Source organism: Plodia interpunctella, chromosome 25 (genome assembly GCF_027563975.2).
Source record: "Plodia interpunctella isolate USDA-ARS_2022_Savannah chromosome 25, ilPloInte3.2, whole genome shotgun sequence".
In the NCBI taxonomy this organism is placed as follows: Eukaryota; Metazoa; Arthropoda; class Insecta; order Lepidoptera; family Pyralidae; genus Plodia; species Plodia interpunctella.
The window spans coordinates 4,682,187-4,742,027 of NC_071318.1; the positions used below are offsets into that span (position 1 = coordinate 4,682,187).

Below are 59,841 nucleotides of genomic sequence, written 5' to 3' on the forward strand. Positions count from 1 at the left end.
TTATATTTAAATGAGTTAAACGGCAATTAAGGAGCCGCCAATTTGATATCATCGCGAATTGCACTAATTCTGACGTGTATCTTTTTTAAAAGGACAATTCCTACTATAGTTACTATAGTTACTGACAATTATATCATCTGAAAACCTAATATCTACTAAACAAGCAGATAAAGCAATTAACCCGCTAGTGAATTACAAATCAATTGTTTATTGGTCACAGATTAAATAATACGTAGCAATAATATTATTGGCGATAAAATAAAATAATTATTTGAAATAAAAGAATATAAATACGACCAAACAGTTTTATTATGCGAAGGAAATAAAAAAAAATTATAAAAAAAACAAAAATGCTTCTCCTTTTTTATTTTATCATCAAAGGTGCTGTTTATTTCTGTTCTTCATCAATTACAATAGGACTTCTTGTTATTTCTCCAGATAATGATTTAAAATGCGCCTTGTAGGGAGTATCATATCCTATTGGCGCATCCAAGTCTAATGGCACACTGTTGTTTACCTTCCACTGCATCAAATGACATGCTAACGACCAATTTTTGTTCGGCGAATGCTCAATATAATCGTTCACGTATTTAGTAACATGTAAAAACAACTCGTCGACAATCCTTACATTTCTCTCAATGAATATATTAAAATCACACGTTGTTGATGTAATTTCATTTAAAATTGACTGGAATTTATCAATTTCCGAGTCTCGAACAAGAATCTTAAATGGCGGACCAAAATCTAGAAAAATATTCAACAGTTCCAATGATGCATCTTTCCTCCAATCGCTGATGGTTATGGGTCGAATCAATGAGAAACCAGACCATCTTATTTTGTATACTAGAACATAGGCAAACTCGCCATCCCTTTGATTAGTGAAATCTAACAAAGAAACTAGTGCTGAGTGACTAAAGTTATTATCGGGCATTTTAACAATTTTCTTATCAGCTGAACATACGGGACAATTCTCTAGGAATATGTTTAAACATAAATTGGATATGTGGTACCTCTGTCGTATGATCTGAAGCATGGTATCTTTATCTCCATGGCCCGTCGCTTGGTGAATATCATGAAACAAATCAAAACTATCTTCAGCTGACACGACTTCAATTATACTATTAGATCTAGTATTGCGTAAAATCAACACGTCATTATTGTGATGTTCCGTTGTGAGAACTTCATATTTCAGCCATTTCGTCGTTGATATTATTCCGGATTTCAACCGAAGTTTCGCCAATTTCAATTCGGATATAATTGCTTTCAATTCGTTATCTCGCCATAGTCTAAGGATTTCGTATTTTTCTATAGTCTTCATGTACCGTTTCTTTATGAACGGTTTGGGCGTTTTGTTGTCATCTTTTTTTAATTCGGCGCGACGTGCTTCCATGTTGAATGATAAAGGCGTACTGAAGGTGTTGTGTGGGGGAAGAGAAGAGAGCGGAGAGCTATCGTGTTGAATTGACGCGACAGCGCGCGGCGTTGGGAAAAAGAGACGCATGATATGTCGTGCTAAGAGCAACAGAGACAGACTGCGTACTTTAGTGAACTCGTTTGTTGCATTGTGTTATTTAGGTTTGTTGTACTTAAGTACCTAAGTACTTCGAATTGCAATTAAAAATAGTTTAATATGCCAATAACAAAAAAATATCACTCTTGAGGCACAATCCTACCACGTTGCCAGAGCGTATTTTCGTACTAAGTAGATATCGATGATAAACATAATTACCCTTTAATATTAGAAAATACAAAATTATGCTCGCCCTTATAATTTTCTACATAATGAAGGATTAACACTTTTACGAGTTTTTATTTAATTTTGTTGTACAGACCTACATCTAGAGTTACAAGTTTTTGTCACCTGTTGAATGCAATAAGATCTCACTGGCGATAACAAAAGCTTGCCTCAAAAATTACATTTTTGTATTTATGTTACCCTACGTAACATAAAAATAATGTTCAAAAATAGCCAATTTATTTAAGCATGGTGATAAATAATGAGCCCTCGTCATATATTCAAATGACATTCCTGTACAAGCGATAAAGATTTTACAACTACCATGGAGATTGCTCAACTTAAGTTCGCAGGAGATAAATTGCTTTTTGAATTATGTATGAATCCTTGATTTGTGATGTAAAAAATTGCCACTAGTGGATTGTCTTAAATTAAAAGTACTGTCAGATTTCTTTAGGCAACTTAAATCTGAATCTCTTAGCAATAACACACTCGATAAGAAAACGATGAAAAAATATATAGGGCTAAGGTAAACTTTAGCCCGTGAAAATGTGATACGTACGTAGAATATATATAAAAAGAATTGTAAATATTAAAAAAAATGTCTAATATAAATTTTCGTTGAAAGTTTCTATTGAGGTCTAAAATATGTACACCTACTTACTTATTATTTCAAAATTTCACTCTCCTATTAATTTACGCCCATCGCTTTTTTTTTAAATCTTTTTTACATTCGTAAAGCAGTTCATAGTAGGTATCACACGCAGTGTTATGTATTTTTGTTATCATCTGTGTTTTTGAAATACATATGTGATAATACCTGGTTTGAAATATAGTGCTGCGATATACAGACAAACAGATATGACAAATGTATAAAGGTTCCATTATTGCCATTCGGTTACTAGATCGGTAACCATAAACGCAGGAAAGTGGATCTTGTGCTCATGGATCAAAGGGCTGGGCCAAAATTTTTTATGAAGGTAGCTGATATCGTCGAACATAAGGTAGGTATTTTTATTTCTAAAATACCTATGCGATTTCCGTAGGATTTGGTCAAAAAGTCTGATAGCGCGAATCGCGCTTTATAAAGTAGATTGCGCTACTAAAGTTATTTTATAAACGCAGGAAAGTAGATCTTGGGCTCCTACTCTTCAAGGCTGAAGGAGCAACAAGGAAAACGCTTAGATGCAAGCGAGACCAGTCATAATAAATTACCTACGTAAATGTACTTAAGTGCAATTGTAAATTCCCGTTTAAGTAACACAAAGTACATCTTACGGAAGATGCAAGTTTTTAGTTCGCTAATTAATTCTGGCACACGGCATTATCAGTCGACCGACTTGGGACGGTGTTATGTAACAGTTAATTAATCTTAGAAATACTACAAGTAACTAGACTACAACATAGAGCGTGAAAATATTCATTCGGTAACGCGCGTGTGATTACTATAGTGTTGCACGCGTCCATAGGCTGCGGTGATTTTTCACTCAGGTTGGCAGCACATCATTTTGCATGTACCTAACAAATATTTGTCCTGGCAGAAAGACCGCTGCTCTTGACAAGAAGTCGACAAGGTGAGTATGTATGTCAACGTTCTGAAGACTGTTACAAGTGGAGGATAAATTACAGGAATGAAGAAATTTCATAATTTCTTCCTCAGCTAGGAAACGTTCAGTTAAAATTTCGATAGAGAGTATTAATTTATGATAATTTGATAAACTTACGGTTGATTGTTGTAATAATATTTTTTATTATTTCGCGCTATTATAAAACATATTCTTATTTTTTTACAGTGTGACTGTTGCCCTATATCTTTATTAAAAAAACTAGCTTTTGCCCGCGGCTTCGCCCGCGTAATCTTCTCACGGAAATAGTATTATTTTTCCGGGATGAAAAGTACCCTGTATGTCCTTCTTCGTACTTCAAACTATACGTATGCAAAATTTCAAGATTTGTTGAATGGACGTAGCGTGAAGAGGTAACAAACAAACTTACTTTTGCATATTAAAATATTGATCAACAGAATGTCAACTACATCGGTACGGACACTTGACGAGACGAGATGAAGACCACAAGATGAATGCCCATGCACATGATAACACGGAGCAGAGTTGTCTAGCACAGGTGTACGAGTCCCGACTCCAAGTGAAACAGGATAAGAAAAACAATAAATAATTAAAAATATTCTTGGTTCCTTACAGCACGAGCACCACCCTATAAGTATCCAAACATGAGTTACGTGTGCCGGCGTGCTTTATCGCGCTAAGGCGGCAATAACTAAGAGTTATTATACTTATATAATCTTGTGGCTCCGGCGAGCAGATGGCGGGAATACTTGCATGGTTATAACGTTTTTTTAAGCTTAGTGTAGATGATATTTTTTTAATTTGATGACTTTTCGAAGGCCCATATATTAATAGAAACACCAGTGAAATAAATACTGTGATAATGACAATACTTGCAAAGATATTACAAAAATAAAATCACACATTTTTGAACTCGTCCAAAAGCTCCATACTAAATGATAGTCTAACGATTGATTGATTAACGATTGAATTATTTTCTCATAGTTATTAACATCATTTCCCATAGTTATCAACTTTGTCATATTTCAGTGACTCCCAATCTGCAATATTAGCCGGGCCGCAAACAATCCGTCAAATAACAAACTTAACAGGTCACAACTTGAGGAAACTTGGTCACGGTGCTAAGTAAATTAAGTGTAGATTCTGTTTATTACGAATCTTGTTACTTTTGTGGCCTGTTATTGTGCCCTAGAATATAACCAATCCATTTCTTCCATTGGATTTTATGCCAAAGAAAAAATAGTAAAGCTCTAGGCTCTAGGCTCCGACGCTTAGCGGCGCAGGAAGGAGCCGAGAATACGTCCAGATGAGAGAGGTGATATCGTGCGAGATCACCGAATAATATCATTCCCATTGACGTCAGACAGGCGGCCGGTCGTAATCGTAAAATTAATGCTAAACTTAAGGTTAATTTTTTACTCTAAATCCGGACTTCACGCATCTATCGCCTGTTAGATACCAGATTAAATTAATAAATGAATGAACGAATGAACATTTATTGGCAAAAATGAACATAAACACCACAATACAAAATAATAATAACATGCGAATAAAAATCATATCATACAGAGTTGTCACAAATGATGTGCCGTGGCTTCATTTCGGCAAATAGACCCGTTCAGCATATACCTATTTATATTGCAGTCACATAAGTAACTTCAATCACCTCATATGATTTCTACGGAAGGATATGAAGTAACCATATTTTAGGTCGGGACCACACGCTATTTTCATCTTAAAGTTTATACATTAAATTTCATCAGCTTTACAGCAAAAAAACTAGCGTGCCCATTGTATTTCTGTCACTCTCAGTACATTTGCCAGGCAAAGCTTTTGGTGAAAAGCCGGGCTAGTTCTCACAAAATAAAACTGAGTACGCGCTAAAGTGTAGCGTACATGCCTAGGTTTCAGAATACCTATTGTGTAGTGTTGTGCAAAAGAGTCTCTAACACACATTGAGCCCGAAATTGAAAAATATAAATATATTTTTAACAAATGGCGTCCGTCACACTCGTGTTTGTTTCGCATTTGTTTCTTTAACTAGGTCAAAGGAAGAATCCTATAGGTTTTGATTTCCTTGTATCATTGCAAATTAAAGTAAATATTGGTCACATAGTAATTATTTTAAACACATTGAAATAATAGTTTGAATTTTACACAATTGAAGTTGAAAGAAATCATTAGATATAAATTTAATTATGATTTGATATAATTACTTTAGGTAGATATCTCTACGCGTCCATAATGTATTCCTGACAAAAATGATCTTGAATGTATGATGACATACAGACAGACAACGTAGTGATCTATATAGTATACTCTTATGGATTCTATGATATAGGTACAGTCAAATCATACTATTGTTTTGCGCAACTTTCGTAAATCTCATACATACATAATATATATCGTATTAAAGGAAATAAAATTATTAAGGGATCCGTTTTTACCTCTTCATAATTTGTTGTCCTTAAAAAGAACCTGAATTGATTTCATAAAGATACATAGCCTAGTCTATTACGTAAAGGGCTAAAAGACTTTTCGCAACACTAGCGACTGTCACCGGTACGTGACGTTCCTAGAATAACCCAATTCCTACAGTGGAATCCTCAAATGTCCTAAATCCGTTCTTAGAACGGATTTTCGTGTACCTTTTCTTGATTAGAATGCGTGCATTGTTTCCTTTGGTTAGGAGAAATGCGTGGTTGCGTATGTTATTAAAATTTGATTGTCAATGAATAAATTTGTTTCTTTTTTTGCCTTTTTTAACATCCTAATCTTAACTAATATTATAAATGATAGTAAGTTTGTTTGTTTATATGTTTGTTACCTCTTCACGCTTTATCTACTCAACCCATCTTCGCATACATGTAGTTTGAAGTATGGAGAAGGACATAGGGTACCCTTTCATCCCGGAAAAATAACTGTTCCCGTGGGAAATTACGCGAGCAAAGCCGCGGGCAAAAAATATTTTATAAAACAAAATAAAATGCGCTATATATATTAATTTTATTACAAACTAGATTTATTAATGATGAAGATTTACATTAACTTTAACAAATCTAGGTTCACAATTTTCTTGGCACTATGAATGGAGTGGTTTGCCATTGCCTTCTCCATTTCAAACATAAGTTAATAATCAACCCATGTGTAGGTTTCTTCACGATATTTTCCTTCACTGGAAGCAGGTGGTGGTTGATCTATGAAAACACTATACATCAGTCAGATTTGTGTACAAACTCATGTGTGGAATAAACAAACAAACGCAAAAGCTACTTAATAAATAAAATGAACGAAGAACGAAATGAAAAAGCAGCTTGTCCTCACATGCAGACTGTAAAAGTAAATCAAGGAAAATTGTTATAAACTGGAGATTTATCTCATAGGCGATAAGCTAGCAAGCTATTATTTTCTGATTGACCTGGGTCTTGGATGTTTATCTATATATGTATTCCACCAAGCCCGCCATAAAGCTAAACGCGGCCTTCGAGTTTCGTAATTCTTGGCTCCGTCTACCCCGTAAGGAATAAAAACGTGATACTGCATCTGTAAAACTTTATTTTCCCATGGGAACACAGCTCTGTGTGCAAGTCATAAAATCATAAATTCAACACGTACGAAGAACATAACTCAACATTTTGCTGTTTTATTTAACTGGATGTAAAATTATACCATAAAACGACACTGCATCAAAGAACCTAGGCGTGGATTCTGCCGAGTTCAAACCACGATCGTGTCACAATGGTTCTTCAATTGTAGTTCTTATTTACAAGCATTCCTCCTTCCTTAACGAATGTGTTCTTGCTAACACGAGTTCAAACGCTTATCTCTTTATAATAGAAGTATAGATATAACACTGAACCTATTTTAGATAATTGTAATGTATACAATTATATCAACCGAATAATATGTCATACGATTAAATATAATAATAGAACTGAATCTAAAAACTATTAAAACACGATTGTGACTTAACGTTAGGAGAATACACACACCAGACTAACGAGGTGGTAAGATTGAAACACCTGGGCGAAACGTGACTTAGAGAGAGGAACCTAATTGAGGTCCTAGAGGTGTCTGGGGACACTTCATCTCCTTTTTGGAAAGAGACATGTAGGACATGAAAGTACGTATACGTAGCTGTATTGCTTTTGGAGGGGACATGTTTTGCCTTCCAAGATCTTTTTTTTTTATTATTTTTTTTTTATATTAGGACAAATCACACAGATTGAGCTAGCCCCAAAGTAAGTTCGAGACTTGTGTTATGGGATGCTAACTCAACGTTACTATATTTTATAACAAATACACATATAGATAAACATCCAAGACCCGGGCCAATCAGAAAAAGATCATTTTCCATCATGACCCGATCAAAGGCAAACAGTAGATAGGTATACAACTAATAGATTTTGAAGAATGTGATTTTACAACCGGCCGCCTGCCTGACGTCGACCCTCCTTGGGAATGCTATTGCGGCTTATCAGCTGCTTAGTGCGTTCCGTACGACTTCCACGGGAGGATTTTGAGCGGTCCTATTCTATCACACGCCACATATCTTCAACCCAACTCAATAGGTAAACGTATCTAACAAATAAAAAAAAATTATAACTACCTACATGTTGCCCGGGGCTTCGCTCTCGTGAGAATTTTCAGATAAAATATAGCCTATAGCATATAGATAATGTACCTTTCTAATGATGAAAGATTTTTTGAAATCAGTTTGCTTGTTTCGGAGATGGCTCAAACATACAAACTCACAAACGCTTACCTCTTTATATAATATTAGTATAGAAGTATAGATAATCAGCATTCGTAATGTACTTAATTATTGTTTATTTCACAGACGATCCTAATTTCAACTTTCGCGAATGCAAAACAACTTTATTACAAGCTTTTGTCATATTGACGACCTCGGTGGCGCAGTGGTGAAGTGCTTGCCTCTGAACCGAGAGGTCCCGGGTTCGATCCCCGGTCGGGTCATGATGGAAAATGGTATTTTTCTGATTGACCCCAGGTCTTGGATGTTTATCTATATATGTATTTGTTAAAAATATAGTATCGTTGAATTAGTATCCCATAACACAAGTCTCGAACTTACTTTGGGGCTAGCTCAATCTGTGTGATTTTCAACCGAAACCGCAATCTTGTACTTGAAGCAGACTGTCAAATACTATACAGATAGAAACACTCCAATATTTGCGTGTTTTTTAGACCTTTCAAAAGCATTTGACCTGGTATGCTATGATATCCTGTGGAGGAAGTTAGAAAAGTACCCATAGAATTAAATAATATCTTTAAATTTTGTTATCTCAACCAACTAACGAGTTGTCAGAGCCATACAGACTGGAGTGAGACAGGGGGGGGGGGGGGTTAACCTCACCCAAACTCTTCAATCTTTGATCGCTTCAAGCGCTTTGATCGAGGAGCTGAGTCAGACGCATGTTAGCTGTGGTTTTTCAGGTCGGAAATAAATGCCTAGCCAAAGTACCTCCTATTAAAAAGAACAGGTTCCCGCTTAAACGCGTGGATACATTTAAATATCTGGGACACTGGGTCACTTCCGACCTGAAAGACAATACGGATATAGAAAGAGAGCGCAGAGCGCTGTCTGTGCGAGCTAGCATGTTAGCTCGTAGATTCGCTCGTTGTTCCACTAAAGCTAAGATAACATTATTCAAGTCTTACTGTACATCTTTTTACACGAGCACCCTATGGGTCAATCATACGCAAAAACAGTTCAGCGCTCAGCGCGTGCAATATAACAACGCATTCAGGATGCTGATGGGGCTGCCACGATTCTGTAGCGCGTCGGGGATGTTTGCCGTTGCACGCGTCGATTGCTTTTATACAACGATGCGTAAGCGTTGCACATCCCTGATGCGAAGGATACGTGCCAGCACCGACGGCATTCTTAGTGCGTTGGAGAGTAGGTGTGACCTTCAGTATGTGAACCATTGCGCAATGGTTCACATACTGAGAAACAGACAAAATATAATCAGTGTTGTGTCTATCTTTATGTATGTCTCTCTGTATCTATACTAACATTAGTTTTTAAGGATTTTGTACCACTACTAATCCATGATCCTAGTTGGTCGAATAAAATATTATTATTATCATTATACTAGCTTTTGCCCGCGGATTCGCTCGCGTGTATTTCGTAGTGAAATCTTAGTAATTTATTTATCGCGTACTCTGTAAGACTGGTAAACATATATGATTCAAATTCGCATTTTTTCTCATCTTTATTTCAACTTCCTGTTTCCCGCTGCGTGTCTCATCCCGCAAACTTGTCCAGTCCCGCTTACTGCTATGTAACGTAAAGTAGATATCCCATACCGTTTCCTACATATTGTGCCATCATATTTTTTGCAATGTGTCCCGTCCCGTTTCCCACTACGTGTTTCCTTCCCATTTCCCGCATTCTGCAACGCGTGCCGTCCCATTTTTCATGACGTTTTACGTCCCTGTTTTTTATTAACCACAAACGTTAATTAAACATTTTATGTATTTACTATTACTGTTATTTACTACAAAAAGTAAGTGTGCCAATTTTCAGCTTTTTATCTTGAAAATTGTATTAAGTCCTATTCAATCTTTCACCCCCCTTTTGAAGAGGTTGAGGGTTAATTTTCAGAAAAATGTGAAACACGTATTCATTTATTACTTTGTTGTAAACAACCATAATCCAAATTTTCAAGTCACTAACTTCAACGGTGTAGAACTTTTATATTTACAGTTTTTCACCCCTTTCACTCCCTTCGGAGTGGAGTAATTATATCTATATCAGACTTTCTACAAAATTTTAAAGTAAATCGGCTCCGTGGATTGTTATTTTAATTTTCCTACAGGACCCTCCTCATTTTCCGGGATGAAATGTCTATAAAATGTTAACCCGAGATTCCGAGGATTTTTTTATTCATAATTATTTATATTTCATAGTTTTTTTTTTATTCTACGGGAACCTGACCATTTACCGGGATGAAACGTATCTAAGACGTTAACCCGGTATATAAGGTACCTACATACCAAATTTCAAGCAAATCGGTCTAGTAGATTTCGAGTGATACGCGTTCAGACAGACAGACAGACAAAAAATTCCAAAACTATATTTTCTCATCTATATCAGTAACTAAGTATATTCCATGAAGAATTTTAAAAAAATATCCTATGTACAAATTTGGCCATTCTTCAATTTTATTATATGTATTGATAATTATATTTATTTATTTACTTACATGTTCCGTTGTCTGCCTCTCTGTAATCAAATATTGCAAGTTAAAGTTGATCCACTATTCCTGGTTTCTGATTGAGCTGAAATTTTGCATGCATATATAAATCCGTTGACAATAGGATATCAAAGTGCATTGTGTACACTTTGTGTTTATATATTATTACAAAAAAACATTGTATGAAACAATAATGGTAAGCCTTCTGGCATGATAAGAACCAACACTGTTCAAATGAGTTTCTTTCGGCATTTCTTCACAGCAGTGGTCGTTCAGAAATGCCAGTAGTTTGAACCTTGTGAGAAATAACTATAAATATAAAAATTGACGCGAAAAAGTGCCTGTGAAGGTCTAATTTCTGAATAAATTATTTGAATTTGTATGCAATATTATTATGGCATAGAGCTGATCTGATGATGGAGCTGGAAGGTGACCGAACAACTATTAAACGAGTTTGCTGGTAAACATGACCTGATGGTGCAACCAGCGTCGGTTCTCAGCGAGTCACTTCTCAATGGTTAAATAGAACTGACTTTAAATTCTCCGATAATATAGAAAAATAAAAAAGCTTGTCCCAAAAATGTAACTTGTTTTAAACACATATCATTCACGCATTAAATAGATCTATTAAAGTACTTATGAAGTAATTATTGCGAAACTCATAAGTGTAGTTTGAAACTTGTGTTTGGTACCCTGAGGTACTTATATACTCAGTAAATAATTGCCACCATTGCCGCTCGATAAATCTTCGGTTTTCGATAACTAAGTTTTGGTCACGTTGTGTTGACATGTTGTAAATAACTGATACTAATCTACTTCAAACGTAGACAGAGAAAGCTATAGACCGTGTCTTCCATTTCGCTCGTACAATAAAAATAAGTGCGTACCTATCTAAGTTAGTGAGCTATATTTGTTCGTGCAAAACGTAAAAACTACTGGATGGAATTTGATGCGGTGTTCTCAGTTGTACATCGGATGGTCTAACTTAAAATACCCGGGCGAAGGCGCGGGCAAAGACAGAGCGCTGACATCTTTTATCTCATCATGTGCCTACAATATGACATTTTCTGTCTCATGAATCTGAAATCCTCTATCTCATGGTTGCATTCGGTGTGAAGCCCCATAGCCACATAATTAAAATTTTAAAAATTCGGCTATGACTTTTCTACTTGTCAATCGACCAAGAGTTCTAATAACATATTTATATCCGACGACCTTTAAGGCGACGACGAGGTGGCGTCGTATTCGATATGAAGCTATGTCCATTGTAACAATGTTCTTTATAAAACCCATAAAACTCCTGAACAATATAACTACATAAACTGGACACTGCGAAAAACAGCTGGGTGAAAGGGTTCTTGAAAAACAAACTTACCTTTCATTCATTCCATCTACTTGTCATTCAAATATCAACCTTATGCCGAGGGAACAAGATGCTACAATTATAATTAAATGCCCAGTCAGCGGTAAAAAAGTGGAGGTATGTTGTGACATGTCGTTTGGAACTTTCTAGAAGTTTCTGCTAATAGGTGTTGTTATTCTCCGTGTTTCGGAGTAATGTGCGTTTGTGATTGTCCAAGGTTTTTATGATCCTGAAGGCCCTTAAAAATGGTCTTCACAGACAACCAACAACGTGAAGGTTCCGTTGAGAATATGGGTTCAGCATTTTTTGTAGAATCCTATAATGTATTAACAAAATAAAGCGGCGCACAGTCACAGGTTATGAGAAAGTTTATAATTGTAGTATCCTGAAACCTGATCCTTTTAATAGGATCAAAGCCACTAAGTAAAACTAGTACGTATAAAACGCACGATTTTTTGTCACGTATTGAATGCAACAAGATATACCAATCTGACAATAAAGGCCATTGTGTCAAAAACGACATATTTGTAAAAAACTTATTACAATTTTTTTGAATTTATTTTTTCTACAATATATAATTTAAAATAATAAACAAAATTAATGTATTTTAATACCAAGTTAAATGAAAATAAAATAGATCTATTTTAAATAAAATCGAAAAATTATGTCGAAAATGTTAAAAAGGAGAGACGGTCCACCCACACACAACTTTTTACTGCATGAAAATACATGTATATCACGAAGGGTCCTCCTGAGATTTGACTCACCTGACATATCCAGACATCGTAATATCTCATGGCTTTAGGTTATCATAAAGATAAGTAGCCGGTCCCAAGTAAGTGGCTCGGAAGTTTAGTAAATCTTGAAGAGGGATCACGTCATATGGTTTTAAGGCGACATTTTTTGTCTGAATTTTTTGATACTTTCAAGGGCTGTGCCGTGCCCTTGAATTGTTATGAATATGTAAAAAAAATATCGATAAAATTACTGAATTGTCTCTGATACTAAATACACCACTAAATCTATCTCATAGTACAGCATCCAGCGCATGTTGGCGGAGAAGTAAAAAACAATCTTACTGTAATTTAATTAATCTTTAATTTACTTTTACTAGAAAGAGTACCAATCACAAATTTAACAAGGAATCTAATCACAAAACCGATGACAATAAGGACTAACACTAGAGCAGCTACTGTGTACGCCACTAGTTTTACCTCATAGTAGTCTGTCCAGCGCATGTTGGCGGCGCGCGCGCGCAGATGTCGCGCTCCGGCGTGCCGCAGCACGTGCTCCGTCCACCACACCGCGCGCTGCAGCGGGCTCTGAGGCTGGTCGTGCATTATTGCTCTCAGCTTCCTTATGTTTTCCCTGTATCTGTAATGAATCAATAGGAATAAATCTTGATTCCAAGAAATGATATTGAAGTGTTTTATGAACAGTCGCTTCGTGTCCTCTAGAAATTTTTCTCTGCGCCCTTAATATTTATGGAAACACCTAATCAAAACGGTTTCACAGAAGTGGTGAAAAATCTATCTAGAATGCCTTTTTGTGTATTTAATCACTGAAGTCTACGACATTCAAATATCACACCGTTTCTGCACAAGGTTGTCAAAAGTGCATTGTCGACTTTGTAACCTAGGATCTATTGTCACGCTGCATGTTCCTGCTTTCGGGGTTGTGAAGCCGCGAAGCCCGGGGTCAGCGTAAAAATAAAACCTTAAAGGCTATGATTTTACAACGCTAACCCTCCTTTGGAATTCTATTATTGCCTATCAGGCTGCCTAGACTGTGTATTCTTTAGTCGCCTCGTACGACATCCACGGGAGGATATGGACTGGTGCTATTGTAGGGCGAAACCACACGACACAATGTCTATTGTCACAATATGTATGTACAATGCCCTTATCACCCTTCTAATTGGAATACAACAATGCAAGCACTGCTGTTTGGCAGCTTATATAGATGAGAAAAAGTTAAGTATCTCTGCATAATGATCCTAGTACAAAATTCTACCTATTGTTAAACTCACCTTTTATCATTTACCACAGTGTCAATCGCGTTTCTTATTTTCTCAGCATCAATCGTCTCAACATCAAGTCTAACTCCGAAGCCATGTTGTATATACTTCTCAACATTGTACCATTGATCACCTAATATTGGTACACCAACTGTAGGTACTCCAGCTAAGATGGCCTCATCAGTTGATTGGAGACCTCCTTGTGTTATAAACAGTTTTATATTTGGATGCACTGAAATTAATACATGCGTTACTATTAGCACGCCTATTATAAATTTTTCTTGCTGTCTTGTTCAAAATTGTATCTTGTTTGTTCTGTGTAATTTTTACATACTTATTGTATAATTTAGGAATGTTGATTTTAAAATATATTTCCATGAGATAAACTTAAGTATCTTTTTTAATATATTTTTTAAATCTGTTTATTTTTTTATTTTACATTGGGTACATAAAATTAGTTAATTACATGAAGTTTGGAAAAATAATAATTGAAAAACCTTACTCAAAAGATCTCTTTGTGGAAACCACTTTGAAATTTTCACATTTTTTGAAAGTCCAGGTACATCCTCCGTGTGCCATTTCAACAAGACATCGTATGGTAACTCAGAAAATGCTTCGACGAATGAAGGCACGACATTTGGAGGAAGCATTGATGGATCAGCATTTGTGCCGAGACTCATGTAAATGACGCCATTTTTGGATGAGTCTAAGTAGGATTTGAGATCCTGAAATAAGAAAACATTTTGATAAGAAGTTATATGTTCTCGGTCGGTCCTGAAATTGATTTTAAAAAGATCAAACAATTTTCACCTTTGGTAATTCTTGTTCCGGCTTTATGTGCATTGCACCCATATGTATAACATTAGGCGGTACTGGCCTATTAGACTCCCATATAGGATGAACATTCAAAAATAACATGTCCACATTCTCAGTCAACTCACTCAGTTTTGGTACACCAGGACCAACAGTTCTCATAATCATCTCATTTTCTTCTTTTTCACGACTATATCTGACATATTGGCCAATGAAAAAGTTGTATAACTCCATAAACCTATCATAAATAGCAAGGTTTACAAGTTTCTTGCTGTATCCAAAAGGATACAAAATTGGATGCATCACCGCTCCAACTATCTCCAGATTGAATGGCATAGAACCAAATGAACAAATTTGAATGACAGGTGCTTTATAAATATGTGAAAAGACCAACGCTGGTCTAACAAATGCTTCAATTAGTAACAAATCGAAATGCTGATCTTTATCGTTTATTAATTTCTTCACTGGTTCTGAAAGAAGTTGCGCTTCCACCACTTTTGTATTTATAATTTCTCCAATTTCCAATAAAGTTTTGATACTCAATTCATGATAGGATTGAAGTAATTCTTTATAATCATCAGGAAGATATTCAAACCAAGGCCTATATGCTATGTCGTGCATGTCAATTTCAGTTAAATTGGCTGGTCCTTGGCCATCGGGATACATTCGATCTGTTGTTATTAAAACTACATCATGTCCACGATTTACCAACTCTATGATCAAAGGACGAAACACGACTTGATGACTAATAGATGGCATTGGAAATACTGCTAAAATTCTTGCACTGTCCACACACAAAATCACCGCACTTATTATAATATAAAACATATTTGTCGTTTCGTTCGATTGTTGATGTGTAACTGAATAGCGTGTTCTAAAAATAACACAGATTAATATAATCAGTATGAGTCATCACAAATCTTATCATTGCATTATTCATTAAAAATAGATGTGCGTGTGTATGTGTATTTTCACAGTATCCTTTGTTATAGTAATACAATCCAATGGGTACATATGTGGGACAATAAGCGTTATGCTTAATGTAATGTAATTGACGAAACACTTTGAACATTTTTAGTTTGACATAATCAGTGATGTGTTGTGATGGTTGTATCTTCTACTCTTCTTTCTAATCTCTATCTTCTTCGCGTGTTCCCAGTTACATTTGGAGCTGTAACTCCAAAACCTAGGATTCGCATAAAATATGACCATTATTTTTTTAAAGACTTGACATTATTTTAGAAACGACCGCCTGCCTGACATCAATCCTCTTCGAGAATGCTCTTATTGGCTAATGTTATTTTATTCGGCTCAACATCAACGGCAACGGCAATTCTAGGGCGGAACCACACGCCACATCACCACCACTCTCTACGTAAATGTTTAACTTACATCTGTTTCTTCGTAAATTATGCCGGAAAAGTGTCAAAACACTCATTGTTATGAATTTTTAATAAATCGTCAACTTTTTTTATTTACATTGTCGGCGGAAGACAATTTTCGACAAAGTTGCGGCCACTTGATAAATTGAATTGTCCACATTTCGTAGACTATGAAAGTGATGACAAGACAAGACAAGGTGTGATGATTTAAAATTCAAGCACAAAAAATGACATTTTATACAACTGATCAAAATTTAATATATTCAGAATTAATTTCTAGATTTAACTAAGTACATTCGACAGACATAATAAATAGTTGTAGTTCACATAATTTTTATAGCAGTGACTTTGACCATATTTGCACACCATTCTATGGTGAGGCATGTTGATAAGTGTTTTAAGATTTTATTTATCAATTTACACGTGTTTTTGCAAATAAAATATCTTTCAAAAATATCATTTGTATAAAATTAAAAAGGTACTTATTATAAAACCTAATTATTTATTATTATTAGGTTGGTACGCCTTTTCAGCCACGGGCCCGTTGGGACCCGGTCCTTTGAGGCATTCATGGGGCCGAAGCCAACATTGAAGAGGCCTTTTTGTACCTTTTTATTCTAAAATGAAATGGCTGCATCTGTAGAGATCCCTTGGTGTACCATCGGGGAACACCAACGGACAGTCCCCCGAAGCTGCTAGACTATTGCCGAGAAGGGATCTACGTGATTTGGGCTATGTATATGTGATGTTAGTAGGCTAGATTTCTGGTTTATGGAGTGAGTGCGGACATCTACCTTAAAATTACTCACTAAAACTTTACGTGGTAGATGGTGACTCGCTGCTTTTTGACAATATGTACCTGTGGGCCCCCTAAATAAGCCATCTGCAGACGGCTAGGGCGCAACACAATGGAGCAGCTGAGGGTGTCGAGAGGTGCGGCTCCGGTTTCACCATCACGGGGTTTACCCCCGAGAGCGGGTTTCCCCGTTATTACGCCATTACGTGCAATACACTTCCACCCTGGAGCGAATGTTCTGCTCTTGCTACTCCACTGTGACCGGCCGGCTAAGGCAAGGCAGAGGCAGGGACGTGTTACTGTGTGTATGTGTGTGTAGGTGCATATGTGTGTGGTCCCCTGGAGATCGTGTCCTTGGTGACGCCGCTCACCAACAGCTCGCCACAAGCTGCCCTGCGGTGACTGATTGCACTGGAATCCAAAGGAACCCAGCGGGCGATGGGGTCGTCACATTTATTAAACACTTCAATAATACATTCCTAGTCACACTCACGGTTGGTCTATATCTTTGAAAATCTGTACTTTCAAGATTTGTCTATTTAATATTATATCTTCTTCTTTTTTCGAGTCGTTATGGCTATCTATATGAATTTTATATAATGTGAGAAAGGTATGTGGCTAGGCCAGTACTTTTATCGCTTTGTTGTATTTGTTTGAGCCATTGATTGTATAGCACCAATGTCACAGAAATTCATTCATTCATTGTGTGGCGTACCTAGTTAGTAGCGTAGATATAAATTTCAACTTGATACCCGTATATATTCCTGAGAAAAAGAATATTAATAGGGCGTGTTGACAGAGAAGAAGTGAAGAACAAACTCAGTGGGAAATAATTAACCTTTAATTTGTTTTTACTGAAAAGAACACCAATCACTAATTTAACAACGAATCTAATCACTAATCCAATGACAATAAGGACTAACACTAGAGCAGCTACTGTGTACGCCACTAGTTCTACCTCATAGTAGTCTGTCCAGCGCATGTTGGCGGCGCGCGCGCGCAGATGTCGCGCTCCGGCGTGCCGCAGCACGTGCTCCGTCCACCACACCGCGCGCTGCAGCGGACTCTGAGGCTGGTCGTAGATAATGGATCGAAATTTCATTATGTTATGAAATAGATTTGAGGTAGAATTTTAACAGACACAAGAAAAACCAATTACAATATGATCCTGGAATTCTGATTCTTGATATTATACCAACATGGATAGGAGAAGCACATAGTAATACAATGAAAGATGAATCCTAAAACTTTCAACACATCTTACATTGTAAAATATTGCATTGTATGTTCTACCTAGTATCTCTGAAGCTTCAACCGAAAATGTTTTTTATAGTATAGTAGGAAGATATATATTTCTATAATATAATATATTTGTCCTGTACCTTTTGCTCAGCAACTACCTATGTGCCTGTCTCTTATTACCTTTTGCTCAGCAATCGATACAATCAATTTTATTTATACTGATTTATTATTTTTGAGAGTCTCCAATATTCGAATTACTTACGTAATATCTTTAGTAAAAGTAGTCACTGTCTGTTCAAATATCTCTTCATTCATGGTATCCATTTCAAATTTGACTCCAATCTTGTGTCGTTCATACAAAGCTGCATTATGCCATTGATCTCCAAACATAGGGATGCGAAGTATATGTATACCAGCCTGAATAGCTTCATCGGTTGATTGCAAATGGCACTGTGTTATGAAGAGCTTGATTTTGGGATGTCCTGAATGACAAATTTGTTAATTTTGTAGTTAATCGACGGGTCGGACGGTCGGAGCATGATGGAAAATGATTTTTTTCTGATTGGCCCGGGTCTTGGATGTATTTTTATCTATATATGTATTTGTTATAATATATAGTATCGCTGAGTTAGTATCCCATAACAGAAGTCTCAACCTTACTTTGGGGCTAGCTCAAGCTGTGTGATTTGTCCTAATATGTTTATTTATTTAAATGAGTATTTAAAAAAAGAATCAATTGAGTGATGCATAAGTTTGAATCAATTGAATTTTAATCCACAAATCAAATGTTTTTTTATTCATTTGCCAATAATTATAAGTTTTTATTTAAAAAATAACATTTTTGCCTATGCTTTTATTGCTGATAGAGACTTTGATACATACAAAAACACATGATTGGCAAAGAAAACATTCGTGCTGTAAACCGTTGAGGAGGTCCCTCGTTAGAAGTCAATCCAATCATCAATCAAGTACACCATCAGGTCATGCTTATCATACTAATAGGTATATCGTTTTGGAAACTAAAGCGACGTGGGTGGTTTTAACTCTGTAGGACAAGTGGAAGAATAAGGAAGAAGGAAATTTAACTTTTAAAATTTAATTGCTTGTACCAAGTATAGTAATAAATAAGCTTACTCAGTAAATCAGATTGCGGCAGTCACTTCGATATTTTAATATTTTTCGAGCATCCAGGTAGCTCTTCCTTGTCCCACTTCCAGAGAACATCATACAGTAAGCGAGACAAAACATTAATTAATGTTTGTTTTTTCTCCGAAGGAAGAAACGTCCACTCCATGTTCCGAAAAGTCCAGATACGATTTTAAATCCTAAATTGAAAAAATGTGTTTTAAATCCAAAATTGAAAAAAAAACTTGTTTCGGTCACCATTTTGTTCTTGTCGGAAGGCGGTTAACTTTTTACAGGTCAAATTACAAGCTTTTGTATAAAATTATAAAAAATCTATCTTTTGCCCACGGCTTCGCCTGTGGAAATATCACATGGGATGAAAGGTATCCTATGTCTTTCTTTATAATTCAAGCTATATGTATCCAAAATTTCAAGAGGATTGGTTGAGTATTAGTTGGACTGAGATTTTGATAATAATTATAATTAGGATCGACAGAAACACGCAGTCAGTTCTTTACCTGAGGTAATTCCTTTAAAGGTTTCAAATGAATTCCGCCTAAGTATTAAACATACGGAGGAACCTGGTCGATTGGAATCCCAAATCGAAAATGTGTTCACAAAATACATATCAACATTATTGTGTTGTTTTCAATTTGGGAAATATACAATAATATAACTCTCTTATAGATGGTATATCAGGGCCAAATATTTTTTTAAGTAGTACGTCATAGTTATTTTCTTGTCGCTTAAATTCACTTGGGAGGCTAAAATGAACATTACGTTCATATAATTCTTTAATTTTTTCTAGAGCACTTAAATTATCCAGTTCTTGCATGGCCATTGCTGGGTATATTAATGGATGATCTGGAAGTCCCATACGTGTTAGATCAATGATTAAAGGTAAGAACGAACTCATTTGTATCACTGGCACATTGTACACATGAGAAAAACCCGAAATCGCCAACAAACATGCTTCAAGAAGTATCAAATCAGATCAAATGGTTTTGTCTCCTTATTTATTATCTGCTGTACATGTTCTGTGTTCATTTGCGCTTCAAATACTTCAACTGAAATATCAACGAATACTTCTAGTTGATCACTTGCCTCATATGTTTCACCTTTGTCGACTTTGTGGATATTTTCCCTCAAAATTTTATAAGATACATCATGGACATCTATTTCTGTCAAGTTTTCAGATCTGTTTCCATCAGTAAAGGCAGGACCAGTTGTAATGATTACGACTTCGTGGCCTCTTTTCACTAGTTCTTGACTCAATGTTCTAAATGGAACTTGGTGGCTCAAAGACGGTATATTAATCACTGCTAAAATTCTTGCGGCTTCATATTTTGACAAATAGCACAGAATTAATAACAAAATTATGTAATGCATCTTGAATGTCATACACTGTAGTTAAACTATGAATGAAACGATCGTTTTGCTTATGATAATATTCTATTAATATCCTATCTCTTTCTATTGTCACTTTATCATTTAGTTAATTACCATTTAATAAATTATGATGAGTTGAGTCTATTGTAACTTGGTAAATAATAAAACATGTTTATTGCATCTAACGTTTACAATACCTATACATGGATACTTTGTTTCTGTATAGTTTATTAGATGAATTAAATTGTGTTTATATTTCAATTCAATAATTCATTGATGGTACGACCTAATATTTTATTGTGCTTTTTTACCATTTTTTTGAAGCTGTAATCTACACGTTTGTGTATGATTGTGGACAATCGATATTGGCATATTCTGATGTCTATGGATATTGGTCTGGCGTTGAAGGACCGCCGAGATCCAAATGCTACCTTTATATATGTTTGTTGAGAAAACGCAACTCTGGCTGATATTGTTGTCGTTAGAATAACAATGAATTTTCTAGCGAAAATTAATGAAGTGTCCATAGTCATAGCACAGATAACCAATTGCAAATTTTTGTTATGATAAAAAAACTACTGATACCAGTAATATAGTCAGGCCTATGCCTAAACCTCGAAGTGAGACTACAACTTGGTTTAAACGGTTACACCTTAAGTGCAAGTGTGTATAGCCTGCTTATGTTCTGATAGACATACGTTTAGGTAGTCTATATTATATTGGCTAGTCTAAGTACTCTTCGTGGGTAACACCTAGGTGCGTTTTTATCTTCGGGTTGCCTAGGTTTAGCCGTAACATATGCAACACACTGAATATGAGCAAGATAGCCAAAGAGTTAGTAGAGTTGGCTCCTATTTCTTGTCAAGAACATGAAATGTTAAACAAAAATAATGTTGACCCAGTAAGCACAGTAATTACTTTGCGTTTGGCTGCAAACAAATTAATGAAGAAACTCTTTGAAGTGTTAGTCGAAATTCATTCATTCATTCATTTAACGACGCCGCATAATTTCGAGCAAAACTTGATTAAAAGGGCAAGATGTTTTGGCATTTTAAAGGTTAGTCTTGTTCATTAAGATTATTTTTATTATTTGTCATGCTAATTACCTACGTACATGAACTAAAATTCCATGCTGGAGGTGTTTAATATTAACCGTTATGTATGTTTATGTAGTTATGTAATATTTTAATTTAGTTTGTTCAATCTAGATGGCACTGTTCGAAATTAGAACTCGACATGGTTTCGTTTTTGCTATATACCTATGTGTAAAGGTGCATCGATAATAAACGTCTACGTTCTAGGAGTTTTAGCTTTGCTTTGCTTTTCAGATCACCCAGGCTCTGTATACCTTTGGCCAGGGGGAAAAGAGTACCTAAACCTGCCACGTCAGTCCAGTCTCTTGATCGTTTTTCAGAAGAAATAGAATCTGCTGTGCTTTTAAATTTTTCAGTCTCCGCTGTATAGAGGCTGTAGTACAGGCTAATAACAGTCGAAAATAATATTGGTCCTACTTTTAGTTATTAAAATAGTTTTTAGTCGAACTTTTCATGAATGCGACTGCAAAAAATGGACGTCAAAATCCGAGCCACAGCCAACTTCGGCCGGGATATATTTTATGCGAAGCGACAAGTTTTAGGGCCTTTGTATGCATTTCTAGTTTGAATTGGTACGAGCAATAAATTATAGTGATGCTATTGGCAGTTTGTTATCCGAGCAAAGTTTTCCTAAGTTGTATTTGCTGACGTGATTTTAAACGGCGCTTAATATTATTTTATTAAGTATGTACTTAATGAAAATGATTTTTGTATTTTTCCATTTCCATTTCATAATTTTCGTATTAAGAAGTACAAAATTACGTAGAAGTGAAAAACCTCAAATTTATGTAGCAAACAAATCTCTGGCAATGTCTTTACTGCCCAGGGCTGTCAGAAGAGGCAAGCCTAAAAATTACTGGCTTGATGCCGAAGATAGTGCGAAGAGGAACACAAAAATTAGGAAAATGGATTCTGGGCTCCGATGCTTAGCGGCGGAGGAAAAAACCAGAAAAACGCTCAGTTGAGATTGTAACACAAATCTATAAAATAAACACGTACAATCTATAAAGTGTACATACACTCACATGTCATTTGTTCTGAAAAGGCCTCGGAACACAGAAAACAATGGTTCATCTAATAATTCAGAACAATTAATTAACATAACACATTTACACGCGAAATCAAACAACCTTTTGTTGTGAAAACGGTTTTTGATAAAATATTTTCCACTTTCACGCTTTTGAATAAACGTAACCTTTATTCAGCCTTTATTCAGCCTTTTTGCAGTCCGAAAATCCTTTTACGCGTATTTGAGACATATTTTTCAGTGGAGGCATGCGGTCAACGGTTGGATTCAAACATATCACGTGTCGTTTGGGTTTCGATAAGGCTTCAGTTTATTTTATTTAAATTTCAAGATACTTACTTTTGGTATTAATCTGATGGTAAAAAAAATATTCGATTATTATCTTTTAAATATTTTTCTTTTCGAGTGTGTTAAGTAGTAGGTTTTATCCATGCCACATAAAGGCATCTGACAAGACATGACTTTTAGGATTACCTGCCGTGTAGTAGCAGTTCAATTTCTGAAAAGAAACCGTAAGAAAATTTATCATATCAATTGAAATTCTCAAATTTACCTGTTCCTACGTGCTTTTTTATGCCTTACGTATGGAATAGATTTTAGTAAAGCTAAATTATGGGGAGAATGTGTAAATTCTGTAGTTATATTTGACTTAGAGAGATCTGACATTAACAACGAAAGTTACACAAAATATAAACTAATCAAAGTTATATGTAATTAAGATTAGGTAAGTACCTAAACCGAACCGAATATCATTACGTAATTTTTTTAAATTATAGAAATAACGAGAGCGTCACGAATATATATTTTTTTATTTACAAAAGCGTAAATACACATGCCTGTATCTCGCTACTAGCATGCCAGATACGATATATCTCTGAAATTAGTGATTACCTGTTGAGATGTTGTCATTTGTTTATTGGAGCATAAAGTTTAAAAATAAATAAGCTATTATTTTTTAGTTCCGCTTCTTTGTCGATCGCTTTACGCTGTCAGTCCAGCCTCAGCCTTACGGTTTGGATTCGCCACTCGTTGTTAATCTCTTAGCTGGTGAATCGCATGTTTTGTTCGCCTAATTTGATTCATTTCATTCACTCTCTTCTTTATTAAGCGGATAAAAAAAATAAAAAATATATTTCTAATGCATAATTACAAGAAGTTCTATTACATTCAGATTTGCAATATTTCTCAATAAAAAAAAATAGGATCAAGTTCTCTGCTGTAAATTCTTTTTTTGAAAAAAGAACACTAAGCGCCGCTGTCTTTTAATTTTGATGTAATACGACCAAAATAAGTGGGGAGCTTTCTAACTAAGGTTTGTGTCCAGCGAGGTTCTGATTTACTCCTGCCGGATTGTAATTTAGGTATATTACTCCTACGGGAATAATGGAATTTCATACAATCTTTTTTTACATACTTTCACAAGTTTACAATGGAATAATATGGTATATTATTATTTCAGAACAGGACGGTGTCGTTTAAAATATTATAACGAGCAAAAAATTTTCAAGTCGCAAACAAACATGAGCAATTATATTCATGTTTTTTTTTGTAACTTAAAACCCATAAATCCTTAATACACTAACCAAACTCGAATAAAATCAAGTGGAAACTCTCCCAAGAACACACAGAAAACAGCAAAATGGCGGATAATACGAAAGTTTACACGACAATTTTCATATATACCGATAAATAAAGATTACTGTGAAATATTCTAACCTAAATGGTTGCGATGGTTAGGCCACGAGACACGTTGTTGTACTAATATTCTTAAATATTAGAAAAATACTAGAAGTCCCACTGTCGCGTCTATCTGTCTGTATGAACGCAATAAACCCAAAAAACTGCCGGACAGATTTTTGTACGGTTTTCTCCAATAGATAGTGTTATTTCTGAAGAAGGTTTAGGAATATCATTTATTAAAGCTTTACCCGAGCGAATCCGGGTCGGGGAGTATAATAATAATTGTATATAATTAATATAATTACACTTAATTAGGACTTACTGGCTGATAATTGAAAATGCAAAAAAAAAAAACAAATTTTGGAAGCAGATAGAAAACATTTATCTAGACTAGAGTTTCTTTCAAGACAAGAAAATCTTCGATTTTTTAAAAGTGTAAATTCTTTTTTATAGCTAAGTGGGCGTTTTGACCGTTACCGTTATTAAAAAAAGTAATCAGTGTTACTTTAAAAGGTTTCGTCTATCTATACGCCAAATTTCGTCAAAATCAGCCCAACAGTTTTTTAATTTATTCATACAAACTAAAAAAAAAACAAAGTAACAACAATGCAAATCTTTTCTCTTAATAATATTAGCATGGAAAGTATGGATTAAGACTATAGAAAAGCATCGCTATTTTCGTAGCCAAAGCTATAGAATGAGATTGTCCTCCCCTACTGATAACATTACACTGGTAACTCCAACAGAGGTCGTTTAGGCTTAATAAGGCCCAATAAATATGGCGAAAAAACACCAAGGACCATGTTTATTTGGCCACTGTTACAGTTAAGTGAAAGCCCACTTACGTGTTAATGCCGTTGGGTTTAACTAAACTGCATTACTTACCTATTTTATTTTTACAAGCTTTTATTTAACTAGCAATGTTTGTATCCGATGAAAAAATGAAAAAATATATATATATTTGCTTCACCGAAAAGGTACAGTGTGTTTCAGTACGTATTTGTGAGCTTCTATTAAATGAAGTAAGTACCTACACTACACCTATGTATGAGGGAGTAATTACTTATGTTCAGAATATTGTAACTTAATTTTGAAGCAGATATTTTCAACCGAATGAGCTAAAATTATGAATCCAAGATCAGTTTTGGTGACAATGAATTATAATGGTAAGCATATAACGTGATGGTGCACCTAGGTTCGACTTCCGACTTATAAAATCTTAAACGGTGCATTTACTTACATTATTTTTGTCACGCATTGAATGCAACAACACCTCTCTGATCTCAATAAGGCTTGTGTCAATAATGACAACTTTTTCCTTATAGAGAACTAGTTTTTGCCCTTCTCCATACTTCGAACTACATGTATGCAAAATTTCAAAAAGATTGCTTGAGTAGATACAGCGTGAAGAGGTAACAAACATACTTTCGCATTTATAATATTAGTTAGGATTTATCCAAAAATTTCGTCCTATTATAATCATAGCATTGAGTCGTTTGATGACGGATGAAAAGTTCGTCATCTTAGAGTGTGTACCAATAGAGTACCTACATGTTTACAGATATGAACCGAAAGCACACATGTGAACAACTTCAACGTAACAGGGCCAGCGCCATTAATCACACAAGGTCAAAATATTTAGTGAAAATGATATATCAATTCATTCCGGATTTGAATCAGACCCCTGCGACACGATGTTCCGCGTGACGCGATTGCTCTTTGACCGCTATATCAATACCATACAATCTATAGAACAGCTGCTGTCGCTCCGCACAAAGGCGGAACTGCAATACTAGCGCTCTATTGGTACATATTTATACCTACTCTAAGCTCGTCATTGTGTCATCAAGGTTACGTCTTAGTAATAATAAGTGAACGGGGCGCTTTCTGTAACAAAAGAGGCAGCCAAGTGACTTTCTAGTTACAAAGAAAAAGAAAACTATACCTATTAGAAATGGGTACATAGTTAGGATAAATCAGTTTTTACAAAAATAACATTTTAACACAAGTTTTTATTGTTATCAAAGAGGTCTTGACAAAAAATCAGGTCCATGCATTAAACAGTTCCCTCGTCGGGAGTCGTTCCTAAACACATCCATTAAGTGTATAAAATTTTAACTATTCTTCAAAATTGAATTACAAGATCTCACGCGAACATACATACTACCGGTCTGACAACCAGGGACCGTGCGAAGTGAAAATGAAAAAAGTAGGAAAGTGGACTCTGGCCTCCGACGCTCAACGGCTGAGGAAAAAAACGGGAATACGCTCAGATGAGAGAGAGAGAGAGATACATAGTTACATATATTGGAAGTTAAATAGAAGCTTGCAAAATTAACTTTTTTAAAATCAGTTTTTTGATTAGCAAATGATAACTGAGAAGGTTTTCTTTAAAAAAAAATGCCGCCTTGTCGCTGTCGGATCAAGATTGTCTATTGTCATCGGAAAACCATTCGCTGAAACAACCTTTCTTTTTCTTTTTAGTTGATCTACGGCTAAAACAAATTGGTTGCTAGTTCTGAAAAGTGGTTTTTATTATTTTTCTCTTTGCAGATGAAAATTTATGCCTGAAACGTGTCTGTGTATTTTTTGTTAATTGATGTAATTTTTTTTTTCGGTTTTGTCCTTATTTGAAGAGTATAATAATAGTTTAGGTAGGCATATTTTGCGGTGGTTGTGTAATGGTAAAGACGCCCGCCTGTGAACGCAAAGGTTCAAATCCTACTCGTGCCATATGAGTTTGTATACCAATCTGACTCATGTATAGTAGTTTTCATCGGCCACCACTTGTTTCCGGTGAAGAAAAATATCGCGTGAAAACCTGCACTCTGGTTGATTATCAACTTGTGTATGAAATGGAGAAGGCAATGGCAAATCACTCCATTAATAGTGCCAAGAAAGTCGTTATGTGTGTTTCATTCCATGTAATGACCACGACCCTCAGCAATGAGAAATACGACTATGAAGAGAGGCATATTTTAATAATGGTATATTTTTATGCCTTTTGCACCTTGGAATTCATATTCTACACATCACAACATCCACGGGAAAATAAGAAGTGGTCCTCTACTTCATATTCTCCAACGGCAGCAACAACGACATCCCCAAGGAGGGTCCAGTCGTAAAACCGCCGTATTCTCATAATTGAAAGATTTATTTTTAAGCTGCTATTGGCTTCAAAGCATCACAGCCAACTGTGTGATATTTTAATGGATCTACAAAAAATTGTACGCAGGAAAATTTAGTCCAATAGTACACAAATTTTAACAACTAAGTTTGTATTTAAGTACTTCTCCACATTCATTGGGTCAAAAGACTTTCTAAGTTAAGGTCGGTCCACACATAATGAAGAGGTATAATAAATATCACTCAGTGATCTTTACATATTCCCAGCGTTGCGTTCGGGGCTGTGAAGCTGCAAAGCCCCGGGTCAGCGTAAAAAATAATCTTAAAATTTTGAGGATACGGCGGTGATTTACGATCCGATACTACATTATAGCCTTCAAGAAACGAGTCTAACATTTCTTGAAAGGGCGACAACGCTCCTGTGACCCTGGTCTGATACACAAGTGTCTTCAAGCCGAGATATTAATAACAATAAATAATAACCTAAATTACCATCTACCAGTGTAGACTAACCTTTACTTAGTTACATCAAAAGGCTCTGCAATTTAAGCGCGAAATAACAAGACTTCCACACAAATAAGGTCGAGTTAATGCTCGCTTCTAAGAATTCTGATGTATTTATAATTTAAAAGATCAAAAGTTCATAATTTAACTACTTTTAGGAGTGCACCATTATTTAGAAACTGTCTGAGAGACAAAATGTTCCAGGTTCGAATCCTACTCAATATCCGGGTGAATTTTTGAGCACTGTTTACCCTTCTTCAAATTTGAATCTTTTAACTAGCAAATTAATGAATAACTATATGTTGCCCAGGGCTTCGCTCCTGTGGGAATCGTGAGACAAAATATAGCCTATAGCAATCTTTGATAATGTACCTATCTAATGGTGAAAGAATTATTGAAATCGTTTCTGTAGTTTCGGAGATTAGCTACTCGCCTCAAACATACAAACTCACAAATACACAAACGCGCTTAATAATAGTATAGATAATGTGTGTGCGTGATTTCAAAGCTTTTACAATGGTTCTTTATTAGAAAACAAGCTATTTTTGGCTTTTGTTTTGTCTATTCCCCTCTGTTTATTCTTGGCAAACTGGATAAAGCAATAAATCTATTTGCTTTGGGAGATCGAATCAAGAAATCTCGCCATCTTAGTTACTGCAGCAATGTCCTACGTTTTGTTTTCTCTATGACGACAGACACATTTTGCGACACATGGGTCTGAAGAGAAAACTGTCAACAAGGAGAAAAACCCTAATTCCAATGACAGCCGGAAGTCCCTGTAGACTTTAACAAATAAATATAAAAATTCGAAGTTAACCTGTTCTAAAAGCCTTTAAAAAAATCTTACTTATTTATGTCTGGAAGTAGTAATCTGTGATTATTTATTTTAGAGTCGATTGCAAATTGGAAATGAAAATATTGCCAAAACTTCTCCGGATCACTTCAATCGCTATGGCTTCATCAGGCGCTGCCTTCAAGTCTGACGGCATGTTCCTGGTTAGATTTAGGGCTGTGACGCCGCGAGACCCGTGAGGTTCGAAATCTGGCGCAGCGAATCGATAGCCAAAAGTAAAGAGTTTATCGATTGTTTTTAACAATTTTTGATATCGGATATCGAAAATGTAGAAGAAATTGATAATCGACTAACGATTTGCTTTCAGAAATTGGGGTTTACTGCATATGAATAGGTTGCTTTCGCTTTGTGCTAGAATTTTGCTGTCTCACTTCTTCCTTCTTTGCGTGTCGATGGCAAATCAATACTCTATATACATAAATATATTCTTGCCAGAACCGAGCCACTTCGATGGCTTCATCGGAAGCTGCCATCAAGTCAGCGCGAGTACAGGTGTTTGGACACTCGGGACAGGCGAGCAGATGAGCCATCGATTGTGGGGAGAAACCACAATCGCACATGTTCTGAGACTGGTCAAGCATACCCCACCTCCCCACCAAGCCAGATTGTCTTTGCACTGGCCCACTTGAGTGCGCAGTCTATTTAGGGACTTCCAAGTGGGCCAGGGCTGATCAAGGCCAGGCAGAAGTTTCTCTCGCATGGCAACGAAATCGGGCATTTTGTGGCGATGGCTTTCTCACTGACAAAGATTTATGTTTATTTTTCTAAACGAACGATCTATAAGACTGTGTGTATCACCTTATCTGCGGATTTCTATTCCTGTCTTTCGCTTTAGGAGTTAGCTTCCATTTTAAGAGTTTTTATAACTTGAGATATTGTTTCGAATGCGCCATTTTGTTTTTCAGCTAATCTCGTAACTTCTTACACGCCCCGGGTTTATCTCGCGCTCTCGAACTTGTGTTTTTGTTAAAGTTCCTCCCTTCGTAATGTTATGTGTTTGTTTATTTTCTTTTAGTTTTTGTTTATATAGAAGTGAAAAATATATTCATATCTTCTTATTTTTATTTTTTTTTTAATTTTATTTATTTGGGTCAGCAAACGATTACACCCATAAAACTTAATAGGTTGACAACATAATATTATTTCTAAAAGTGCAACCTACAACGCTATCCACAGATTACTAAATAGAATTAATTACCTACGTGTGTTGCTGAACAGTCAGTATTAAAGAACTGTAACAAAAAATTAAAAAAAAAAACGCAAAATTGTTTGTGTTGCGTAACATGTATCTTCGAAAAGATTTTATAATTCTATAATTAAAATCGTAAGCACATATTTTGTTTAATATTGTATCAGAATGTCAAAATTTAAAGGCGTCGTGTTGCGGACATTAAATAAGTTTTCTATTGAAAGGAAGTCCTTTACGTACATTGAAATTGTTTTTAACAAGTTTCAGTTCCATTTAATGAGGTTTTAATTTTTTGAGTTTGTAGTTAAGATTTATATATTATATACATCTTACCTACAAACTTCTATTTATTAAAGTTATTAATATTGGATGCGCCTACGTGTCGTGGGGTTTTTTTACACAAAAAGGTAGTGTGCGCGGCATCGTTAGCAGTCAAATGGCTAAACCGGTTTAGATCCAGTTTTTATTTTTATTTGAAAAATAATTTCATTAAGAGTATTCTAATTTATGTTTGGAATATGTGTATTCAACCGACACTTTGGAATCGAGGTTTTCTTAATTTTTAAGTTACTTTTTTGTGTAGGTGTCATCATTATCAGTCATTTTTATTACATTTAGAAATCCAAAATACTATTTTAAAGAGTTAATGTGTAGACAAAAATCTTTTTTGTCACAGTAGTGAAACATAATTTCCAATAAAATATTTTTTTACATAAGTTGATTTTATTATTGCTATATTTACGTCTGTGCCTACATGTACGTAAAAGTCATGTCAAATGCCTTTAGGCGAAATGCATCTGACACCACCACCACCTAGTAATAACACACTAGAAAATAATTGTTTAATATGGTAAATGACACATGTTAGCGGAATATTATATCTTTGGAGTGCGCTTCTTTTCAAAGAGGCGAGTGGCACAAACTGAAGATTTCCATTGTGGCTGTATCATTAAAATATTGAGTAACTGCAATTAAGTGTACACACCTTGGCATCAATGCTTATCATATTTCTGTGAAGTAGTTGATAATGACATTTTAATACAATCGATTTTTTTTACCATTTTTTTTTACAACTGATTACTTATTAGTCAATTTTTAAATCCTACTGGAATTTTATTTTTATTTTATTTTATTTATTAGGCACACAAACAGAATAAAGATAATACAGTACATAATTTCATTCAAGAACAGTTTTAAACTAATCTATATTCCATAACAGTGCACACAGCATAACATAATACATTTATTGAATAAGCAAGCCTTAAATAAGTAATTGATTGATAATACATTCAAAATTTTCATTCGTGATAATCACATATCTAATGCTACAGCTAATAATTTTTTAAACTATGAAAAAATTGAGTTAAAAATATCCAGATCAGCGTTACGATGTCTCAGCTCATCAAAATCTCGACACATTCTAACAACAGGATTGTAAAACGATGTGTTGTTTTTGTACACGTCAAGACGAAAGATACGCGGGTTACGTACACGAGATCTACCGTTGAAGTTAATCAAACTTAATAGTTCAGGACAATCGACGGAGGAGTGAATGATTTTGTGTAAGTAAGTGAGCGCAAAGAATTGTCTACGTTTATCAATTTTAGTAATTCCAAAGTATTCCACTCTTTTATCACATGATGATAATCGACGGCCTAATAAACCGAAGGAAACATCTCTGAAAACTTTCAATATTTGTAGAATGCACATCATAATGGGGTGACCAGACTACAGAAGCATATTCGAGTACAGATCTAACTAAAGTATTAAAAAGATAGATTAAAGTAATGGGCTTTTTAAATGCGTAAAATAAAACCGACAAGTTGATATCAACGTTTAGTAATGTAGTCAAAGTGATGTCTAAAATCTAATTTTGAGTCAAAGTATACACCCAAGTCTTTAGCAACACTTTTCTCAGATAATGGCTGATGTAATAGACGTACTGAAGACGAGTTTTTTTAGTTGTAAAAGTGATAGAGAAACATTTATTATTATTTAAATACATACCATTACGAGAACACCATTCTTGAATATTATCAAGGTCTCTTTGCAGTAAAAGACAGTCATTAATATCATCGATAATACGGAACAATTTCATGTCATCAGCATACAGTAAGGTTTCACTTGAAATATGGTTATTGATGAATATGATAAACAGCAGTGGGCCCAGGTGGGATCCCTGTGGTACACCAGATTTAACAGAAATTGGTTCGGATAAGGTTGATTTGACTACATCTATACAGATATGATATAATCCAGACAATTTAGCAGCAAGTACTCTATGATTGACTTTATCAAACGCCTTCGAAAGGTCTGTATAGATAGAATATACTTGGCGTTTAGCTGCAAATGCTCAACAAATGAAATTTTTGTACACGAGCAAGTTACTTACTGTTGATCTACCAGCGACAAAACCGTGTTGAAGATCAGATATGTGCGGTTTTACGTGATTGTATATGTGATCATAAACAAGCGATTCAACAATCTTTGCCATACAAGATAAAATGCTAATAGATCTATAATTATCGCATTTAGTTTTATCACCACCCTTTTGACATCATCACCCTTATTGTGAATTGGAATGATATAAAAAGAAGGAAAATTACCGGGCTTTAATGACTTGTTAAATATTATCCCTAGTGGAAAACTTACCTCCTCTCCACAAGCTTTAACAAATAAAGAAGGAACCCTATCAGAATTTTATTAGTAATATCATCTCTACTAATCGATACGTTTGAGAGTGTAAGAATATGTCTGTCGTTAATTTTTAAATTGGGTCCATTAATTGTAGGTTTTATACGAAAAATACGTAGCAAATAGATTACAAATATCCTTAGGAGTTTTAGCAGTAATATATGTCGTCGATTCCGGGATACCGTTGCTTGATACTATTAACAAACTTAAAAAAATGTTTAATGTCTTTATCAATATGATTCTCAACTTCTTCTTGCATTGACTTGAAGCAAGTTTCAATTAAAAGTTTGCTACGAGTTCCCAACAATTTATAAGTATCATAATCCCGGGGATTCCCAATTTTTTGTACTTATCATTGTATTTTTTTCTTTTCACGTACACATCTTATAAGAAGATAGCTATACCAATATGGATATTGGTGTGAATTACATTTTTTAATAGGTGTAAACAAACAAAACAAACAAATGGCCGAATTTAGGACAAATCACACAGATTGAGCTAGCCCCAAAGTAAGTTCGAGACTTGTGTTATGGGATACTAACTCAACGATACTACATTTTATAATAAATAGATATATACATCCAAGACCCGGGCCAATCAGAATAAGATCATTTTCCATCATGACCCGACCGGGGATCGAACCCGGGACCTCTCGGTTCAGTGGCAAGAATCTTACCACTGCGCCACCGAGGTCACCATATATAGTATCAACCGCACTGTCCAGGTCCAATCCAATCATCCAAAAGTTCATGCCAATTCACTTTACTTAAATATAATAAAGAATATTATAAATGCGAAAGTTTGTGTGTGTATGTATGTGTTACTCTTTCACGCAAAATCTACTGGACCGATTGTTAAGAAATTTGGTACATGGATAGAATATAACCTGGAATAACACATAGGGTACTTTTTATCCCGAAATTCCCACAGGGTAACTTATGTGCAGGCTGTTGACTGTACATAGATGTGGCATATATTATTTTATTTATAGCTTTTTGATAAAAGAGAAGCTCTTTCAGAAAGAAGCTGCTAGAGTGTTCCATGTTCTTCCTTTTTCCTTTATTGAAGCAAAATATGCATAGATATAAAGAAGTTTGTTTATTTATCGCATAATATAAGTTTGACCACAATATAATCTCACGTGTTCCACTTATCTCCCACTTAAAATAAACAAACATATCTTATTACATATAGCTATCTTAATGATCTATGAATTGGTGTGAAGGCCTAGTTATCAGTTAACTATATTGACCTATTATTCTTTTGTAATATTCAGGTATAAATTCTGTATAAGTGGGCCCATTACTGGGCAGTTTACCATAATTCTTAGACTGAAATGTATACGTTTTTGGTGTTATTTTTATTTGGACTGGTCGGTGAGTTTCACTTCTACAATTCTAAATAGTTTTAATAATATAGTGTGAGATATTTACAAAATAGCGTGTGTGAATAGATACCCTTTATATTCTCCGTGGATGACGTACGAGACGACTAAGGGATACAAATCTTTGACAGCTAATGACAACAATACATCATTGGCATTACTATTGTTACCTATAAGGAATTAATTGGTTGTATCGCAGGCGTGACAGTGGAAACGTCAAAATTTATTTTATTTCTTACGCTGATACCAGGCCTGGCGGTGGGATGAGATAGCGAATGGAGTGGAAGTATATCATTAAATTAATCAGTTTTGTTCTGATTATTGGCACTTGGTATATCATACTCGTCATCATCTAGTCAACACATATTGGGTCTGATTTGAGATTACAATACATAATTATACATACCCCGGAAAACAATAGCGGCAATGGCAATGAATTACAAAAAGATAAAAGCACAAACGATCTTTTGTTTCCTTTTTGAACCGTCAAAGGAAATAGTACAATGAACTCAATTTGCATTTCAAAACGAACTGAAGTCATAAATAGAAACGAAGTTTTTTATCAAACTTCCAAAAATTTAAACCGGAAACTTTTAGCACGAGTTACATTAAAATTTAAAACAAAGGATATTCTGGATGGACTTTTTCTTAATTTTTACCCTACCGCCAAAAAAATAAGTATTATGTTTTCAAGATTCAGTTACTATGAATATTACAGTCTGTCAAGAAATCGGATTTAAACGACCGAATTTTTTGCCATTGTAATAATAAAATGGGAATCACAGATTGAGTAAAACCCAAAATAACGAGATTTGAGTTATGGGATACTAAATTAACGATACAATGTTTTATAACATAGATAAATATCCAAGATCCACGTCAATCTGAATACTACAGAATACTTAATACCTCTTTCTTTCTCTCTCTCTCTTTTTCTCTTTCGTACTTCAGTTTTTTTTTGACGTCTAGATTTTTTTTTACTTGTTTCCACTTTGCTCGTTCTTCGGCATATTTTTTTTCTTTTAAGGGTCATCACCAACTGGAAAAAGCGCGGATAATGTGCGTATAGTTGGTGGTGAAGACATTGACATAGCCGAGGCCCCGTACCAGGTGTCAGTCGCTTATAGAGGGCGCCACTCCTGCGGGGGCACGATCGTTGCCAATGACGTCATTGTTACAGCAGCCCATTGTCTCATGGGGTAAGTTTATAATTTACGACTCCGGTGGCTGTTTGGCCATAAAAATCTTGACCACTGGCCGAGTTGGCCATTCTCGAATAATGGTAGGGCTCAGATCGGCGACTCTCGACACGCACGTCACAATATTACTTTTAAAAACAAGGTGTGTTAAATTCCCGCTCGATTCCAGTATTATTTCGTTTAATTATTATTTCCAAATAAAAATAAATAGCAATAAGATCCATGCCCCATTGCTTAGTCGTGCTCCGTTGCGAGGACACCGCACTTTGAAGCTTCGTTGCTTCATTGATTTGTATAGGTTTTGACATTGACGAAACTCCATAAATGATGTTTTTCTAAAATAGATTATCATATACAATGTTATGTAATCAAACTATAGTATGCAAAGATAAATTCTTAGTTGAATAACGAACTCGAAATACTAAAGAATTTTTTGAACGAATTTAGCCTCCATAATTCTGGTGACACTTCAAAGATCACGTCTCTTACTTAATTTGTTTACAACCTTCTTCAACAAATTGAATTACAGAATAAACACGATTTGTTTATTTTTAACTTGACAATAAGGAAAAGCAATATTGGTGTGAATTTTTAAGCAATAAACGAGTTACGATGATTGCTTGTTGTCAAAAATGTAATTTAGATTTCTTTTTTCAAAATTCTTCATTTGAGTTATTTTTCGGTCAGTTGAGAGCCAGAGGCCGCTTTGGCCTCTTGCTCAGAGGCATAAATGCGGTTGGCGTTGACAACGTGTGGTGGGACTCAAACCCTTAGTGGGTTTGAGTCCCACATTTATACCTGTTCGGCCTCCCGTGGATGGATGAACGAGACGAGGGCTTTTCCACATGTAAAAAAGGATGATAAACATCACTTATGGACGTCAAATGTTTACTTAATGTCGACATAAAGTAAGTATTTGACAGACCACTTAATGTCACTTAATTGTGTTACATTAAGTGACATGTCACTTAATGTAACACAAACTATGGCGTATTATGGCGGTCTAAGTTCGGCGATAGAGTGTAGCCGGCTCAAAACTAAGTCTACTGCGGATTTCCAATGCGCAGGTGGAGTAGCGGTGTAACAAACTTCACCATAGCCTTTTCTTCAAAGACGTCAATTAACAAATGTAGGTCTTGCCAACAACCCAGCAGTGAGTCAGCTATAGACATAAAAATATATTTTTAATGGGGGCGGAAAGTTGGTATGAAAATCATTTCTGTTCCGTTTTCGCGGAGAAGTTCACATGGGCGAAGAAAGATAGTTTCTGAATAAATGTTTTGACAGAAAAATTACTTCGCCTTCCAGGTCAAATCCCTCTGACTACACCATCCGCGCGGGGTCCCCATCAAGCACCGCTGGAGGCGCCATCTACCCAGTCGGCAGCTTCCTCGTCAACCCTGACTTCAGCTATATGAGAATGGACAGCGATATAGCTCTGATTTGGCTGGCAAAGCCGTTGGAGTTTGGAGAGAACATAGCAGCTATAGACATGATGGATGATGATGAGGAAATTCCAGATGGGGCGGAAACAGAGGTTACCGGGTGGGGGAATACTCGAGTATGTTTTTTTTTGTTATTTACGAATTTATTAGCTTTTGCCCGCGGCTTCGCCCGTGTGACTTTCTCTGCAAAAGCAAAACAGACCTGATTTTCATACAAACTTTCAATTTTTGAAAACAAAAAGTTGATTACTTTCAAACGGGGATTAAAATCGGTCCAGCGGTTTAATTAACCAAAAGCAAATAAATAATGTTATTTAAACAAAATAGCTCTTAAAAATACAAACAGAAACTGTACTAATATTTGATTGGTGTAAATAAACTCTACATGAACACCACTCTCATTTTTTGGTACTCGCGCAATAAATATAATTGTATGTACATAATAATCAGATTATGATAAAACGTAGTTATATAACGTGTTTAGCACGTTCATAGCATATCTATAGTGTGAAAAACGCCAGTCACTTTGGACTTTGGACAAATATTTGGACTTCATATCAATATGACGATTTTGATTAACTTATTTACTCGTATGTCGTTAGCTGCTTTATCGAGTAAAATTTGTTTTCTATTAATATATTTTATGTGTATCATGCCGACTTCACACTATTGTCGAACTCAGACAGATGTGGACGCTAATCAATGTGTGAAATGAACATTGCATAGTTTGTGTGCAAACTTTTTATTTCCGCAAGAAAAAAATCCAACAATGTACGTTGAAATCGTCAAGTTCGGCTTACTGTTTGCCACAATGGTATATTCAGTCAGTTCATTGTAGATTATAGTCACCGTAACTTAAAACGGTAATATATTTAACTAGCTTTTGTACGCCTGGAACTTATCAGTGGAACAGACACGATTTTCATACAAACTTTCACCCATAATTATATATTATTCGGTCGATTTTGAAGAAAAAAAAATAGCCTATGTTTGAACAAAGGTCTTTAACTATTTACCGTCATAGCAAAATTCATCAAGACTGTAGACAGATCCAGACAGACTGTCTATCTGTCTACCCCTCCTGAACGACCGGTCCAATTTTGGTCTAGATAGATTTTCTACACAGACAAACTTTCGCATTTACAATATTAAGTAGTATAGTATGAATTATAATGATTCTTACCAAGAACAGGTAATAAGATACTTGTATACATATGAAATAATATGACACGGTGGCTTGGGTAGATGAGATCTTATATTCAACATTTCAAGTTAATATAACTTCTTAGAACCGGCTTATAAAGAGGCTTTCGTGTTCATTACAGACGCGTCTAACGTCTACATTTTAGAAATTATAATAAAATCAAAATTGTTTATTCAATTTTGAATGAGATACCTACATCACTTATTGACGTCAATAAAAATTGCTTAAACTAAAGTTTACCGTCGACTTCCAAAGCGGCGCAACACACTTCAACGCAGCCTTTTCTCCACAACGTCAATTAACTGTACTGTCTTTACACGTATATTGACGAATTGTGAATGTGTTAATATTAACTTAAAACCTCGTATAAAGGACCTACCAAGGAAATGACTGGATAAGGACGGCCCAGGACAGAGATGGTTAGCGTAGACGGAAGGAGGCCTATGCCCAGCAGTGGGTCACGACTACAGGTTGATGATGATTGCTTACCACTTCAGTGAATATTTTGTTACATACTATATTTAAATGCGTCAGGAAGGCGGCGGTTTCCCAGCAACTCTACAGAAGGTTCTAGTCCCAAAGGTGAATGACCGACAGTGTTATAAGGCGTACGCTCCCAGCTACACTATCACCCCGAGAATGCTCTGTGCTGGAAGTCCCAAGGGAGGAAAGGACGCTTGCCAGGTACTTACAATTTATTTTATATTTTTAAACCCCCGACGCAAAAAGAGAGGTCTGTCTGTATGTCTGTCTGTGTACATGGCACCGTAGCTCATCGACGGAACCGATTTGGATGGTTTTTTTTTATTTGACAGCTAATTTTATGCGGTGGTTCTTAGATGATATTTTTGATCAAAATCGATTTAGCATTTCAAAAGTTGTAGTGCAATGAATATTGAAAGTCGGCGTTTTTTTATTTGTCGAACAAATAAACTTGTTGAGTGTAAATCTCCCACGAGAACATTAGTTTTTACATGATGAAAAGATAGGTACCGTACTTCAAACTACATAATTATATGCAAAATTGTCTTTTGGCGATTTGAATAAGATGAGAGACAAAGGTCCAGGTCAAAAAATGGACATTTTGAATTTGGTCAAAATTTTGACCTAGCAGGCGGTCTTCGATAGTTACATTACACCTAGTCATATCGTGCTTATGTCTTCGGCTAGATCTAGACTTAACGGCACTTCGTAATATATCTATAATTCCTTAAGAAATCGCTATTTATATGTCATCATGTTCATGTCAACAGGGTGACAGCGGAGGTCCCATGGTATACAACGGGAAGTTAGCGGGCGTGGTATCCTGGGGACTGGGCTGTGCCCGACCTGACTACCCAGGTGTTTACGCTAAGGTTTCAGCACTGAGGACCTGGTTAGATGACCACATAGCTTATTTGAGACTGAAGTATGTGCTTCGTGCGTTCCCATAGGTTGTAATAATAGTAATGTATTGTAAAGTGGTCGAATATGTTAGGTAACTGCAAAGATTTTGTAACTTTTGGTTCACATAGATAATTGTGCATAAAATTAATTTAGCCAAATGATCAATATATAACTGTCAATATCTGAAATAGACATTTGGGAAGTAGACGTTATAAGGAGTGGACGTTGTGGGCCACTGTCCTTTTGCTTGACATTTTGGCACAATAAGTCCATATTATCTAATAGGTTTTTATAATTGTCTTTTCTTATCTAAATAAAGATGTATTTCTATGAAATATTTGTTTCTTTTTTAATTGCTATTAGAAAAACATTATGTATAATTATTCCGAGTATTTATTTTAAGATTAAATTTTGAAACAAAACTGATGTACCTATAATCAACCGCGTCATTTATAAAAAAGTTAACTCAAGCCTTAGTATGTTTGTCCCTTTCTGTCAATAGCAAATATTATAAAAGTGTGATAGTGACAAAACATATTTTAGCTTATAGTATGCTTTAACTTTTTATACCAAATTTCTTTTTAAACAGACCATTTACACCATTTTCTAATAACGTTAAATAAATATATGAAAGTCAAGTTAGGTACCCTGCACGCCTGCCTAAGTGAAGGTAATAGAGGCGAATTTGCAATGAACTTAAGTGAACTTTTATCACCTACATAGAATACGGATAAAACTCTCAAATCAAAGGCTTTTAAATTGATACATCGATATCTTCTGTACAGGCTTTGGAGCGAAAGAAAATTATGTCTCACCTGCTTATTTTCCCGCCAATCAGTCCAGTGAGTTGATGAAGCGTTGAATGAATGAATGAATGAAACTCAATGAGGATAAATAACATTAGGACATATGACCGGTCAAATTAGACATTCGAAAACACATAAATTAACATCGCGCTGCAAATAAGTAAAGTTGTACGAATCATAATCTTAATCACACCAAAATCAGTTTTCAAAGCGGCGGTGAAATCCTATTTTTATGGTTACTGTTAATATTTTTTATACAAAAATGGTAAATTATTTACCCAAAGAAAGTAAATATATGCTTATTAAAATTTTACGATCCGCCAATTTTAATGAGCTGTTGTAAATTTTCTGTGCATTATATCTTGCTATCTTAATTTTGTGTTGTTAGATGGTTGTTTGTAATACGTAATCGAGTATATATTTATCCCACAAGGTCGCTTGATTAGGTAACAAAAAACAAACGATGAACTTTATCAGTCTCTAAACGAACGGATATACAGAAAGACGCGTAAGATGTTAAAATTATTACTGTTTTTATTTCTATGTTGTGTGAATAATCATGAATCTGCAAGGATTTTGGCTGTATTCCCTTCACCTTCTATAAGTCACCAAGTAACTTTTAGACCTCTGACAGAAGAATTAGTAAAAAGAGGACACGAATTAGTTGTCATTACAACTGATCCAGCGTTTTCGAAAGAAGATAGACCAAAAAATATGACAGAAATCAACTGTCACGATTTCTCTTACAAAATTTGGAGAGAAAACTTCATTTCGAGATATACTCATGCGAATTCGAAGAGTTTGAATGATCAGATAAAGTTAATTTACGAAACGATGATAAAAGTGTTCGAAAGACAAATGGCATTGGAAGAAGTTCAGAAGATTATAAACAAGAAAGTTGAGCCGTTTGATTTGATAATAGTCGAAGCTTACATGCTACCGACGCTAGCATTTTCCCACATATACAAAGTGCCTGTGATACAAATGAGCTCGTTTCTACCAGTTTATACAGATTTGAGGAATGTAGGGGCCGTCGACCATCCCATTTTGTATCCAACAATAGGAACTCAGAAGCTGGATAATTTAAGCATATTTGAAAAAATGGCTGAGCTATACAATTACTTTACGTCATTTAATGATATCGAGACATGTACTAAAGTTTTCGACAATGCCGTCAAAAGAATATTCGGTCCTGATACTCCAAGTGTTAATGAGTTGAGCAATAATATTGATATGTTGTTTCTGAACACATTCCCAATTTGGGACTCAAATCGACCAGTGCCTCCAAATCTACAATATTTGGGAGGTATACACGTGAAACCAAAGAAAGAACTACCTAAGGTATGTTATATTACGTATATATTATAGACTAATGTTGGGTAAGTTAATGTGATGTTAACTGTCCAAAATTACTAGTCTTATTATAATCTTATATTGATCTCAATATTATACACGAGTAATTATCCGTAAATAGCTCCCCACGTAAAAACTAATCACCGGACCTTTTTATCGGTAGATAAAAGGGATTTTTTTAAGTAGAAAATCTACCACAACTGATTTTTATTTCGGTAAAAAGTACCTTATTTGCTATAACCAAATCACAGGCTAGAATGAAAATCAAAGTATTTATACGGAAAGCGACTTCGCCCGCGTCAGTTTCCAACGGGAATATTTATTTTTCCGGGATGAAAGGTACAGTATATACAGTCCTTCTACGTACTTAAAACCACATATGTATGCAAATTTTCAAGAAAATTGGTTGAGCAGATAAAGCGTGAAGATGTAACAAATAAACTTACTCTCGCATTTATAATATGTTGCTAGGATCAGTTAGGATTTATAATATTAGTTAGGATGTAGACCTTCTCACATCGTACTCCAAATTAGTAGGTTTTATTTTCTATTTTATTTGTATTAAATTTCAGGACCTCAAATCATATTTAGACTCCTCCAAACACGGAGTCATTTACCTAAGTTTTGGTACTAACGTGAGCCCTTCAGCCCTACCTCCAGCTAAAATACAAACACTGATAAATGTTTTGTCTCGCCTCCCTTACGACGTAATCTGGAAGTGGGACAAGGACGAATTGCCTGGGCGATCCAATAATATCAAGATATCGAAATGGCTGCCTCAGTCAGATCTATTGAGTAAGTTTAGTTGTCCTTTAATTATCCATGTGTTTAGTCTGCCGCACAATTTATAAACGCAGTAAAGAACATAATTTTGTTTTTAATTGTCTACAGTCAGTTATGCAAAAATTTGTAAAATAAATTATATGGGCTTAAACAGCAAAATTTGAAGATTAATTTGATATTGGATTCATGATTTTTATTTAATACTAGCTTTTAACCGCGGCTTCGCCCGCGTGAATTTCATAGCAAAATCTCAGTAATTTTTATCGCGTACTCTGCAAGAATCTTTAGTTCAATTTTTTGTTTCCCGCTGCGTCTCTCGTCTCGCAAACTTGTCCAATCCCGCTTCCTGCTATGTAATGTAAAGTAGATATCCCGTACCGTTTCCTACATAATTCCTATATAAAATATCAAAAAAACTGTTTCGGTTATGGCTTAACTTAGCTTTCACTCGATACTTACCACTGATGTACGAGGTATGATTGTCTCTTACTGCGTTCATCAGTAGTTTTTGAACTTACGGTACCAATGTTAGATGATTTGTTAGTACTGGTGTTGTATTGGCGTCAGATACCATTGATACAACTATTAAGTGCTACCGATACACTAGTTCTCTATTGGTGATACTAGAGACGCAAGATTATATCATATACTAGCTGTTGTCTGCGACTTCGCCCGCTGAAATTCTTTGCAAAATGGACAAACATGAATTTCATACAAATTTTCACACCCATTATAGTCATAATTTTCACACCCCATTTGGAGGATGTGTTTTGACATATTATCAAGACCTATATAATAGGCGGTTCATGGCCAACTACATGGATACCAAATATCATAATTGGACCAACGATTTAGCTGTGAAAACGAAAGAAACAGATTTTCACATTTATGTAATATTAGTATGGATTTATCGAGACGATCAAGTGCAATTACTTTCTGCAAAAAATATTTTTTTAAAATCATAGATAAACTTAAAATTTGTATAAGTATGTAAGTAAGTACTTACAAGTACTTATAAAAATTTTAAGGTTATTAATTTTAAGGCTTCGCGCTCTAAACTCTATTAATACAAAATAATTGCTGCAAGATGTAATGATATTCATAAAGTTCCGCTTATAATATAGGTCAGTAGGATACGATTCAATTTTATTTATTGATTTTGAAATATGGTTTTACAGGACACCCAAAAATCAAATTCTTCATAACGCAAGGAGGCTTGCAATCCACCGACGAAGCGATAGATGCTGGAGTACCTCTCTTGGGTATTCCAATGTTGGGAGACCAATGGTATAATGTAGCTATGTATTTAAGACACAAAATCGGGGTTAAAGTTGAACTAAATGATTTGAACGAGGAAAATTTAAAAGAAGCTGTTGACGCTCTCACTAAAGATGACTCGTGAGTATGACGTGTCTTTTGTTATGTTGTTATTGTAATGTATTAACTTTAACTTATATTTTATAGCATATACATATATGGATAAACATCCAAGACCCAATTCAATCTGAAAAAGTTCATTTTTCCATGTTGACCTTACCGGAGATCGAACCCGGGACTATCAGTGTAGCAGTTCGGCATGATGACCATTAGGCCACGGAGGTCGTCAAAAACTTATCTATAGGAGAGAACCTCGGTTCATTGAAGTTACTGAATCTATCTCATCACCTCTCTCATCTCCCCTCTCATCTCCTCTCTCATCTCTCTCTCTCCTATCTTTCGGGTCTGTAACGCCCAGGAGTCGGCGTAAATACAGCCTTAAAATGAAGATTCGGTTGTAATTTTACAACTCGTCGCTTGCTTGACGTCAATCCTCTTGGTAATGCTATTGTTGCCATGTTTCCCTTAGTCGCCTCGTGTGATATCCCCGAGGGGATATGGACAGGACCTAATCCAGACTTACATACGTCACAACACGCTAAAGGAAATTTGAATGTGTGCTTTTAATTTCAGTTATCGAGAGAACATAAAGAAACTGAGAGCAATAATGCACGACCAACCTCAGAGCCCGCTGGAGCGCGCGGTGTGGTGGACGGAGCACGTGCTGCGGCACGCCGGAGCGCGACATCTGCGCGCGCGCGCCGCCAACATGCGCTGGACAGACTACTATGAGGTAGAACTAGTGGCGTACACAGTAGCTGGTCTAGTGTTAGTCCTTATTGTCATTGGATTAGTGATTAGATTCCTTGTTAAATTTGTGATTGGTGCTCTTTCTAGGAAAAGTAAATTAAAGATTAATTAAATTACAATGAGTTTGTTTTTTACTTATCCGCCAACATGTGTTGGACAGAGTAGGTACCATGAGATAGATTTAGTTGTTTATGCTGGGATTCCAGTGTTATTCTTTATTTGTTGTATAATTGAGATTGGTTATGTATTCAAAAATGTGAAAGATGCGTTTAATAATAAAAATAAAAAAATAAATTAAAGTTAGACTAAATTTAAGTGACTTTAGATTTTGGGCGCACTATCTCATGATTATCATAATAATGCATTGACATTCAAACTAAACGTGTGTACAAAAATTCAGCTCAATCGGTTGACGCTTCAAAATAGAGTCACAAGCATGGAATTAGTGGTACTATAGTACAGTCAACAGTACATCAAGTTATCCTGCATGAAACTCTATGGCGCGGTAATAGCGGCGAGTTTGCAATAAATTTGGGTAGGTTGATGTGCTGTTGACTGTACCTACTAATTCCATGGTTACAAGATTCCACATAAGGACGGACAAATTACTAAAATGAAAGATTGTAATCCCAAGTCCACACTGTCGCCGAACTCAGACACATGCCGGCGCGTATGCGTTAACATTGCGTAGTTAATATTGAGTGCTTTTATTTACCGCAATGAAAAATCAGCGATGTATACCGAATCCCCCAAAGTTTGGCAAACTGTTCGACGACAGTGCGGATCCGGCATAAAATGAACTACTTACTTCCGATGTAGATAAATAGCCACTTGATTTTAATTGAAGCAGATATTTTATTTATTCAGGTATTTCAATGTATTAAGTGATACTCTACTCAATTATCTTTATTAGTCTTATCTTTATTTTTATCGTGTAGGTAAACGTGATCAAACAAATAGTGTGTATCGTAGATTGAGAAAGGTATAAACATCATATCTATCGTTTCACTCATACAAGAAAGAGAAGTGTGTATATTATGGGGAGTCTTTATGCAACAGAGGCAGAGATGTTCGTTCGCGCATCACGCAGAAACTACTGTGCGAAATTTGATGCGGTTTTCACCATCGTAATAGTCTGCTAAACGACTGTGATCGTGTGTATGCTGTACGTGTATGAGATAACATGAAATCTGGTGCGTAAAACCCGAAAGTTATGAGCAAAGAGCACACGAAATAAACGCGGGCGAAGCCGCGGGCAATAACTAAAGTTATCGGGATTTCGTTGCCAAATAAGATATAATATAGATACAGAATAAAGTAGATGACTGATGCTATATTTAGTATACCGACAACAACACAAGACCTCATACGCGCGTGAATCACTGAATTTGTATAATTAGTATTAAATATTGTGAAAAAATCGTAACAGCTTTGTGCACAACTTATCTTCAAGTGATTATTTTTATGGGTGTTGCCTATATAAATAAATAATAATATATATTTATTATTATCTTGTGCTGTGCAAACAATCTACAACAATGAAAATATTGTTAATTTTAAGCGCTGTGCTAATAAGTGTTAACGGTGCAAGGATTTTAGCAGTGTTCCCAACACCATCTATTAGCCATCAAGTGGTGTTCAGACCTTTGATTCATGAACTTGCAAACCGTGGACATGAAGTTGTATTGTTGACAACAGATCCTGTATTTCCTAGAGGCGGGGGACCAGCAAATCTAACAGAAATAGATCTACATGATATTTCTTATAAACCTTGGGTTGACTATGTCACTGAAGTAGATTTAATAAACATGGAACCATCGGTTGATTACGATAGGCTGGCCATGGCAAAAATGTTAGCGATTATTTTCAAAAATATTATGAAGGTACATCTTCTTGCAGATCCAGTTCAAAAGTTGATTAATGATAAAACGCAACATTTTGACCTTTTGATTATAGAAGCGTACCAGAGACCGGCGTTAGTATATTCTCATATATTCAAAGCACCTCTGATTCAAATGAGCTCCTTCGGTTCAGTGACTTATAATTTGGAGACAGTTGGAGCAGCAATGCATCCTATTCTATATCCTGATATTTTTAGCCGAAAATTTAATAACCTTACTCTAACTGAGAGAATCAATGAATATTATAATTTTGCTGTAAGGCAATACGTTTCTTACATAATTGAGAAAGAAGAGAATGAAATGTTAAAGCAAATTATTGGACCTAACGTGCCGCCATTAAATGATTTGGCCAATAATGTTGATATGGTGTTTCTAAACGTACACCCGATCTGGGATTTCAATAGACCAGTACCACCAAATGTTGTATACCTAGGGGCTTTGCATATTAAGCCTGAAAAGGAGTTACCACAGGTATGTTTATTAGCTCTCTGAAAAAAAGTTGAGTCAGTCTAAAAATACAAATAATAAATAAATAAATATATTAGGACAAATCACACAGATTGAGCTAGCCCCAAAGTAAGTTCGAGACTTGTGTTATGGGATACTAATAGGATAAAATTCATTAAATAAAATTACTTGCGAGGCTTTCCTTTTGCACCTTTATTGGGTCGTGTATTTTTTTAGCTAGGTGATGATAGTATTATATAGATATTGATAGGTAGATATCATAAAATAAATAAATATAAATATATTAGGACAAATCACACAGATCGAGTTAGCCCCAAAGTAAGTTCGAGACTTATGTTATGGGATACTATATTTTATAACAATTACATATATAGATAAACATCCGATACCCGGGCCAATCAGAAAAAAATCATTTTCCATCATGACCCGACCGGGGATCGAACCCGGGATCTCTCGGTTCAGTGACAAAAACCTTACCACTGCGCCACCGAGGTCGTCAAAGATAGTCACCGCAGATTATACATTGAGTTCGCGATAACGTAGTTGATAAACCAAATCATATGAGACAGACCTTCAGTATTAAAAACGTGATAGCTAAATAGGACGTAGCGATTATTCTGATTTCAACGAAGTTTAACAGAAATATAATCTTATTTTATATATCTACTGAAATCTTTTACTAACCAAATATATAACTCATCTAAATAATAAATATTTAACCTATGGACTGTACACGGAAAAACATGTGAGACAATAAGTAATTATTTTTAATAGAAATGACATAAAAAGAAATAATTCATAAAATTGTTGACCAATGAAGCATGAACATCTTTATATAGGCAACTAGATGTAGCCTGAAGCTTCGCTCCCGTGGGAATTTTAAGATAAAATATAGCTTATGCAATCTTGGATAATGTACCTTTCTAATGGTGAAAGAATTTTTGAAATCGGTTCGGTAGTTTCGGAGATTACAAACATACAAACTCACAAATGCTTACCTCTTTATAATAATAGTATACATTTGCGCGGTGATATCAAGAGTAGATAGGGCAAGGATTCTAGCTGTGTTTCCGACACCATCTATAAAAAATTAAGTAGTGTTTAGATCTTTGTTTCATTAGTTAAACGTGGTCATGAAATTGGTCAAATTATAACAGATCCTGACTTCCTCAAAGATGGAGAGCCAGCAAATCTAACTGAAATAGATTCACATAATACTTCTTACATGCTTTGGGTAGAAAATCTGCCAGACGAATATAAAAAGAATTGACAACCAAATGTCGATTATGACAAGAAAGCAATGGCAGAAACAAAAACTAAATGGTGCATATGATGACAAATGTAATGAAATCTACATTTTATCCTCAGAGCAGGAATCGGCTGTGATTTTACATCCGCACACCTGCCTGACTTCAACCCTCCTAGGGAATGCTATCGATTCCTATGAACTTTCTAGGCTGTCTCTTAGTCGCCTCATACGACATCCACGGGAGTGGTCCTATTCAAGGGCGGAACCACATACCAATTTACAACTATTAACAGTATCTTTGCTAATACTTACATATTATAAAACAAATTCCTCTACCGCGTCTGACTGTCTGTCTCTTCGCGATAAACTTGAAAACCACTGAACGGTTTTTCACCAATAGATAGTGTGATTAATCAGGAAGGTTTAGGTGAATATTTTAGTATGTTTTTACCCGAAAGAAGCCGGGACGGGCAGCTACTTGTTAATGAAACGTACCATTTTTCTTTATTTTCATCGAGTTTGCTTTCTTTAGGATCTCAAAACCTACTTAGACTCTTCCAAGAATGGAGTCATATACATGAGTTTCGGCACCAATGTGGACCCTTCATTGTTCCCACATGGGTCCGTGGAAATATTTTTAGAGGTATTAGGGGACCTGCACTATGATGTCCTGTGGAAGTGGCATACAGAAGATGTGGAAGGTTTACCAAAAAACGTGAAAATATCAAAATGGCTGCCTCAAAGAGATCTATTGAGTGAGTAATAAATTTACATTTGAAACAACGTCTTATTGCAATCAATATATGACAAAACACATGGGCCTGTAGTAAATTCTCGTGACGAATGAATAAATAGATATTATCTGTATATCCATGTGGTATTCTTTTAGATAATAGTTTTAGCATTAAGTTCACCTAATTTTAATTATTCGAAATGTATTTTTGTTGAATGGATAAATAGATAAGCCGTAACTCGTACGTACCTAAAAATACATATATTTATTTTTATATTTTCAGTGCACCAGAACATCAAACTGTTTATAACCCAAGGAGGTCTTCAATCGACAGACGAGACAATCCTAGCTGGTGTCCCAGTGGTGGGTATACCCATGATGGGTGACCAGTGGTACAACGTTGATCGATATGTGGACCTAGGCATGGGAGTAAGGATTGATATCAAGACTATGAATGCTGATGTATTTAGGAAGGCTGTGTCTACTGTGATAAATGATAAAAGGTATATAGATGTATTGAAAGGTAATCGTAATAGCTTGATTTGAGTCTATAATCAGAAACAACTTCTCAATATTTAGAAATTACGATAAACTAGCATCAAACTGACAAAAAAACATGTCCGTGCTGTAAACGGTTGAGGAATTCCCTAGTTTGGACCCGATAAGAGCTGCACCGTCAGATCATGCTTATCATTATAATGCATTGTCATGGAAGCTGAAGCGACGTGGGAAATTTCTACTCTGTAGGTCAACTGGAAGTAGGAGAAATCTAACTGACAAGAATCATCATCATCTGTGATCAATCACAGACAGACAACGAGACAGGTGAAACTAAATAAAAGCTTGTAAAAAGGTCTAAAACGTCGTCGTCGTTTCGGTCGGTCGTTGAGAAAGGGGTTGATGGTTTCAAATGTAAATAAATATTTACATTTGAAACCATCAATCTCTTTCTTGTAGGTATTATTATATAGTTATATGCCATTCTCATTTGTCTTAACTATGCCTTTTCCGTCCACCAGACCAATTGACTTATTGTTTATCACCATATTGAGATGCCAATCTTTGCCTTCAATTATTACGTAATGAGGACTAAAAACATTAAGTTTAATTCGATTCGCTCTCTATGTCATACATAAAAAAATCTCCAATACCTTAATTATATTTTTCAGTTATCGAGAAAACATTATAAAACTGAGAGCAATAATGCACGACCAGCCTCAGAGCCCGCTGCAGCGCGCGGTGTGGTGGACGGAGCACGTGCTGCGGCACGCCGGAGCGCGACATCTGCGCGCGCGCGCCGCCAACATGCGCTGGACAGACTACTATGAGGTAGAACTAGTGGCGTACACAGTAGCTGCTCTAGTGTTAGTCCTTATTGTCATCGGTTTTGTGATTAGATTCCTTGTTAAATTTGTGATTGGTGCTCTTTCTAGGAAAAATAAATTAAAGATTAATTAAATTACAGTGAATTTGTTTGTTACTTCTTCTCTATATTTCCATTATATTCCATTTGTGGTCCCGTCTTAAAATATGGTCACTCCCCGTGGTTACTTCAATCCATATTCTACCGCTTAGGGACCATAGGCCTTGATTAGCAGCTGTCAAGGCTTTTTATCTCTCAATCGGTCATTATAAAAGCATTCTCAAAGAGGGTTCATGTATGGTCAGCGGCGAGGCTTATAAAATCATAGTCAAACTTTTTACGCTAACCGTAGACTCAGGGCGTTTGGAACCAATGTTATTGGTTCCATCGTGTTATTGGCAATAACACGCGAAGACGAGAAAGAGGCATATGCACGTCTCTTTCTTACAAATTCTTCACCATATTCTTAATTAAATGACCAAATACAAAGAGCCTAAATAATAAGTACTAACACTAACGTTATGTAATGGCCAATCTCACAGACTAAGTACGAAATTGTTACGCGGAAATTTTAACGGGGCCATTTGGACGCGCAGTTCGCAAAAGTTTTATCTGAGCCCCTGTTACTGCTGTGTCGGAACTTTGTGCAATTAAAAACTGGCTTACATATTTGGCGTTAGGAGTTTCTTCTGTAAGTACCTATTTGTTATCTCATCTTTTGAAGAATTATGAATGATTTTTGATAGAGAAATAAACAAATGGCGAAGGTAACAATCGAGGACTAGGTCTGTATGCAGAAGGTCACTTTCGCCAAAATCATTGTGAAAAATTTGGTTAATTTACAAATTAACAACGCATTATTGTTACATTTCAATTTCACAAATCGTCATTTTCGCATACTAATGTCTCTTCGCAAAACTTTCGCAAGACGTCATTTCTGCATAAAATCGTTCATTTGTTATCCACCATAAAATCAAATTCGAATTCAAATCATTTCTTAAGAAACTTTTCTTCCACAGGCACATTTTCTCGTCAATTTAACGTTAACGTTATTTACCTTAAATGTCGTACGAGGTGACTAAGGGACACATAGCCTAGGCAGCTTGTAGGCGACAGTAGCATTCCAAAGGTCTTGACGGCAGACAGGCCGGTTATAAAATCACAATCAAAATTTTAAAGTTACTTTTAACGTTGACTCCTGGCGGGCTTTATGGTATCATAGCTTCGAATGCAACTTAAACCACCGAATTGAGATCTTCCAATCTTAACCACGGATCTAGCACCACTTCAGAAATACTTATATGACCCTTCTTTTTCAAGCAGATACAATAATAACACTTAAAACATATCACACGAACAAGTCTCAAGCGAGCTCTCTCCAACTTATTTCCGATATAGTTTGATTGCAATATTTTTTTTATCGAGTCGATGGCAACTTATAAAAAATGCTGGAGCCCTGGGGATTTCTTTTTACCCGGTATAGAGCGGCTAGGGCTGTCACATTTTTTTATAAATATTTCTTAAGTTCGATAAAGTGTAAGTCTTTTTTTACAAGTTTGAACTATCTTCAAACTGTAAATCAAACTCAAATCGTGAAACAATATATTTATGGGCAAACATAAATATATTGTTTCACGAGATCGTGATAATGATCGTGATAGATAGATATCTATACTATTATTATAAACAGGTAAGGGTATGTGAGTTTGTATGTTTGAGTCGGGTAATCTCGGAAACTACCGAACCGATTTTAAAAATTCTTTCACCATTAGAAACGTACATTATCCCCTGATTGCTATAGGCTAAATTTTATCTCAAAATTTCCACGGGAGCGAAGCCCCGGGCAACATCTAGTCTATAATATATAAGAATTGTTTTATCTAGCCTGTGGATATTGTGTCCGACTGCTGGGCGAAGGCGTCCCCTTTTTTCTTCCACTCGTCTCTACTATTATATTCTTATATAAACATATATTGTTATATAATTCTGAGATTTTTTACAGACAAAAGTAGACACTTAAATATAAGCGTCATCAAGTATATATATATATATATATATATATATTTGGCGACCGCTCGCAAATACTAACTTTTCCAACCATTGCTTGGTTCCCTTACTTGCTTGATGCCCAGAACATTATAATATACACTCTGTCACACAACTTTTTAACACAAGTGTGACAAAGTTTTTTTTGTATTTTCCTTGGGGCAGCCCTGACATCGATAAACTTTTGTATCGGATCGTAGTATGGAATTGTAAAATGTAGGATTGCTTCTCGTAAAATGCTACGAGTGTGGTGATCTGTTCAGTAAAAGATCGTGTAGAAATTATACAGGGTAAACAAGGTATCTATACAGAATGTAACAAAATATTAGTGGGCCATCATTGGCGCCTGTAGCTTGCCTCTAAACCGAGAGGTCCCGGGTTCGATCCTCGGTCGGGTTTGTTATAAAATATAGTATAGTTGAGGCTTTCGAGCTATATATTAGTTTACCTATCAGCCGTCAAGGCGATAGGGCGGTAACCACACGCCTTTTATTTGGATGTTTCTCACTTTTAAAACTACTGAACCGTTTTTATTTTTATGGGATTCGATGCTTTAAAGTTTCCGAAGTCAACTCAGGGTAGAATACAAAATAAAAAATTCAAAAACTTTCCACTGTATTAATTAGGGTATGCAAATGGCAGAATTCATGCATTTCTGCTAATCCTACGCAGCTTAATTAAATTGTTGCCAAAGAATAATCCGTAGCGCTCACGTGTATAACCCACCATCTATTAGGATTGGATTCTCGTATTCAATATACCAAACTAAGGATACATTGGACAGGCAAAAATAGGATTTAGTGCCATAGAAATAAGGGGTAACCTGATTCATTAACTTCTTAAAAATAATATTAGCTTGTATTGTTTACAAAGATATATATTTATTTTATATTTATTGAAAAACTAACGGCACCTCGGTAATCAATTTCATAATTGATCTTATATATATTTGGTTATCTAGTGACCTGAGATAAATGATTTTTTTTTGCGAAATCAGTGACATGAATTTTCATGTCACTGATTTCATGACAATGAAACTGATGACGAAATTAATACCACGAGACTATTTAGTTTCGTGGCATTAATTTCGTCATCACCAGGTGTTCAGGTGCAAACTTCACGTTTGCACCTCACTAATGAATTCATCGAACTAAAATAGGTACACCTGAAAATGTCGATGAGATTAATTAAAATCTATCGATTTTTAAACTATTTGTATTCAAATTGAAATCATTTATTAACAATTTTGACCTTCACAGTAAAATTTCACATCACAGTTTTTCACGTAAAATTTTATATCAAATAGTATCTTCTCAAAAAGCTACAAATTACTGGCACTTCGAAACGACCACTGCTTTGAAGAAATGCCTAAAGAAACTCCTTTAAACTGTTGATCTTTTATCATGCCGGAAGGGCTGACCATTTTTAATCTATAACCTTTATTTATATCCAGCTGAAATTATACCACTGGATGCTAGACTATTTCAGTATTCAAATGAGCTGTGCAAACTCTTGCAACTGATATTAACATAATCGCAAGATGAAATACAAATATATGCATTTTCCTTTACATTTTAGTGTTCCGTATTCAAAATTAACAACACATCGAAAACTTTTACAATATATTTTTGTGATTTAATATATAAACAAGTCACAAATAATTATTTGTGACTATAACATATTACGGTAATTTAAAGATACAATATAATACAATTGTATGTTTAAATTACCGTGATTGAGTCGTAAAATAACAATGCATGTACTAAATTCGATTTCGGTGGAACCTACAATAAAACCACTCTATATTCTCGAGTGGGAGTCGTACGAGGCGACTAAGGGACACATAGTCTAGGCAGCTGATAGGCAACAATGAGGGTTAACGTAATACAGGACGCCTCGCAAGGTCACAGCCATGCGGATTTATGACAGAGAGTGCTAAATTCAAACTAGTGGAAACGGATCGTAGGTACTCGTACAGTCAACAGCACATCATGTTACCCTGCATGAATCTCTATGGCGTGGTAATAGCGGCGAGTTTAAATCAATTTGGGTAGGTTGATGTGCCGCTGACTGTACATGAATGATATCTTGTTTTGTTACGATTTTTTATTCGTAAAAACTAAACTAGATACTAACTTTAATAAAACACAACGCAAAATTATATTTAAGTTGGGTGATGTAGATATTCCTAGATTGATTCTTAAAAATTGATACGGAACCTAAAATTACAATGCAAAGATTGTGCCCTATCTTCCGCAAATTCGATTATTAATTTTGAAGTTCGCGTGGCACGCGGCGTTCCAAATTTAAATCGTCCACTGCATTTGCATAGGCACAGCTGCCAGCACATTTCCATTCGGATTCCGTTAGCTGTCGCGTTCGCTTTTTGAATTCTCAATTTAGTTGTGCGCAACAGGGTTTAGAATGCCAGTGACAATTCAAAAAATTGACACTGGCAGCAAGTTATATTTTCTCTTTTTTTTAGTTGATGTAATTTGGAATATGACATGTTGAACCAGATTATTCTATTATGCCAGGTACGTAATGTATATTATACATTACGTAATGTATATGTGAGTGTATCAAAGTTATATCAACAACACAAGAAAGACCAGCAATGTACATCATACCCGCAAAATTTCAATTAATTATTCTTCGAATTTGTAGATACTTTAAATACAATTTCATCTCTTTCAATGTATTCATACACTTACTACTACGACTACATAATAAAGAATATGTATGTAATTATGTATATATATATATTGTAGGTAACGAGAAAATATCCCTGTAAAGGTCTAGTTTTCTCACAAAACAATTTCGTTCCAGTTAGGCCGTCTTCAATTATCTTGTGTCGAGGCAATATACACAAAACGTACCCATAGTCTGGCCAGAAACTGGTAACCTATATGCAACTCTATGTGTTTGTAATAAAGTCGAATTTTCAGTGAAACTGGCCAGGACATTGTGCTGTTGGCTGTACAGTAACCGCAAATGCAGGGTTACTCGATGAATTCTCCGTTCGTCTGTTGAATCAGACTGAAATGCTAAATAGAAATGGATAATTTGAAATATGCTCTCTCTCTAACCGACCCTCATCATCATCTTAATCGTATCACTCTTGACAGAGTGGTCGTGGTCAACATGGTTTTTGATTCTGGGAGGCAGGCGTGGCTCGCCGTACGACGTCCCGCCATGTCTCCCTGCTTGTAGTCATCCTGGTGCACTCGTGTACAGGTTCCCCCACCAGCGACTTCACCTGGTCAGTCCATCTCATTGGCGACCTTTCTCGCGGCCTACTGCCTTCGACCCAGCCTTGGACAACGAGACACTCGATCGAATTATGATTTCGTTTCGAGATGTGACAAAACAGCTTAAGTACGCGAGTCTGTTATGTTAACGTGATGCTAACCGTCTTACGTTTTATATTAATTCCTGTTATTGATAAAATTTTATATCAATTTACTACACTGACTTTATTGGCTACCGTATTCAGTTTTGTACAATGAGGCATAATTTTCTTAATAAAAGATTAGTTGATTTTATTAGAAAGTTATGCCTGTTAGTAATTAAATTAAATTGATTAAAAAGGTACAAACTGTGAATTTTACCTAATGACGTGCTATTTGCCTAATGACCTCTTTGGGAATACTTGATTGATTGATTTATTTTTATACGGACTTTGGGTGAATACAACTGAGAACAAATTCAAATCCAAATCATTTATTCAGAAATTAGACCTTCACAGGCACTTTTTCTCGTCAATTTTTATATTTATAGTTATTTCTCACAAGCTACAAACTACTGGCATTTCGGAACGACCACTGCTGAGAAGAAATGCCGAAAGAAACTCATTTGAACAGTGTTGGTCCCTATCATGCCAGATCGGCTTACCATTATTGTTTCTTACAATGTTTTTTTTTCTAATAATATATAAAAGTACATAATGCACATAGTCAAAAGGTATATCAAAACAGGTTATGATTGTGATCCGAGTGCTGATTATAATATATAGATAGATGTGAAACACAATTAACTTACATGAAAATATATGAGAAACGAGATGACCAGTTCACGTTCAGAACACGTAAATAATGAGAGACATAGGAATATATTGCTTGTACGTACACATGTATGTTAAGTACACTGCACGGACTTTATTGTGGTTAACTTAAGAGGAACGTCTAACGGACACTCAGCCATATTTATTACATATATAGCCATATTTAGTCGTTAAACTGAATTATTCCTGAAGTAAATATATACTTACTATTACCATATTATATACCTATGTTTCACAATGAATTATGATATACATACTTATAAACAAATTGCGAACAGAATGATAAAAGCAGTCTCATCATTTAAAAATAGAAAACGTTTTCCTAATAAATATTATGTATCCGATCCTTATGTACCTATATATTTTTACAGTATGTTAATGACACCATAAATATTAGGTTTATAGTACTTCTATTTTCAAAATTTTCAACAGTATCAGAATTGGCAACTGAAAATCATTAAATCATTTTATCTGTTAAAACCAAAATAATACATTTTTTAAAACGAAACTTTCTAATCTGGAATATTATTATGCTAAAACGATTGACACTTAAAGAGATATTTTATGATTTCATTAGTGAAACATTTTCTACCGAAACTTTCCAAAAAGGTACTTTTTTGTTCGTTTCGGTAGAAAATGTCATTCAAGTTCCAATTCTCTATCGTATTATCGTCATTATCGCACCATCGTGGTGATAGACGTGTTTTTTAACCCCCGACACAAAAAGAGGAGTGTTATAAGTTTGACCGCTAAGTGTGTCTGTCTGCCTTTCTGTGTTCATAGCAACGTAGCTCACCGATTTAGATGCGATGTTTTTATTTGATACTTAGCTAAATTTTATGCGGTAGTTCTTAGATATGTTTGATAAAAATCGGTTCAGCCATTCAAAAGGTGTAGCGAAATACTTAATAAAAGTCGAGGGTTTTTCAATTTGTCTAACAAATAAATTTGTCTAAATAATCTGGTTCGTAAAACATCGACTCAATATGGATATGGTTAGACTTTAGTCTTATTATCTCGTCGACTGTCAAAATCAAATCGAAACTCAAAACAAATCGAAATTGATAATCGTCAAATAGATAATCTTCGCAAAGTGGCAATTTGTCTGAAACTTAATATAAATTAATAGAATTTAATGAAACTTTATTAAATTTTCTTGATTAATTCTTTAGCGAATAGAAATGAATACTTAACAATGAAAAGCGATTGGACTGTCTGCTAAGTCGAGTACTGACAAAAGACGACCCGGAGAGATATCCCTTAAAATTCATTCTGCGGGATTAGACCGAAAATATTCAAACATAGAATTTAAAATAACAATGTTACAGAAGGGATGTGTCACAGACATGTCAATTTTTCGCGATCAACATAATTTTGAAGATTTTTACCCTGCTGGCTTTTGCGATGTTGCAGTTCCAAAAGCAACCAAACATGCCAAGATGAGAGAGAGCAAATATATCGCTTCATTCATTCATTCATTCATTCACTTCTATTAACCTTTTTGTTCCAAATTCCGTGTGCAACACTGATTATTATCGAATTAAAGTAAGCCCTTTGGGACATGGAAATGGGCAAAGTTTCGCAAAACGACAGAAGTCCACGCCTGTTTGCCAATTTGCAATATTTTTTAAACTTTCCCCCTTAAAAAATCAACTCCGGTTTCTAAGTTAGCAATGGATATTGCTAAGTTGGATTGCGCCTTGCTAAGTTAAAGGGATTGTGTTTCCAAGTTGGTATTGCCAAGGAGTGTACAAAGCGATGTTTATTTATAATTTACTAAAAAAAAAGCATGATTTTTATGATTTATTTGATGGTTTCAAAGCATAACTATATAGTACAGATATACCTACATAAAATATAGAATTGGTGCCTCAAAATCATCCTATTTCTCATTAGTATAACAATTAGCTCAACGATTGAACTACATAAAAATATTTTAAGTAAGTACTATCATCATAATCATATCGAGTGTGTTATTGCTAACACTGGTATCAGATTTTATTCAAGTCGCCTAAAGGCATCTGACATGGCTTTTACGACTACTTACCGCCATCTAGTGGCAGGTATACACATTACACACTGTTCGTTACGGAACAGTGTGTAATGTGTAGGTAGTTAAAATAAAATACTTGGAGCTAAGAATTAGATAATTATATTTTTCTTTGTTCTTACAAATTGGTATAATGAAAAACAGAAATCGAATCGAATGACAGGAAAAAAAACAATAGAAAAAACTACTACAAATTGTCGCGGGCGGGACGTGCCTAGTGTTGTGGTGTACTGGCGTAGACACACACTAGTGAACTTAAACTGTCAACCAGTGTGCAGGTTTCCTCACGATGTTTTCCTTCGCCGGAAGTAAGTGGTGGTCTATGAAAACTACTATATATGAGTTAGATTGGTATACAAACTCATATGGCACGAGTAGGATATGAACCTGAGACCTTTCGATCCACAAATGGGCGTCTTAACCATGAAACCACTTCGACTAGTACTGTAAGTACTATGTAATGACATGTGAGGTCCAAATTGAATGAGATTTTTTAACATCATTAAAACAACACTCAACGGCTCACACTAAGCTCTAAGCTTGTCGCGGAACCGAGACACACACACACACAGCACAGCAGCAACACGCAAAACCGCAGACAAAAATCTGTGATCACACAGAATTTCATCAGTGCTGGAAATCGAAGACAGGGCCTCCAGATGAGCGGGCGGGCGCCGCGTTGTGACTACGTCACAGAAGTCGTCAAACCATTTTACACTTAGTAAGCAAAGAAATAAATATGAACTATGAATATTCCCTTGTCTTATCTTGAATAGAAACAGTTATAAGTATGGCGGATTTACCAGTAGGCTGGAGCCTAGGGCGGCAGACTTTAGGGGGCGGCCAATTTAAAATGTTTTTAGGTTTCACAACATAAGTAACCTAAATTTGACGTTTTTATAGGTATAATTAGATTGCTGTACAGGAACAAATGACATGACCTTTCGTGTGCCTGGCCAAGATTACAGCTCCCCCCCCCCCCCCCTCCCCCCTCCCTCCAACATGGTGTGTTAATCCACCACTGTATATCGTATAGCTTTTTACTTAGATAAATCTGAGCAAAGAGCTTACACAATATTATGTAAAATCCTCTAGGAGATAAACCGCACTCGAGGGCGGAAGCTAGTCAAATATATTATGCACCCTTCTCTGCCCAGCGTTAGTATATCATACAAGTTTATATCTCAGTACCCAATGTATATAAGTTATGTTATGGAAAAATGAAATTAAACAGACCCTATTTTAGAACGTGACTTGTCACGTCCTAAAATAGGTTAGAAAATTCGTTCAAAATAACTCTTGAGTTTTTTGAACGTATTTTCTACTCAGAATTTTATTAAAGATTTCGTAAAAGTTTTTTTTGTTACATTTTTATCCAACAGAATTTTAGTTATTTAATAGGTACACAATCCCAACTAATATTATAAAATAATGCGAAAGTAA

General features: G+C 35.4%; 3 protein-coding genes and 1 pseudogene across 3 annotated transcripts; 3 read left to right on the forward strand and 1 right to left on the reverse strand.

Moving 5' to 3' along the window:
- Positions 1-12,991: 12,991 nt before the first annotated feature.
- LOC128680865 (UDP-glycosyltransferase UGT5-like) lies at positions 12,992-19,504 on the reverse strand (annotated as a pseudogene).
- A 14,571-nt stretch (positions 19,505-34,075) lies between these two features.
- On the forward strand, positions 34,076-39,792 carry LOC128680939 (vitellin-degrading protease-like). The gene is made up of 5 exons (XM_053764448.1): positions 34,076-34,214; positions 35,250-35,421; positions 36,730-36,982; positions 38,605-38,754; positions 39,324-39,792. The coding sequence occupies exons 1-5, from the start codon at positions 34,175-34,177 to the stop codon at positions 39,501-39,503; spliced, it is 795 nt and encodes a 264-aa protein (XP_053620423.1). The 5' UTR covers positions 34,076-34,174; the 3' UTR covers positions 39,504-39,792.
- Positions 39,793-40,437: 645 nt separating this feature from the next.
- Positions 40,438-44,647, forward strand: LOC128680888 (UDP-glucosyltransferase 2-like). The gene is made up of 4 exons (XM_053764365.2): positions 40,438-41,603; positions 42,188-42,410; positions 43,577-43,796; positions 44,349-44,647. The coding sequence occupies exons 1-4, from the start codon at positions 40,776-40,778 to the stop codon at positions 44,635-44,637; spliced, it is 1,560 nt and encodes a 519-aa protein (XP_053620340.1). The 5' UTR covers positions 40,438-40,775; the 3' UTR covers positions 44,638-44,647.
- A 948-nt stretch (positions 44,648-45,595) lies between these two features.
- Positions 45,596-50,340, forward strand: LOC128680886 (UDP-glucosyltransferase 2-like). Its single transcript, XM_053764360.2, has 4 exons — positions 45,596-46,897; positions 48,676-48,898; positions 49,160-49,379; positions 50,046-50,340. Exons 1-4 carry the CDS (start codon positions 46,064-46,066, stop codon positions 50,332-50,334), a joined length of 1,566 nt encoding a protein of 521 aa, XP_053620335.1. The 5' UTR covers positions 45,596-46,063; the 3' UTR covers positions 50,335-50,340.
- The last annotated feature ends 9,501 nt before the right edge of the window (positions 50,341-59,841 follow it).

What these genes read in the sequence shown, in the direction of transcription:
- LOC128680939 (XM_053764448.1), top strand. Translation starts at nt 34,175, where the DNA reads ATGTATACGTTTTTGGTGTTATTTTTATTTGGACTGGTCG. An exon ending in GCAGCCCATTGTCTCATGGG is followed by an intron (nt 35,422 to 36,729) that starts GTAAGTTTATAA and finishes TTCGCCTTCCAG; the next exon opens with GTCAAATCCCTCTGACTACA. An exon ending in GAGGAAAGGACGCTTGCCAG is followed by an intron (nt 38,755 to 39,323) that starts GTACTTACAATT and finishes TCATGTCAACAG; the next exon opens with GGTGACAGCGGAGGTCCCAT.
- LOC128680888 (XM_053764365.2), top strand. Translation starts at nt 40,776, where the DNA reads ATGTTAAAATTATTACTGTTTTTATTTCTATGTTGTGTGAATAATCAT. An exon ending in CAAAGAAAGAACTACCTAAG is followed by an intron (nt 41,604 to 42,187) that starts GTATGTTATATT and finishes ATTAAATTTCAG; the next exon opens with GACCTCAAATCATATTTAGA. An exon ending in GCTCTCACTAAAGATGACTC is followed by an intron (nt 43,797 to 44,348) that starts GTGAGTATGACG and finishes TTTTAATTTCAG; the next exon opens with TTATCGAGAGAACATAAAGA.
- LOC128680886 (XM_053764360.2), top strand. Translation starts at nt 46,064, where the DNA reads ATGAAAATATTGTTAATTTTAAGCGCTGTGCTAATAAGTGTTAACGGT. An exon ending in CTGAAAAGGAGTTACCACAG is followed by an intron (nt 46,898 to 48,675) that starts GTATGTTTATTA and finishes TGCTTTCTTTAG; the next exon opens with GATCTCAAAACCTACTTAGA. An exon ending in GCCTCAAAGAGATCTATTGA is followed by an intron (nt 48,899 to 49,159) that starts GTGAGTAATAAA and finishes TTATATTTTCAG; the next exon opens with TGCACCAGAACATCAAACTG.